At 36.8% G+C, this 72,089-nt stretch overlaps 3 protein-coding genes across 3 annotated transcripts; 1 reads left to right on the top strand and 2 right to left on the bottom strand.

Moving 5' to 3' along the window:
- Positions 1-948: 948 nt before the first annotated feature.
- On the bottom strand, positions 949-2,880 carry LOC131628193 (uncharacterized). Its single transcript, XM_058899056.1, has one exon. The coding sequence runs from the start codon at positions 2,878-2,880 to the stop codon at positions 949-951; it is 1,932 nt and encodes a 643-aa protein (XP_058755039.1).
- Positions 2,881-14,169: 11,289 nt separating this feature from the next.
- Positions 14,170-15,074, bottom strand: LOC131628199 (uncharacterized). Its single transcript, XM_058899061.1, has one exon. It carries the CDS (start codon positions 15,016-15,018, stop codon positions 14,380-14,382), a length of 639 nt encoding a protein of 212 aa, XP_058755044.1. The 5' UTR covers positions 15,019-15,074; the 3' UTR covers positions 14,170-14,379.
- A 2,760-nt stretch (positions 15,075-17,834) lies between these two features.
- LOC131628191 (mitochondrial ATP-independent inner membrane protease subunit 1a-like) lies at positions 17,835-19,744 on the top strand. The gene is made up of 3 exons (XM_058899055.1): positions 17,835-18,050; positions 19,521-19,631; positions 19,739-19,744. The coding sequence occupies exons 1-3, from the start codon at positions 17,844-17,846 to the stop codon at positions 19,742-19,744; spliced, it is 324 nt and encodes a 107-aa protein (XP_058755038.1). The 5' UTR covers positions 17,835-17,843.
- Positions 19,745-72,089: the final 52,345 nt, after the last annotated feature.

The raw sequence follows: 72,089 nt of genomic DNA, 5'->3' as shown, positions 1-72,089 counted from the left end.
CTTCTTACAACTCAAACAATAAACACCTAGACCAAGACAATCATCATGATGATTGTTTGGCTTACAAGAAAGCTAGAACGCAAAAACTTAAACACGAAGAACTCTTAAAGCTTCTCAATACAAAAACCCTAATACGGTCTGCAGCTTCTTCATAATATATATAGCCTTCAAAAAACGCAGCAGCTGGGCCTTGGATCCGAATTAGTTTTAAACCTAATAAAACTAATTTCCACAAATCAAGGAACCTAAAATAAGAGCAATTAAAGACGTCCTTGAACAGATCAAAATCCAATATTTCCAAGTAAAGCGCATAGGATCTTAACAGATCACATAACCATAATTAGTAACAGAATAAGACGTAACAGCTACGAATGTCATGACATCGGCCTTGACATCAGGTAAAGGCCTGCATAAGTAAAACTTCACAACAGTAGAATGCATGTCATGACACCAGTTTTGACATGATAAAATCACAATGAGTTTTACCAAAAATTACAGCCAATCAACAACATCTACAAACTCCCCCTTTGGCAAATTTTTGGCTAAAACACGAATAGATGTAACCATATAATATCAGAGCATACACAGCAGTCAACAACACCAAGAATACAGAAAAATAAATTCTGTAGGCAAACAATACAGAAAAATAAATTCTGTAGGCAAACAACAGCCAGCTTGATTAATCACCAGAAACCCAGAAAACATCTATTTAATCATCTGTTACAGAATACCACTTATCATTGTCAAGAAGAACCAGAAAACATCCAAAATATCAGAAAACAACAAAAAAACCAAAATATCCAACAACCAATATCCAACAAAAATAACCAACAACCAATATCCATCAACCAAAATATCCACCAAAATATCCATCACTCCCCCTTTTTAGCCACAAAAGGAGCCAAACACAAACAGAAGATCAGCATGAAAGAAACACCAGAAGTAGAGCTAATTGTCAGAACCATCAGTCTCTTCATCACTAGAGCCACTAATCTCTTCATCAGCATCACTACTCCCAGTATCTTCAGTACCCTCACCATCCTCGGCCTCTTCCTCATCACCACTATCAGCACCCTTGTCTTCATCCATATTTCCACCATCGCTTCCACCAGCATGATCATCATCTGTAGACTGCTCAAGACTTTGAATGAGCTTTTCAAGCTTCATCTTCCTGTTGTCCAACTCCTTACAAGTCTCTTTCAGCTCAGCAATGAGAAAGGTTTTGTTCACAGACTTGCTGGGTTGTGATGTCCCAGCAGATGTTATGTCATCTGACCTTTGGAGCAGCTTATAGTGAAATGACAAAGCACTCCCCCTCTTACATACAGAATCTTTAGCTTTCAGAATTCCAGGGTGTTGCTTGAGGATTATCCCACATATCAGGGATGGAAAAGCAATGGGTAGCTTGGTAGCAGAGGTACCAACATGCCTCATAGTTTGATCAAATATGTAGGTCCCATAGTCAAATTTTGTCTTGGTTCCCACAGCATATATGAATCTACCTAGGCCAACAGCAATGGTAGAAGTGTGATTGGCAGGCACCCAGTTTGCAGCACCAATTTTGTGCAGCAAGGCATACCTGACATTCAAAGGACTAGCAGACAATTTACTCTTTATGGGCCATTTCTTAACCTTACCACCAGTGATAACTTTGCATACTTCATTGTCAGTTACTTCAAGCTCAGGTTGAGCCTCAGCATCTCTACCTAGATAGAGGTTGATAACAGTAGGGGAAAAAGCTATACATTTTCTTCTAACATACACCTTATGAAAATCCTCAGTTCTTCCATCAGCACAATCTTGAGACAAATTCACTATAAATTCCTTCACGAGCATTTCATAGCATTTGGAAAAATGAGTAACAGTTTTAAGCAAACCTGCAGATTTGATGAGCTTCATGACCTCTTGACATTCCAGAGCATCATTTGCAAGTTCTCTTTCCAGAGCCATCCTTCTTTGATAAACAAACTTCCACTGGATAGCATTTGAAGCATAGTGCAGATAAATGTTGTCCAGGGGAACATCACGGACCTTTGTGGAGGACTTTGTGACAGCAATCTTCTTCTTTGAAGGGATGTCAGGGACATCACTTAGGACATTGTCTTCGGAGTCAGAAACACTTCTTTCTTTTCTCTTCTTCACAGCAACCTTGCTCCCAGTTCTTGAAGACTCAGCAGAGACCTTCTTGATCTTTTCTTTGGTGGCATTCTTTAGAGGAGCAACCTTTGTCTTGGGAGGATGTTGATCATCAACCTGCTTTCCCCTTCGAGCCTTGACCCTGGAGATGAGGTCATTATCAGCAATGTCAATAGGATCATCAAGATTATCCAGATCCACCACATCATTTGTATTGTCAGTAGGGCGAGTAGCCTTCTCTTTAGGAGAAGTAACAGTGACCTCTTCAGCTTTCTCTGTTTCAAGAATCTCCGCATCTTTATCTTCAGATGCTTCAACATCTTTAGCATAAGAGCCTTCAACATTGTTGGTTTCAGATGTCTCAACATCAACATGATCCTTGCTAGCATCAACCTGATTATCTTTGCTGTTCTCAGGAGCAGGAGCTTGGGCTAAGGGGACAGATATTCCTTCTACCTTGTGACCTTCATTCAAGATTCTTGTGACAAGGCCTGCGATTGCATTGTGGACATAAGCAGACCCTTCTTTATCCCTAGCAGAGAACGTTTCTGGAATAGACCCACCAGTTGATTTTCTTGCATGCATCTTTCTTGGTATACTACCAACAGGATCAATGGCTGGGACCGAGTTCAATGGCACAACATCCAGTACAACATCCTGATCACCTACCATATTTGGTTCCCTAGAGTCGGATGCAGTTTCAGAGCGAGGAGTAGTGTTCCTTGATGGAGAGGTCTGAGACATGTTGAGAGTGAATGGAATGATGGAGAGAGGTTTGTGAATGCAGCGAATCAGAGAGGTAGCGTGAATGCCGAAAATAGGTTTTGTGGGAATGGGAACCATTTGGAGAAAGTGTAAAAGAGGGGGAAAATACACTTTAATATGTAATGATAACAAATATTTGGAGAGAAGGATACTGTTGGCCCCACACCCGGTTAATTGCTATAATTCCTCACAAAGACAAATGCCTAGCTTACTTCTCAAATTTTCAAATTGATTAGCATCCAAAGCTTTTGTGAAAATATCAGCCAGTTGGAGATTAGTAGCAACATGTTCCAAGGCAATTACTTTATCTTCAACAAGATCTCTTATAAAGTGATGCCTAATATCAATGTGCTTGGTCCTGCTATGCTGGATAGGATTCTTTGAGATGTTAATGGCACTTAGGTTGTCACAATATAATGTCATGACATCTTGTGTGACATTATATTCTGTTAGCATTTGTTTCAACCAAACGAGCTGAGAACAGCTACTTCCTGCTGCAATGTATTCTGCCTCTGCAGTAGATAGGGATACACAATTTTGTTTCTTACTGAACCATGAGATGAGGTTATTTCCCAAGAAGAAACATCCTCCTGAAGTACTTTTTCTGTCATCAGCACTTCCAGCCCAGTCTGCATCACAATATCCAGTGAGAATTGGTTCACACCCATGAGAGTAGAGCATGCCATACTCACAAGTACCATTCACATATTTCAGAATCCTCTTGACTTGATTTATGTGATTGATCTTGGGTTCTGCTTGATATCTGGCACACACCCCAACAGCAAAAGCAATATCAGGCCTACTAGCTGTGAGATACAGCAGGCTTACTATCATGCTTCTATACAAGCTTTGATCAACATTTGTGCCCTTTTCATCTTTGGACAATTTTAAATGAGTAGGTGCAGGTGTTCTTTTGTGACTAGCATTCTCCATCCCAAATTTTTTGACAATGTTTTTGGCATACTTGCTCTGTGAGAGAAAAATTGAGTCTTCCATCTGTTTAACTTGCAGTCCAAGAAAGTAAGTTAATTCTCCGATTAGACTCATTTCAAATTCTGATTGCATCTGGTCAACAAAATGTTTAATCATCGTGTCTGACATCCCACCAAACACAATATCATCCACATAGATTTGAGCAATCAGGATCTTTCCTCCTTCATCTTTAACAAAGAGAGTTTTATCTATCCCTCCTTTCCTGTAACCATTACTAGTAAGAAACTCAGTTAGTCTCTCATACCAAGCTCTAGGGGCTTGTTTCAGCCCATAAAGAGCTTTTCTTAGTTTGTACACATGATCAGGATGGTTTGGATCAGCAAAGCCTTTAGGTTGTTCCACATAGACTTCCTCACTCAAGTAACCATTTAAGAAAGCACTCTTCACATCCATCTGGTATAGTTTGAATTTCAGAATGCAAGCAACTCCTAACAAAAATCTAATTGACTCAAGTCTAGCAACCGGAGCAAAAGTTTCATCAAAGTCAATTCCTTCAACTTGAGTGTATCCTTGAGCAACTAGCCTTGCTTTGTTTCTGATTATAGTTCCCAGTTCATCTGACTTTTTCTTGTAAACCCATTTAGTTCCAATGACATTTGTATATTTTGGTCTTGGAACCAGCTCCCATACTTCATTCCTTTCAAACTGGCCTAATTCTTCTTGCATAGCATTAATCCAAAACTCATCTGTCAAAGCTTCCTTAACATTCTTGGGTTCAATTTTTGATACAAAACAGGAGTTTGAGACCTGTTCTCTTGACCTTGTAACAACTCCACTGTTGGGATCTCCTATAATAAGTTCACTAGGATGATCTTTTTGAACTCTTATAGATGGTCCTTTGTTAGAGGGTTCAGCTTCAGCTTTTGCAATAGTGAGGCTGCAATCATCTTCTTTCTTAGATTCTTCAGCTGCGTGTTCCCAGAATGTTCCAACATCATATGTGACATCTGCTTGTTTGTGTTCATCATCAACCACCACATTTATGGATTCCATGATTATCCTCGTTCTTGAGTTGAAAACTCTATAGGCTCTGCTGTTTGTAGAGTATCCAAGAAAAATCCCTTCATCACTCTTGGAATCCATCTTCCTTCTGTGATCTCTATCAGCAAGAATGTAACACTTACTACCAAACACATGGAAGTATTTGACAGTGGGTTTTCTTCCCTTCCAGATCTCATACAGAGTGGTAGAGGTTCCTTTCCTTAAGGTAACTCTATTATGAACATAACAGGCAGTATTCATGGCTTCAGCCCAGAAATAAATAGGGAGTTTCTTAGCATGAATCATAGCTCTGGCTGATTCTTGAATGGTTCTGTTCTTCCTTTCAACAACCCCATTTTGCTGTGGAGTAATAGGAGATGAAAACTCATGGTGTATACCTTCAGAGGAGCAAAAATCAGCAAATTTTTGATTCTCAAATTCCTTTCCATGATCACTTCTGATTCTTACAACATCATTTTCCTTTTCCCTTTGAATTCTTTGACACAGGTCTTTGAAAACATCAAACACATCTGAATTTTCTCTAATGAAGTTTATCCAAGTGTATCTGGAGTAATCGTCCACAACCACATAAGCATATTTCTTTCCTCCAAGACTTTCCATTTGCATAGGTCCCATCAGGTCCATGTGAAGCAGTTCCAGAACCCTGGAAGTAGTCAGATGTCTAACCTTTGGATGTGACATCCTGGTTTGTTTTCCTACCTGACATTCACCACAAATTCTTCCTTCATCAATTTGTAACTTGGGAATTCCTCTCACAGCTTCCATAGAAATAATCTTTTTCATACCTCTTAGATGAAGATGACCAAGTTTTTGATGCCACAACTTTGCTTCTTCTTCTTTAGAACATACAGTTGAGTAGTTAGATTCATGAGAGACCCACAAGTAACAGTTATCTTTGGATCTTACTCCCCTCATTACTACATTCTTTCCTTTATCAGTGACCACACACTCAGTTTTAGTGAAGTTAACTTGGTATCCTTGGTCACAAAGTTGACTAATACTTATGAGATTAGCAGTCAAGCCTTTGACCAACAAGACACCTTCCAGATTTGGAACTCCTGAGCAGTCTAGTTTTCCAACCCCTTTGATTTCTCCTTTAGCTCCATCACCAAAGGTTACATAGCTAGTAGAATGGTTTTTGATATCTACTAATAGATTCTTGATTCCAGTCATGTGTCTGGAGCATCCACTGTCAAAATACCAATCTTCTTTGGCTGATACTCTAAGAGATGTATGAGCTATTAAGGCCATATTTTTAGGTGTCCATTGTTGCTTCTTGATGGGCATGATCTGCTTGGGTCTGTAGTATGGAGCTTGGTCTGGGTAACCATATAATCTGAAACAGAAGGGCTTAATATGTCCAAATCTACCACAGTAATGACATCTCCATCTTTGAAATTTCTTCTTCATTCTACTTTTGTCATGATGTTGAGTCACATGTTGTGACATCGGGTTCAACATCTTGGATTCTGGTTTAGTATTACTGCTAGCTTGAGGATGTTTCATAGCACCAACAAATCCTATACCAGACATATCTCCTGAACTCTTTCCAATCTGTAGAATCTCTTCCAACATATCAGAACCACTGTTTAACATTTTGACAGATTTTGACATCTGATCAAGTTTGGATGTTAGCATGGTAACTTCACTGTTTAGACCAGATATAGTTTCACGGAGCCCTGTGTTATCTGCCTCCAACTGAACTATGTATTTCTTCTGCTTTTCACCTTGTTGACAGACTTCAGCACTTTTGATACATAGCTTTCTGTAGGATGCTGCCAATTCCTCAAAGGTTAACTCATCTTCGCTAGAATCTTCATCAGAGACACAAACACCAGTAAGGGCTGTGACATGTTTGGCAGATTCTTCTTCACCATCACTCTCAGAATCTTCATCAGACCAGGAGACTGACAGTCCTTTATTTTGTTTCTTGAGATAAGTGGGACATTCAGCTCTAATATGTCCATATCCTTCACATCCATGACACTGAATTCCTTTGCTTTGATTGTACTTTTCTTCAGGTTTAACCTTTCTGCTAGAATCATAGGATCTGTTAGTGTCAGAAGGAATGTTCTTGACATTTGATCTTGACTTCTGATCCATTCTTCTTATAATCTTGTTAAATTGTCTTCCAAGCATGGCTATAGATTCAGTTAGATTTTCTTCTCTACCTTCCTCTTCTTTTTCTTGAGAGTTGGACACAAAAGCTAGGCTTTTATTTTTCTTTTCAGTATTGTCACTGATCCCCATCTCAAAGGTTTGAAGGGATCCAATTAATTCTTCTACCTTCATCTTGCTGATATCCTGTGCTTCTTCTATAGCTGTGACTTTCATATCAAATCTCTTAGGCAAGGATCTAAGGATCTTTCTCACCAGCTTTTCATCAGACATTTTTTCTCCTAAAGCTCCTGAGGTATTAGCAATTTCAAGTATATTCATGTGAAACTCTTGAATACTTTCATCATCTTTCATCCTAATATTACTTAGATCAGAGATTCCACTCACTCCCCCTCAATCACAGCAGTGATGAATAACGCTCAATGAATATGGATAGAAGACACACTTCAAAGACACAGCTTGATCTTGCTTAAAAGCTTCAATCAAGTACAATGGTACTCTTGCTTAAAAGCTTCAAGTACTTCTGTTATACCCCAAAATTTGCCCACATATATTTTTCAAGAAAACTCCAATCTGAAGATTAAGGGTCTCATATAACCATGGATTTTTATTTCAACAAATGTCCTAACATATGAAACACTTAGTTTTTAGAATTTTTCGTATACGGTAATTTGGCCTGCAGTTGAATTTATTCTTACGCAAACGCCAAATACTGTTTATTACCTCACACATGCTATTTATTTATTTACAGATAAATAGTACTGACACAATTGGTACAGAGTTAAATCTTTTTGCAGGCGCAGAATCAGGAAACTCAGACTGTACTGGTAACAATTAGATTATTATTATCTTTTGTTTCCCACTAATTTTTGTACTATATTCCATTATTTGCAAAAATCTTTTCAAATCTCTTTTTCAAAAATCAAATCTCTCCTTTTTCCAACACTATCATACTCTTTCTTTCAAATCTTACTTCCACTCAAATTTTCCTTTTGTACGGAATCACATCATTCCCCAACGTCTCTTTCCTTCTTTCCATTCTATAAATACCTCTCATTTTCTTCCATAAAATCTCACATCAAATTCTAATTCATCTTTCAAATTCCTATCTCATATCTATTTTCTCTTCTTCCCTAACAAGAATGGCAAAGTGGATAGAGACACTGTTTCTTACAGTCATCACCATTGCTACGGTGATCATGACTTTCTTCTGCCTGCATAGTCCTGAGGAGTGTGGACCTGCAATAGTTGCACTCCCAATCATCTACATGTTATTGTTCATAGCATGGGTCATTAATCGTCATTCTTAAAATTTGCCGTATTTCTTATTTCTTAAATATACCGTTTATTCGTCGTACTGTTCAATATAGTATGTAATATTTGTACTGTCAGTATTAAATGTTGTACTATTTGTCATAATATTGCTTAATTACTAAGATAATATTTTGTGTGTTTTCTGCCAGTCAAATATTCCTATTTCTGTGCATTAAATGATTTTCAGGGTTATTATCGGTAATTTTGCCCGCATACCGTAAATATTAGTTATTTATTATGTCTGTGTTTCTAACAAGTCATGTAAATAAACTTTCATCTTTCTCATAAAACAAAAACAAAAAAACAACAAAAAAGAAAATTAACTTTGACTGTTGATTTTTCACTCTAACTGCTGCATCAATACCTGAACAGTCAGTTGACAGCCAAACTGCTGGCAGTACAATTCTCAGTGTTTTGTACCATCAATCAAATCAATCTTTCACAATTCAAAATTCCAAGATTTTTGTTCAAAGAAGTCTTCTGAATATCACATGATTAGCAGAGACTCAACACTGCACAAAAATCAGGTACGCTTAACTGTCTCCTACACAAACAGTCCCTAATCAGGGTTTTTCTTGTTTTTACAGGGGCAACAAGTTTTTGAGAGCTCAAATGGATTTCATATACATCCATATATCTCAAAGTACCATCATACAAATTTTCAAACTTCAAATCACTCAGACGCACCGTCAGCAGCTCAAACAGTCAACAGACGACCCGTTTGACCAAAAAAGTCAACAGACAGTCAAAAATGAAATTTTTTGTCAAAGTCCATATTTTGTCAAAGGATTCATCATTTGATCATTGGATGATCATAATTCATCAAGGAAAGATCAAAAATCAACAAAACCCTAAGATTCAAAATTAGGGTTTTTTGCCTGAAAAGTCAACTCAACTTTGACTGATCATAACTCTCTCATCCTTCATCCAAAAAATTCAAACCAAAGCTTGTTTTGAAGGAAATTCAATTATCTTTCAAATGCCATTGATCCCATGATCATTGGATTCACCATTTGAAAAATATGACCAAAGACATTACAGGTCATTTTCAAAGTCAACAAAAAGACACTTTTTTCAAAAGGATACACAAGGAGCTTCAAAAATCATTTTGACATGAGACCAAAGACATTGGTTAGAGGACTCTTTGAGGTTTCCAAAAAGTGCAAGATCTCCTTCATATGACAAAAATTGAAGGATTTACACCTTGTTGAAGTTGGCTAAATTTTGGTAAAATGCATGAAATCAACATTGCTCAAAAATGTATTTTTTCCAAATGGGGCCAAGTTTTCAGCATTCAAACATCATTTCCATGTTACTATGGGCCTCCCACGACCAAGACTAAGCCCATACCTTTTTTATCCATTTTTGCATGATTTTATCTTACTTTAAGATTAAAATTAAAAGGAAAATGCATGGATAAAGGTTAGCTTACAAATCAAGCATGACTCACCTCAAAGAATCTTCATCTTTCTGCAGAGAATTGAAGGGCAAGGCAGGTGCATTGAAGGCAAGATGACTTGGTCAAGAATTCAAGCTTTTTTATATTAAAAAATGCAAAGTTTCAACAAAGGCAACTAAGACACATCTTAGCTTCATTTCTAAGCACACATAGCTTATAAATAAGCTATCTTAGTTCAGCAAAGAAGAGGACACGAATTCAGAAGCATAGCATAGCATATAACACTTGTAATCACTTCAAAAAATTCAAAGAAAAACTCAAATTCGAATTTGTAATTTCAGTCCATTTCAATACAAACTAAGCATTCATACACCTTCCTTAAACATCACTGAAACTATCTCAATCAATTACAAGCCTTGAAGCTCACTGAATCGAGCTACACAGGTCAAAATTTGTTCAAACTAAAATCAATTCGTATCTGGTTATTCACACATGTTTAACAAGATGTAGACATACTATTGAGTTTGGTTTGAGGTGTAGATCATTTCTGGAAACTTAATTGAAGTTTGGACACGTATAAACGAAACTACCATTTTAGGGTTCATAGCTTCAAATTTAGGGCTTTCCAAATTAGGCAAAATTAGAAGTTCTAAATAGCACCATTAGATTCGTATGGACAAAACGAATTGAATGGTACCATCGCGCTAAATGTATGTGTGCGTTTGACCCTATTCGCTATTTTGCAGGTTTAGTAAGTAACCAATTACAGCGCTTTTGGTAAGAAAGCGCTATTAAAAGTCTTGTCTGAAGGTTGAAGACGAAGACGTGTCCCCCCCCTATTGGTTCTGACGCGCGCGCTTTTTTGAATATAACCCTTGGTTTCAGTGTTTTGCAGGCGTGTCATAAGTGATGTTCCCTCACCATCTGGACCATCTGATCTCATTTATGACTCATCCAACGCTCCAGATCACGCATGCACACCATGCTCCCTCACAAACAACCACACAGGACCAGTATCCTTTATTTCTATTTTATTTTCTATTTTTATTTTAATTTCTTTGTTAAATTAATTAAAAATAGTTTTAAAAATCCAAAAAATACACAAAAAATATTTTTAGACTTCTAAAATAATATACTATTTTCTGAAATAAAAATATTTTATTTTTCTTCAAAATTTCAATATTTTGCATAATTAATTAGTATATATTTATATATTTGCTTTTTAATTATTCTAACCAATCAAAAAATCATAAAAAAAATTGTTCTTTGTGATAAATATTGTTTATATATTATAAACTAATTTTGTACATATTTTGAATAATTTTCTTTTTTAAGTTTTAATTATTTGTATAATTATTTACATAATTATGTTTTAATTAACTTAAATCAATTTCCAAAAATTCCAAAAAAATTAGTTTTGTTTTAAAATTAATTGACAAATATTTTGTACATATTTTAAACTTAATTTTTAGGTTTAAATCTATTTTCATCTTTTTCTCATTTTAATTTAATTAATCATGCATTAATTATAATTAAAATCAATCATAAAAAAATCCAAAAAAATATGCCTTTTATTTTTCTTGCAATTTAAATTCCTAGATAAATGTATAGGATGTCAAATTCATGTAAATAGGCTAGTTTACATTTCCCGCACAATCGATGTAATAGCGTAGATTTACTTTCCGCACTTTACATTTCCGCATTTTAATTTCCAGCAAATATAAACTGCGTGTATGTCAAAGATAGAATTGAACCGTTAGATCACTAACTTCAAAGATAAATATCTGAATCCAATCACAATCACACTTGCACCTCTTAAGGTAATCCCTTCTCATTCCTTTCAAAATCAAAGTCAAAATTCTACTGTTTTGAGTACAAAATCGAACCTTGCTTTTATATCCGGTGAAAGGATAGATTTTTAAAGGAAATAGGATAAAGACCTTACAACTCAGGGTAGACCTCCTAGTTTGCTTGCTCAAATCAAAACAAACAAAATTCTCATACACTGTTGATTTTTCAAAACTTTCAAAAAAAAAGACAATACTTTGTATACATCTAAACACGGATTATTACAAAGTTAACGTTCTTTTCAAAACATCTTTCGAAAGATAAACAAGCATTTTGTATACATCCACACACGGATCATTACAAAATTCAATTTACAAAAGTATTTGAAACCACATATGAGCAATTTCAGAGCAATTGAAAAGTGATAGAAAAACAAGTGAGCTAAGCAAACTTAAGAGCCCATGGATAACCATGGATACAAAGGGTGCTAACACCTTCCCTTTGTATAACCTACCCCCTTACCCAGAATTTCTTAAAGGTCTTTTTTCTGTTTCTTTTATAAACCTTTCCTTAATTGGATAAAATAAAAGGTCGGTGGCGACTCTGTGATATTTTCAAAAAAATGCGAAAGCATTAAGCGACAAAAAAGAGTCAGTTCACGTATCTCTACAGATCAGAGGTATGGCCCGGTATTAAAAAAAATCGGAGGTCCACAACTTCTTACAACTCAAACAAAAAACACCTAGACCAAGACAATCATCATGATGATTGTTTGGCTTACAAGAAAGCTAGAACGCAAAAACTTAAACACGAAGAACTCTTAAAGCTTCTCAATACAAAAACCCTAATACGGTCTGCAGCTTCTTCATAATATATATAGCCTTCAAAAAACGCAGCAGCTGGGCCTTGGATCCGAATTAGTTTTAAACCTAATAAAACTAATTTCCACAAATCAAGGAACCTAAAATAAGAGCAATTAAAGACGTCCTTGAACAGATCAAAATCCAATATTTCCAAGTAAAGCGCATAGGATCTTAACAGATCACATAACCATAATTAGTAACAGAATAAGACGTAACAGCTACGAATGTCATGACATCGGCCTTGACATCATGTAAAGGCCTGCATATGTAAAACTTCACAACAGTAGAATGCATGTCATGACACCAGTTTTGACATGATAAAATCACAATGAATTTTACCAAAAATTACAGCCAATCAACAACATCTACAGGATCAAGAAGAAGAAGAATAATAAGTCTCTTTATAGTGATTTATGTTTTGATGTAGTATAAACATTGATTCAAAGATCCATACTTGTATTCATTTTGCACAATGTCAAATGAAAATGTGTTTTTATCCAATTATTTCTTTTATCCTTATGTATTTATTGTTAAAAACAATTTTTGGGACACCACTCTTTTAATTCGCCCAGGGCATCCAAATTCAAAGGACCGGCCCTGGTATGAATAAAATGATTTGAGATATTTTATTTTAATATAAGATATTATTATTTTATTGGTAACAAATTAAGTAATTATCGAAAATACGCATATGATATGAATGAGAAAAATACGTGTAATAGAAATTTGATTATTTAAAAATAATTTTACTTTATTTATTTAATGAAAAAAAAATTTCATTTAGTTTAAAAATATTTTATTTAACGAAATTAAAAAAAGATTTTACCTTATTTAAAAATATTTAACAAAAATACCAATAATATAACTTTTCATTTAGTTTAAAAAAAATGTAAAAAAGATTTTGTCTAAATTAATAAAATAATTTTTAACTTTAAAATTGTTTAGGAAATTTTGATTCAGCTTGATTTTATTGATTCACCTTATTTTATTGATTCATCTTGATTTTATACCCTATTAATTGTATTAATTCACATTGATTTTAATTTTTTAATGTTTTCGAAAGTACATCTCCGAAAACACCTTTTTTCGTGTTTTCGGAAGTGCATTTCCGAAATCACCTTTTTTTCTCATAAAATAACTGATTTCGAAAATGCATTTCCGAAACAGGGAACATTTTAAAAATTTAAAAATTTCGCCATATGTGATCAAGAAAGTAGGAAAGTGGTAAAGAAATTTCCTTGATTTAAATGCATTTTTATCCCTATAAATTAGAAAAATTTAGAATTTGAAAACAGTCTTTCTATTTTAAATAGAAAACTTATAACTTATATTTTCGCCTGCACGTGCTTGTCATAAAATATTAATTTATTTTTTTGCCTCTGTTTTTATTAAGTTAGTTTGAGTTCATATATCTTATTTTTTTGTTTACGGTTTAATTTTTTACCGGTTAATCCGAACGTAAAAAACTCCAAACTTCCAAGAAATAAAAAAACATTTAAAAATACATTTAAACCTATAAAATATTAAAAATACATTTAAACCTAAAATATTTTATCTTACCAAAAGGATCAATTAACTTAACTTCAATTAAGTAATCAACTATAAATCATCTTACCAAACAATTCAATGCCATCAACTCTAAACATAAATCACATTCGGCAACAAAGAAATGTGTTAATTTGCTCCATTAATTATTTATGGTAGTTCAATCATTTGGATTATAACAATGTAAAAGAAAAAATTAACATTTTTTTAGGAAGAAAGAGAAGATTTCAGTTATTGGGACACATGTTTATTCAAAAACTAACTTGCACACATAAACTAGTAATCTAGTACATCTCTAACAAGAACATGCAGTACATTGTACATACAATACAACATGCAACCAAAATACTAAACACCTAAATCCACACTAAACATACATAATAACATTACTTACTAAACTTAATTAATTATACATAATCATAATCATTTTCCTAAAGGCTTAAACATCATGCACATTCATTCATAAGCCGTATAGTTGTTCACAGCTTTAATCCCTTCAGCAACAGCATGTTTCCCAAGCTCACCAGGCAAAACGAGCTTAACCGCTCCTTGAATCTCCCTCGACGACAATGTCATGTTTCCAGTATAATCCTTCAACCTACTAGCCTCACAAGCTAGTCTCTCAAACATATCATTCATAAAATTGTTCAAAATCACCATGCATTTCGACGAAACCCCCATTTCAGGATGCACTTGCTTTAACACCTTGTACACATACCTTTGATACCCTTCCACACTCTTCTTCCTCTTCTTCTTACCATTGTTACTGTTGTTCACTTTTTTTGTCTTGTTCTTGATATTAATGTTTCTGTTTTGTTGTTCTTCCTCTTTTGGTGTGTTTTGCTGGTCGGTGTTTTTGTTTTCAGTTGTGATTGTTGTTGTGCTTGAAGTTGAACCGTCTCCTTTTTCTTCATGAGCTTCAAGAACGGGAATGACTCTTGTTACTTGTTGCTCTTTTTCTTCGTCTTCTGTTTGAGCATCTTTGTTTCTACGTGTTAATCTTTTGTTGCTGGTTATAACTGAAACTTGAACACTTTCTTCTACGACTTTCTTTGTGGATTTAACCACCATTTTCTTGGCACTCTTTCGACCCATTGATTAACTAACCAACCAACCTTTCTCTGTCTCTTTGAATGTTTGTTAAGGAAAGGTAGAAATGGAGGTGTTTTTATAATACTCCCTCCGTCCCAAAATAAGTGTCACATTTACTTTTTAGGTTCATTGAATATTTAATGTATCTAGTCTGTATAGAGACCAGATACATTAAATATTCAATAAATCTAAAAAGTAAATGTGACACTTATTTTGGGACAGAGGGAGTAATCAGCATGATCAGGTGTGAAAGTTTTAGCAGGTTTTAATGATTGACGTGTGGAGGATTAGGTGTCGAATGCATGTAAATGTTGTAGCTACGTGGGGGGTGAAAAGTGAATGGTAAGTACTTTAATGTGCCCTTGTGTCACAGTTTTATCTTTCTATACATCAATATTAAGGTTATTTTAATTATTTAGGCTAACATTAATTCCAATAGCTTCATTTGTATTTTGTAGACTATTTGGTCAGGTTAAAGTCTTCATTCAATGCAAGAGGTTATTTTTTTAGGCATTCCAATGCAAAGGGTTGTTTATAGATAAGATGATCTATTTTTTTTAATGGTAAATTATTTGTGGTTATTGTTAGTATTTTTTGGTTAGAGATTGAATCGTGAACACCATACTAAATTTGCAATTATCATAAACTAAATCAATAAGAAATTTTGAGTCATTCTCATAAAAGAAAAATTTAGAAAGAATTTGATTAAAAAAATGATAAATATTAGTAATGATTACTAAAAAGAATTGATTTTTTTATAAGATAAAAAGTTTGATTTAAAGGTGTTTGGTTGGATATAAGGTCAAAGATTGAGTTCCAGTGTATCTCCCTTTAGTGATTTAGATGTACTTGAATGACATTAATTTACTTTCACTTTAGAGAACCAGTATAAGTAGGATAAATCAAAATTTACTATATGTATTTACGGAAATATAAGATCATAGACATTGTCATTTCATTTCATGTGCCATTTGATAAGATGACCATTATCTTAGACATTGTTTCTGGTCTATTATACCTTCCTTTTCATTAGGGGTGATTTTTTGGACTTTGTAAAAGTTATGATTGAAGATGATTTCATTAATTATGATGTGGAGTTTTTGGGAACAGGTTTAGAGGAGGCAAGAAAATAGGTTTGTGCTTACAGGGTTTTGTAGTGGTGAAATTTGTGAGATTAGAGTCATTGATTGACTTAACTCATATGCTTTAACAGAGTCGTCACTGCGCTTTATTGTTTTCAAAGGAAATGGGAGAAAGAGCGAATAAAACCTACAAAAGTTTTTAAAATCAAAATTAATAAACTTATTAGAGATTTGGGTAAGGGGTTTGTTATGCAAGGAGAAGGTTTTAAGCACCCCTAACATCTATGGTACTCCATAGGAATCTCTTTGAAAATATTATATAGTTACAGTAATAAAAAATTGTTTTTTTTGTTTAAATAGAGTGGGATGATGAGAAAAGAAGATTTTAAAAGTGAGCTCGGTAAGACATTGCGTCTCAGGCCTACATACCCCTTAAGTGGAGTAGGGAAGTCAGAGCTTTTGTAGTTCCTCTTAAAAAGAAAAACAAAAGAGCCTAGTGCCAAAATATTTTTGAGTGTTGAGCTTTAACAATACTCAACGGGTTTTTAAAATGTTAAGCTTTAACAACACTTAACAAGTTTTAAAATGAGCCAAGCTTTAACAATACAAGGCAAAGATTTAATAAAAGAAGTTGGTTGAGTTTTAACAATACAAAATCAACGGTTGATTTAAAAAGGTTGAGCTTTAACAATACAAAATCATTTTCAAAACAAGTGCGATGCAAGCTTTAACAATACTAAGCACAAAGATAAAATAATTTGGAAGAGAGATTGAGTACCTTGACAATTTTAGTCAATACCATTCTCATTCCTTTGGATATTTAGGCAACAACTTAAACAATCAAATCATGAATATCTCAAGTGATGTGTGTGATAACATGTGTGTCATAAAGATAAACAAGTGAGTATAACAAAGATATCAATGTATAAAACTCAAATGGGGAAGGTTTAAGGACAAGGAGATGTCATACCTTAAGATCATTTCATGTATGAATGAATGTGATGTGATGATGGATGGATACACTACGCCAAAATAGCTTTTAGACAGCGCCCCTTGGACAGCGCTTTTATACAAAAGCGCTGCTATAAGTAAAATAAAAAATAAAACACGGAAACTGTGTTTAAAAAAGAGTGAAAGCGCTGGTATAGGTCAGACTTTAGACAGCGCTTATTGAAAAGCGCTGGTATAGGACCACATTAGACAACGCTTTTTCAAAAAGCGCCGTATAAGGTCAAATAAATTTTTTAAAAAATAATTTAAAAGCGCTGGTATAGGTTCACATTAGAAAGCGCTTTTGGGAAGCGCTGCTTTAGGGTCATATTAGAAAGCGCTTTTTGTAAAAGCGCTGCCTTAGTTGGATTAAAATTGAATTTGAAAAATAGATTAATTCTCCCAAACGAAAAATCTACTGAATCCCTAAATCACGAACAAAAGAACAAATCTCATCGTTCTTCTTCTCTAAATCACGAACATCGTTCTTCTGTTCCCTAAATCTTCTGAAACCCTATCGTTCTTCTTCTTCTCCCAAACGAAAATTGCTTATGAATCACGAACAAAACCAGAAGCCCTAAATACCTTCCATTTTCTTGTTTATGCGAAGAACCCCCTTCCTCTGCGACTGCAACTACGACCGGTACTCCATCCCGTTCCCGTTCCCATTCTTCTTCTTCTTCCTCTTCTTGTTTTTTCGTATTCACTATTAACTCAATTGCTTGAATCCTCTGTTTGCAGGCGTACGGACCTAGCATGCTCCCTATCCTAAATATCGCCGACGATGTTGTTCTCGTCGAACACCTGTCTCCGCGGATTGGGAAAGTTGGTCACAGTGACTTAGTTCTTGTGACGTCACATTTGAACCCTAATCGGAACTTGACAAAGCGTGTTGTTGCTATGGAAGGGGATACTGTTACTTTCTTTGATGCTTCAGGTTTTGTTTCCTCTAGAACTGATGTGGTATGTGTGCCTAATGGTTTGTTCTTTGTTTTATCTTTTGTCTGTTTTGGTTTTGATTTTGATTTTTGTAGTTTATTTGAAGTACATTGTTGCGAACTATCTAACACCGACCTGTGCCCTTACATTTGTGATTATGTCTAATTTATTCTTTTTTTTACAAATTATTACGGGCCTGTTAGTCGCATAGTCGTGTTTGGGGTGACTGCGCTTCTTGGGTTGTGAAAATATGCCCTTGATTGCTCTCACATTAGGTCAATAATTATGAGCAAGGTTTTTCTATTGTTCACTTAGGGTCTTTTGTAAGCTCTAGTAGTTCTATCCGTATTTTAAAGACAACTCAGTAAGTTTAAAACTATCCTAAGCCTTGATTCTCCAATGTGACACTCTTTTGGAATCCTGGAACAGTAGTCCCCAATCTAGGTTAAGGGGCTAAAGGATATATTAGCGCTCACGCATGACTTAAACCCTCTTTCAATTGTCAAGTATGTATCACTTCTTTTCTGTGGTGCTGTTTGTTTTGGGTCTTATATGAATGTGAGTCTTTACACTCTAATCTCTAGTTAAAATCCTCCCCATTAGGTTGAGGACAATGAATGCTTATAAACTACTGTTAGCCTTGGTTCTTAAACAATATGAAACTTTTTGTTGTACCGAAATTATTTTTAAATATCGGTTATGGAAATGGCTGTAATCACAAGCAATTCATGCTGTTGTGGAAATTTATGATCAAATGTGGATGACAGTCTTAACAGTAGTTGCAGTGCAGAGAAGTATGCGAATATGTTGTCTTGGAAAGTATCACATGAATGTTTTATTTTGCTGGATTATAGTGAGTGGGAGAAGGTTTAAGAACTGTGGTCTGTGAGATTGCAAGCCATTGATTAACATGTGTTCAATGAGAGGGTTATTACTTGTGTGGTATGTCCCATTTAGATGAATCTTTTGGGTTGTCCATTCAACTGAGTTAGATGTCAAGGTGATAATTTCAGTGAACGGATTTAATAAGAGAATGATTGGATGCAATTTCCTACTTCTTTCACATATATGGAATAGAAAGTACAGTTTTATCAGTGTGTTTTTTCAAATTAGGTAATTCATAAGGTTCCATATAGCAGATATGCTGACTATTTTCAATGACCCTTGATGTAATGCATTTATATGATTTGCTCACTTGGTAGTCGTCATTAGTTTATCGTAACAATTATGATAAAAGTTCAGTTATTTGATTATGGTGTCTGGTTATGTTACTTGAAATATCCTTATGCTCTTGGCTGAGGCAATTGGTCATTTCTTAGATTGCAATACTGATTTACTCAAGCTTACAGATATCCTTGATTCCATGTATCAGAGCATCTTTCTGATCTAATTCTCCTTGTTGAGTCTTAAAACTCTATAACCATAATAATATTATTTAATTTCTATTTATAAGTTTAATTTATTGCTTAATTTATCAACATTTTTTTTCCGTAGGTGCCAAAGGGGCATGTTTGGATTCAAGGAGATAACATATATGCTTCCTTTGATTCACGTCACTTTGGTCCTGTTCCATATGGCCTTATAAAAGGAAAAGTGTTTTTTTGGGTATCTTTCCGAACTTGTACCTGTACTTGGAAACATCTACTGATTCTATGTTTATAAATTGTAAATTTAACGGATAGAGAAATTCTAGATGTTTGTTGCTGTTCTAGATGTGATATATTGAAAAAACTTCATCGATTATTGTAGTGAGGACATCATTAGCCAATTGGAACTAGGTGCCTTCTGATTAATTACTTTCATGCTATTATGCTTTGCTAATATAATTTTTCTTGATCCCAAAAAAACTACATATTTGTTACACTTCTCTTTCAAGTGCGAATTTGTTCTATTTAACTGAATTAGTAAATTTTGGTGCAAATTCTGGTAAAAACCTGGTGCAAAAATGGTGAAAATTTGGTGCATATATGCTGACTTATAATAGGCAGCGCTTTGTTTAAAGTGAAAACAATTTTTATATAGGGGGAATAGACAACGCTTTTAATGAAAAGCGCTGTCTAAAATTAAGAAAAGTGCTGCCTAAAGGGGGCCTTTAGCAGCGCTTTTAGAAAAAGAGCTGCCTAAAGGGGGCCTTTAGCAGCGCTTTCTAAGTAAAAGTGCTGGCTAAATGGGGTCTTTAGTAGTGCTTTCAAGGTGAAAAAAAGCGCTGCCTTTACCTACGGCAGCGGTGGAATAGATAGCGCTTTAAAGCGCTGCCTAAAGCCAAAAAAAGCGCTGTCTTTTTACTTGTTTGGCGTAGTGATATCTCATGCATGTGGTTAGTAATCAAAGTATGTATATACAATGATAAGACCATAAATAAAGTATAAATGTACAAGAATAAAAATTATCAACAAGTATGTATATACAAGTATAGGAGTGAGAAAAGATCAAAGCTACAAGTTATGTTGACATGGTTGAAGCTAAGGATCAAAGAAGTTTCAAATTAAGGTTTTGAAATTAGGGTTTTGAAACACCTAAACCTAATTGATTTTAAGTTTGATTAAAAAGCCAAATCCTAAAGGAGGATTGATCTAAGGGAATATGAAAGTTGATTTTAACCTAGCCCTAATTAATTCACACAAATATATTAACAAATTACTTGGTGGAAAAAGTCAAAGGAAATGATTTAAAAAAAGTTTTTTAAACATATAAAAGACTTGTTTTGATTTATTTTAAAATGATCAAATAATAAATATTTTTGAATTTTTGAAATATATTCAAAAAATAGATAGGTTAAATAAGAAGTGTGCAAAAAATCACTTAAAAGTAAGTTGATTTTCCATCTAAATCAATTAAATAAATTTGCAAAAGAAATAAAGGAAATTAGTAATAAAAATGAAGGGATTGCTGTCAATGGGGTTTGAACCCACGCCTTCAAGCTTGCAAGCCAAAAGCTTAGCCACTGAGTCAAGTGCTTGCGTCTGATCATAAGATCCACTCAGTTCAATACATGGTAAAACAAGTACTAAATGCTTAAAACTGAAAATAAAAACTCAAAAGAGAAAAAAGGGGGGATCGAACTCACACCCTCTTGTACCAAAGCCTCATAACACACACACTTGTCATCTGAGCCAGTTCATTTAGTCGTTAATTAAACGCATATCAATAAAAATAAAATAAAACAATTTATGAAAATTAGAAAATCAAGTTCATCTTCAACCTCACGACACTATGATTTTTGGAAATTCATTAACACCAAAACTCAACTATTTTCAAAAATGTAAAAGGCAAACATGTTCAGAATTTAATCACGACTCAACCATGTATCATTCATTCATTTATATTAACTGTAACTCTTGAGTTTCTCAAAAAACGTGAAGAACCCTAAAACTTCAAATTCAAATTAAATGGCTAACATAAACAATCAATCTCTAATACCTTAGGGCTATCATTCACCACATCAAAACAATCAATCTAGTATCAAGAAATGCACAAATTGATGCTTAAACCATAGAGTTCAAAATTGAGTTTTATACCTCTGAAACAGGAGATCGATACCTTGATTAATGGAGATCTGGAAGTGTTGTAATGATCCTGTTAGCTTCACCGAACTTCCAGGAAGCTATTGCAAATTTGCAATGCTCACTCTGGATTGAGCGCGCCTGGATTCTTCTGTGGATCTCGAGTTATAGAGGTGTTTTGGCTGAGTTTGGATGAAGTGTTTGGGGTGTTTCAGTGACAAATTAATGCATACAGAAGCTTAGATATGGTGTGGAAACGGTGTTTGGATGCTTAGTTCACAAGGAAATTGCTTAGGATGGGTGACTCGAAGAATTGAATTTCAAGCTTCAATGGATTTCTTGAAATGCCAACTCTGAATACAAGGGTGTTTGGAGGATTTTAGGGTAGTGAATTGGTGTTTTGTAGTGAAAATGACCTTTGTATTTATGGGCAAAAGGTTTGAGGACTTGAGATAACCAGAATTCTGAGTTCCAAGTTTATGGTTTGGTTTCATTTGAAATTTCAAGTTACATAATGATGGTGGTTCCATTGGTGAAGTACAAGCATGCTTCTTGGGGTTGTTGAATGCAGAGAGGTTGCATCTGAGCATAAAGATGTTGGAATGTAGAAGCAAAAATGTAGAAGCTCAAGACAAATTGATCTTGTGATTAAAGCCTCTTAATGTAAATGGAAGTGTAATCTTTTTGGCAAAACCTTCCACAAATGGTATATTCTCATGAACCATGCTTCTAATCAATGTGTAATGCCTCAAAAGCTTGTATAATCTACTGATTAAGGTGAGTTTTGTAACACCCTTCTAAACCCCCACGGAATATATATAAATTCAGAGTAAACATGAGACAAGGATGTCACAATTAAAAATAAATAAATAAAACACCAAATCGATTGTCATGCTTTTCACGAGGAACAAAACACAATTATTCAATAAATCATGTTCAACACAGCGGAATGAATTCAAAAACTGAATAACATAACTTTCAGGTATAAACACCAAAGTCTCTGGTTCATAAACCAATTAAACATAATCCGTAAAATCAATAAATTGAGAGTATAATAATTAACTCTAAAAATAAGCGTTCCCGAATGTTACAAGATCAGAGCATGACACTGACGCAAAACTAACAGACTACCCTATAAGCTATCCTCACCAAGCTCAAAATGCCGCTACTCCTCAATCTGAAAATGCTCAACAGTAAGGGTGAGACATATCACAATTAAACTATATTATAAGTTCATAACAACAAAACATCATTAGCATATTATTCACCCAACTGCAATATATTTAGATTTTCATAAATAATGCACCAACAACACAATATAAAATTAACCACATCACCAGAAAATAATACTGGAAATCTTCCAATCATGTTATAACAACATATATATATTTACACCAATTTTTGGTAATATAAACAATCATTATTCATCAACACTTTAGGACTGAATAAAAGTCCTTTTACGGTATTCGTTCAAGTTTCGCGATTTATGATATCACTTCATGCATTCTTTAAGAACAAAATCATGTTCTTACTAGTGTTAGAATTGATTCCATCAACTTTTATAAAACAAGTTGTCTCATGACAAGTTAAAATAAATAACACTCGAATGAGCATTCAAAAGAAAGAAAAATAAAAAAAATGAAAAGAAATGTAGAATGGCATGAGAAAAAGGAAAATAAACAAAACGATCTTAAATTAGTTGAAAATGTAAAGGATGGTCAGAATCCATCTCTTTCCACCCCTGAACTCATTTGCCCCCGCGGCGTAGATGTTACAAGGTTTTCAGAAAATAGGATCCAACCCCTAAATACATAGTAATTACAACTATTTACAGAAAAAAGGAAGTAACTTCCTACATCTAATATTTTGACAAGTGTCTTATTTAATAACTTCATTAATCTAAAATTGACACATGTCCCTTTAGATAACTACTTATAATAACTGCTGATAACTTCCTTGTAGGAGTTGTTTGCTTGATCAATGCAATATGTCAATATTTGACTCTTTGCATGACTTCTTCGAATGTCTTTTCCAAATGCCTTTTTGAATATATTATAACATATGCCCATTGTTGAAATTGAAGCCTTCGAAAGCACCATAGTATCTATCACACCAACTCAAATTCCTTCGACATCCATCAATCTCTTGCATATAATTTGGTTGACAATCGGAATACAAAGACTTTAATTTTATATATTAACAATATGCAAATGCACTGACGTTATGCATGTGGTACCAATCGTCATGGGACTAACCCATCTAACCAATCCAAACATCACCGGGATACGGTCCTGCCAGCACTAATTCCACACAATGGGAATTATGTCTCCACTGATCCAAACGTCACTGGGATTCAGCCACCAAAATAAATGATTATGAATGCATGCACAACATATAACATACTCACCATCATCACCGATACGATTAAAAAATTCATCTCAACTTAACTCAACAATAACAACACCGAACTTAGTATGTTCATGTTTCAGCATCATTCAATAACCAAATCATACATAATCACACTCAATATCACAATCGTATCATCACCATATTACCATATTATCATATTTATCAATCTATGCACGTATAACTCACCAAAATAAATTAAATCGGAATTTTAAAATAAAATCGAACTACAGCCCGTCTCATCATTTTATCCCATAAAATATTTCATTAGCTATACATCGCTCAAAACGACGTTCAAAATGGACCTACGGTTTGAAATATGCGATAATTCAAATTTTGCAAAACTGGGCTCACTCGCCCGGCGCCACGACTGACTCGCTCGGCGCCTCGACTGACTCGCTCGGTGCTCTGTAGCAGTAGCTTGCCATCCTCTCACCCGCTACATTCACCTGGAAAAAGCGTGTAGGCGCACGCTCACCCGACGCTCCGATCCGTCCGTCCGGCGCTCCGCACCAAAACCAGAATTTCTACTGTGCGAATTTGGCACTCTTCCACTCCCAATTTAAACCCAATCGCACTAAAATGTGTATCATACCAAAACATCACCAATTAATATATTCTAACACAATTCTAACACTATTTATGGGTCATTTAACATCAAACATATTCGTCATTCATCCAATTTCATCAAATCATTCTAAAGGTTCTAAAACTTTCAAAACCCCAAAATCCCAAAACCTAAAACATTCAATCGACATGAACAACATACATAAATCAGTTCTATCTTATCTAAACTGATAATATAGGCTAAAATGATTGTCACCCCTTACCTTAGTCAAATACTCTTGAATACTCTTCTCTTCTTCCTTTGCTCTTTCACCTTCTCTAGGTTTCTCTTCTTATCCTTTTGGCTTCTAATTTCCTTCTTTTCTCAGATTCCTTATTTTATGAAAATAACATTTATCTAAGTAAAAAGGCCTAACAATTGACACATCCCCTTTACTAAACACAACACTGGCCCAATACCATTATTTTCATAATTTCTCCAATTATTTCACCAAAATTCCAATTAATTCTAAATAATTAATTTAAATTCCAATTAAATTAAACAATGAAATTATGGGGTGTTACAAGTTCTACAAGTTATTGATAATGAAAAGTGGAATCCTTTGCTTAGTGAAGTGTATCATGAAGTTGTTCATGTTGAAAATGGTTTGAAATCCAACTTGCATGAAACCATCTTCCTTAATTCGAATCTCTCAAACCACATATGCTATGGAGGTGTTTGAGTACTCTTTGGAAAGCTCTTGCAACACTCTTCAACTTTGGTCTTTGGTTCCCCTTTAGATTCATCTTGGATCTTGGTGAAAAATGTCCATAAAGTTAGGGAAAAACTACATTAAAACACTTAGAAATTTTCTAAGTCTTTTGTATGAAACTTCTTGATCCCATAACTCTCAAATGATTCATTTTTTGGAAAATGTTATATGTGACAAAGTTGTTGTATGGATCAAGATCTACAACTTTCATGTTGGAAGCCTTTTCAATTTCTTCTTGGATTTTGAGGTTACTTGTGCATGAAGTTATAGCTAAAAAGCTTGAAAACACTTAGAAATTTTTAAGTCTTTGAAATTTTCCAACTTTGACTTTTGTTGAATTTTTATTCTTGATTGAGTTTCTTGATTTTTATTCATGGAATGTGTCATACCCTAATTTTTGACCCCCCTGAGATGGCATATCTTCAGGATTTTTCATCAGGTCAAGACAAGTTCCCAGAGCAGTTACTTCTCCATCTGGTATCTAATCGAGGATGCTCAAAGACAAGAAAGCTCAGGCAAAGGATCAATCAATACAAGGATTAGTCCCTAATACAATCATGGGGCTCAAGGACTTCATTTTTCTCATCTATGATTGATTAAGACACCCAGTCATCTAAGTACAGGTTTACTCAGGTCACCAAACTAGGGTTTTGAGCCTATCAAGGACTGAAATCAGGGATCACATTTGGGAAGCCCTAAAAAACCTCAGGGGATCATTCAAAGACATCAATCATCTTCAAATATCTCATATTACAAGATCCACCGGACATCACACTTCAATTCAAAGTCTACAGTCATTATTTTCACATGGTCGACAAATTAGGGTTTTGACCTAATTCACCAAGATAGTGGACTTTTAATCAGGGCATGAATCCAAAACTCAAGACATGATTCAAAAATCTCTACTACCTCAATATAATCCATTTACATCATTCATTTGAGGAGAAGATCTTGTTTCTACACAAAAGCCCAAAAATTCACTTTGTCAGGGAAAAGTCAACTGTGAAGGATCATCATTGACTTTTAAGGTTTTTGGTCAAATAATGATTTTCAAAGATCAATATCATCAATATATGGATGTCAAAGTCATTTGACCAAAGAAATTCAAAGAAATTCATCAAGGAACAAAAAGTCGGGAATTAGGGTTTTTGAAGGCATGGTGAGAACTCAAAATTTCACCTACACAACTTAAAAAACTTCCAACATGAAAGTTGTAGATCTTGCAAAATAAAACAACATCTTACAAGGGAACTTTTTTCAAAAGATCAACCATTTATGAAGTTTTGGAAATTTTGAAGTTTAGGTCATAAACACTTAGAAATTTTTTTAAGTGTTTTAACCTAGTTTTCATCCAACTTTGGGCTCATTTTTCACAAATTTCCCAAATGATTCTGAAGAAGACATAAACTAATGATTTGAAGTAGATGTTTAGGGCTTTCCAAATTGTGTTCAACCTTCTCCAAATTCAATTTGAGCTAGGAGTTATGCTTGTTCAAAGTTGGCCTCATGAAGTAAAATTATAGGTCATGTGCAAATTGGAACTTTGCAATTTTGTGCATTTTGCTTCATGAATGGATGCTACACGACCCATAACATGTCTGAAACAATACCATGCATTCATTTTCACCATGGCATGAAGATTGAAGAAGATTCCCAAAAGCAAGAACATGTGATTATGTAATCATTACTTTTGAGAATTTATGATAAGCAATGATTCACCAATTGGAATCTTCTCCTAAGCCAATAGAAACTTGCTACATATCAGAAATGTTCCCTAAGATCCTGCAAGATCAATGGATAGGGGAAGCTAGCCCGAAAATGCATCATTGCATTTTGGAGATTCTTTGAATTTCTTCATGGCTAAGAAACCAAACTCACTACACTAAGCAAGCTCACCACAGCCAATTGATCTGCATCCATTTGCCTATAAATAGAGGCCTCATTCTCATTCAGAAAACACACCAAAGCAACAAAATTCTTGCTTTCTCTCTTCTTTCTTCATACTTAAGGTTTTCAAAGGTTCTTTGGCAAGAAGACTCGGATTCTTCAAACCAAAGCTCTTCCTTTGGAATTAAGTATTCAAACACATTAGGGAAGTCATTTAGAGGTGATCCAGACCTCGGAAACACTTCTGTAAGTGAAGAATCATCATCTTCACCTCTCACTTGGAGCTGTTGCAGTTGGAGGTCCATAGAGTAATTCAGGAGGTTTCAAGCCAAGCCAATCATCCAGGCACACTCCTCAGGTCATAGTGAAGCTAACCAGATGGCTGCAGCTCGTCTGTAACTCCAAATTCAACAACCTCCATGTCCACTTGAAGCTCAAATCGAGGGAGGTCCATAGAACAATTTAGAAGGATTCAGGCTACAATAAGCATCCAGTTAGCATCATTGAGTCTCAGGGAAGCTATTGAGATCATTCATTCAAGCCCAGGTGGTCTCTATCATCCTCACGACCTCCATTTTCAGAGGTAAGTTTCTGAACCTCACTTCTCTAATTTAAGTACTCTTTGTGAAATAGCTCGATTCTATCTTGTTCAGCATCATCAGAGGATTGAAAACCCTCTATCATCATCCATTTATCTTTCAGTATAGTCATTTAATTTGATTTTGAAATTTTAGGGTTCTTCACGATTTCTGGTAAATTAGTTAGATGTAGTTAATATTAATTCATGTTAGTTACATATTTAGAATCGTGAGTGAATTTAGAGCAAGTTTCATGTTTACATCATTGCAAATGGTTGAGAGTTGAGAGAGTTCAGAAATTTGAATTGATGGAGCTTGAGGTTGAAGACGAAGATGGAGGGTGGCGCCATTTTTCAAATCTCTGAGCGAAGTTTGTTTTATTTTTAATGATAGGCGTTTCCTTAACGAATGAATAACTTGCCCTAGTGGCCACACATGCGCTCTTAGTCTCCTCATGCCCAAGGTCTGGGGTTCGAATCCCCCTCGCCTCAGACCTTTTGATTTTATTTTCTTTTTTCCACTCTATGCACTAGACAACACACATATTGCAATGAAATGCCCTCTATAACACCATGCGCGCGTTGGCTGGTTGGTGTGTGTTTTGATTGTTGGCTTCAAGGGCGTGGGTTCAAACCATGGTGAGGCCAAAATATTTTTTTATCACTTTTCCTTTTCATTTTCTTCACAACTTCACATAATTAATTCACTTATCAAATTAAATCATTTTCACTTCATTTTTCACACACTTTTTATTTAACATATCTATTTTGTGAATAATCAAAAAAAATCATAAAAATATTATTTATTTCATGTATTTTAATTAGGTTTAAAATAGTATGTTTTTAAGTGTTTTCTTAAATACTTTAAATATATATTGTCACTTTATTTTAACCTAATCACTTTGTAAATAAGTTTATGATAAAACCCTAATTGTTTAGGTCTTAATTAAGTAAAAAATCTTTATTTTTACTTTAATTAAGTTGACTTTTGTCAATTCTCAAAACTGTTTTCAATCTCCGAATAAATCAAATGATTAGGGTTTTCAAGCAACAAAACCTTGTATCATTCAAAATCATTTTCAATTGCTTTTACACCAGTACTGTAAAGTACTGGGCCTCTAATAGAGTGTAAGTCCCAAAAACCTTCTCTTCTTAGCTTGTTTTCAAAACTGTATTTTCAAAATCTTCTTTCTGTTTTCAAAACATTCTTCTGGTATTTGAAGGGCATTATTCCCGGTGAAACTCTTCAGATACCTATATGACCTTTGTCCATCTTCACTTCTTCTGTTTTCAAAAACCATTAACTGTTTATAATAAATATTCAACTGTTATCAACAAAACAACAAAAATTACTGTTGAGGCTCTGTCCATACTTCTTCAAAGGCCTCCACTCCATCCAGGTTAGGCTTTACAAGCTTTCAATTTACAGTCTTTATTTAAATTACTGTCAAATATAAATTGTGCATATATTAGTTTAGAACTACGTTTGAGTATAAACCTTAGGACAGTTAAACTATATATATATTATAGGAATATGGCCTAGGATTGAGAATGTCTTCCCGGTGAAGGCTCTTTCCTAATTAGAGATCTGTAGTTCAAACCCCCAAGATGAATTATTCCCGGTGAAACATCTTGGCAAAAACCTTAGAATCCAAATAAATAGGACACATCCACCCAAAGAGGAATTATTCCCGGTGAAACCTCTTACCCATTTGCTTAGAGCCAAAATAAGTTCAAAACTACATAAGCTTTCTCTTGTGCTATAACAAGGACCCTCGATTAGCCTCCTCTTGGGCTTTGTACAAGGACCCACAGGCTTCTTAAAAGCATTTCCAGCTTCCTCTTGAGCTTGTATACAAGGACCCATCAGGTTTCTTATAAACATAGGAACAGGTCTTTAGCCACCTTTTAGCCTACCCTGGTGAGTTTCTTCCAATTTAAACCAGACTTTAAACAAGCTAAGTTTGTCTCAATTTTGCATTGAGTACACCTTTTGGAATGAGAGACATGGACAGTCTCTGTCACCCTTATCTTCATCAATCTTCCTTAGCAGAGTCTAGGATCCATGCTTTGGGTCATCCTCAGCATTGAGTCAGCCTTCATCTTGGGCTTTAAACAAGAAGTCTCCATTAGATAATCTTTCTGCCATTCATTTTCAATAAATCCCTGGAAAGGGTTAGCTTCCACACATTCTTTCATTTTCAATAATAATCCCTGGAAAGGGTTAGCCTCCAAAATCAATCCTTCATTTCAATAAAAATCCCTGGAAAGGGTTAGCCTCCAAAGTCAATTAAAATCAACCTCCATTTCAATAATAATCCCTGGAAAGGGTTAGCTTCCACACATTCTTTCATTTTCAATAATAACCCCTGGAAAGGGTTAGCCTCCAAAGTCAATTAATAAAAAATGTCAAAAAAATAAAGATTCATTTCTCTTAGGAGATAATTTCCCCAAAAGAGTCAAAACCCCTGGAAAGGGTCAGCCTCCAAAAAACATGATAAAGTCAGTCTTTTACCAAATAATTTCTTCAGCTGAGTCAAAATCCCTGGAAAGGGTTAGCTTCCAAAGAAAAACAGTCTTTCAATAAATAAAATCTCCTCAGTAGAGTCAAAACCAACAAAAACAGTTAGCCTCAACGTTGGGCTTCATACAAGGCACCCAAACAATAAAACTCCCCTGTCAAGAGTCAGCCTCAACCTTGGGCATTGTACAAGGCAGATAATAGAGTCTCCCCAGTGAGTTCTTCATCATCTAATAGCCACAACCTTGGGCTTTGTACAAGGCAGATAAACCATACTTTCATGTGTCAAAGATTCCTAACACCTAGGATCTTTTCCCCTTAGAGTCATCCATACTCAATTCATTTATTTAAGAGTCTGCCACAACCTTGGGCTTTGTACAAGGCAGAAAATAATGTTTTCCCTAGCTAGAGTTAGCCACAACCTTGGGCTTTGTACAAGGCACATAAAATAGAGTCATTCATTCAATTATCCTCAACAGTTAGCCACAACCTTGGGCTTTGTACAAGGCACACAAATAGAGTATCCCTAAATAAGAGTCAGCCTCAATTCTGGGCTTTGTACAGAACACAAAAATACCCTGTAATTAATTCCCAGTGGAGTCATCTCCCAGAGTCAATAATATTAATTAATCAATCAAAAAGCCTCAAGCTTGGGCCTCATACAAGCCAGCTAAAGTCAAATCTTTTATACAGTAGATAGACATAGCTTATCTCTATAGAGAGATATTTTTACTACTCTACCACATTCAAACAAACAAACATTTCAATTTCAATTTCAATCAAAGTCTCCCATTTAGGACTCTGAAAGACATGCTCTGGCACATCCCCAGACTTGTACACTTTCCCTAATTTGGATGAGCATCTTTCTTTCATTTTAGAGGCACGATGGCTGTCATACTTGATCAACCAAGTAGACTCCCCTCTTGAATGAAATGAATCCAGTTATTCTGTCACTCCTTTAAATGTTTGTGGTAGAATAGTACAAATACCTCTCTGTAAAGATGATTTCATGTCTCTTTACTGTAAACAGAGATTTAATTCCAAGCTTCAACCTTGAGCTTCAAGCAAGGCACAAAAAAAACAATTAATTTCCCTAGTTAGTTCCCCGAACTACATTAAGCTCTGACTTCCACTAGGGATATGTAGGCATGAGGTTCACAAGGAATCTCAGCGAGCTAATAAAATACCAAAAATAGTCAGTCTGTCTATCTGTCTGTCTTTTCAAATCAAATCAATTCCTTCTCCTAACACAAAGGAGAAACTTTCCCAATCATTAGCAGCAAACACAATCACAAATGACACAGAGAAGGTTCCTGTAGAGTACTACAGATATGTAGGGTGTTTAAACACTTCCCTATGTATAACCGACCTCCCGGACTCCAGAATTTCTAGTCTAGGTGAAATCCCCACACTTAGCAAACTCCTAGGGTTTAGTTGAGATCTTTTTTCCCCTTTCCTACTCGTAGGACAAATAAGAAAGTTCGTGTGATATCGTAGGAAGAACTGAAATAAAATTCATCCCACCACGGGCGCATTCTCCTTCCAAATTTCGCGTGAAGGGTCTAGCGTGCCGTCCTCCCAAGTGAAACGGGGAGGTAAAGAAAACGACACCACAGAATGGTAGCACACGAAGGCTTAGTTTCATATGAGATTTTACAAAAGACATAGAAAAAAATTGAAAATGGCAATGGGAAAATGTTTGGAGTTTCCATTGGATTACAACTACTACAACTTTCCCTATAACCCTAAGACTACAACACCCTGCTTCTAAAGAGAGTGATTGAATTGATCCACCACGTTTATGGTCTTTGCGTTGACCAGTCTTGCCCGATGCAGTTTATTTGCGTTGACAAGTTCTCAACTCACTAGGATTCCCTTTTTTTTCATGAGTCTCCCTTTCAGGTTTTCAACTTAGCATACTATTATTTTTGTTCTTGTAACTTTACTTTTTCTAAACCTCTCTTTAGAGTTTTCAACCCATCGGGATGCCTTTTTTTGCATGAGTTTCATTTTTGGATTTTTGACTTAGCGAGCTTTTTTGTTAGGCATAATATTTTTTTGACTGCATCACAGTTCACTCGGAGTGAAAACTCTTCACCATCCATTATTGTAAGAATTAAAGCTCTTTTAGAGAAGGCCTTTTTCACAACATATAGGCCTTCATTATTTAGGGTCCACTTACTGTATGAATCTTTGTGTATGAGCAAGATCTTCTTAAACACTAGGTCACCTTTCTTGAATTCTTGGGTTGGACCTTTTTGTCGATTTCTCTTTTGATTCTTTTATGATACAGCTGACCATGACATAAAGCTATCATTCGTTTCTCATCTATAAGGTTCAGTTCGTGAAACCTTGTTTGGATCTACTCGAATTCTTCCAACTTATCCTCCATCAAGACTCTCATTTATGGGATTTCGTCACCTTCCTTGAATTATCGGGTTGGACCTTTTTGTCGAATTCCCTTTTGATTCTTTTATGATATAACTGACCATGACATAAATCTATCATTCGTTTCTCATCTATGAGGTTCAGTTCGTCAAACCTTGTTTGGATCTACTCAAATTCTTCCAACTTAGCATCCATCAAGACTCTCATTAATGGGATTTCTACCCGGATAGGAAGTATTGCTTCTATACCATATACAAGAGAAAAAAGGGTTGCCTCTTTTGAAGTGAGGATCGATGTCCTATAGTCGTGTAGTACAAGAGGAAGCATTTCATACCAGTCTTCGTAGGTTTTCATAATCTTTTATAAGATCTTGATATTTTCATTCGCTACTTCTTCGGCGCCATTCATCTTTAGTCGGTATGGTGTTCAAGATTGTTTTTTAAATTGGATCAATTGACGATGATAATTTTATTAGGGAGTCCATAGCAGGAAATTATCTCTTTTTTGATGATTTTGGTGTTCAATCTCATTACGTTGGTGTAAGAAGGAACTTCAACCCATTTGGTGAAGTAGTCGATGGCGACTAAAGTGAAATGGTGTCCATTTGAAGATTTTGGTTTGATGAGACTGATCAAATGAATTCCCCACATAGAAAATGGCTAGGGTAACGTCATCATATTCAAAGGAGTTGAAGGTATATGCACTTTATCAACATAAATTTGACACTTGTAGCATTTCTTGAAGTAATTAAAATAGTCATATTCCAATGTCAACCAATAATAATCGGCTTTTTAAAATTTTCTCGCCATTGCATATCCGTTGGCATGAGTCCCAAAAGATCCTTCATGGATTTCTTTCAAGAGCAAGTTTGCTTCATACTTATCCATACATATGAGAAGAACCATATAATAATTTCTCTGGTAGAGCACATCACCGTTTAGGAATAATTTGGATGTCGGCCTCCTTAATGTTCTCTTGTTCCTATTTGAAACACCTATTAGGTACTCCTTTTTCTCAAGATAGCATTTAATGTCATGAAACCAAGGTTTTCCATTAGATTCTTCTACAACTGATTGAAAAAATGCAGGTTGATCCAGACTTTTGATTCTTATAAGTTGTACCTGTTTGGCCTAACTTAATTTGAACATTGACGATAAAGTAGCCAATGCGTCAACCAATTGATTGTTGTTCCTCTTTGTCATACCCCAAAATTTGCCTTCCTCTTTTCATCTTCATTGACTCAAGGTTCAAGGGTTTATTCAAGCAACATTCTCCTAATCGAGGGTCTCCTAAATTAGGGTTTGCATTTTATCAAAGGAGTTAGAATCTTTAAGGCCTCAAATGGATATCAAGGTGTCTCATATATCTCAAGGTATATCCATGTCAATTATCAAGCTTCAATCCCAAGGATTTCTCATTGAAATGCTCAGATGATCCATAGTCGACTAGTTTGACCTAAAAGTCAACTATAGTCAAAATACAGTCAAACCTCAAGACTTTTGGTCAACATCAAGTATTGTAGGTTATATCCATAATTTGATCAAAGGTTGATCATGATCCGTTAATAAATACTCAGAAATGAACAAAACAAAGGTTCAAATTAAGGGTTTTTCATGGGAAAAGTCAACTCAACTTTGACTGGTCATAACTTTCACATGGAGTATCAAAAATTTCCCAACCAAAGCCTATTTTGAAGGAAACTGAATTCTCTACAACTTTGTCTCTCACAAGCCAAGGCCAGAAATGCTTCATTTGGGAGATATGGTACAAAAGATAATAGGTCCTTCTCAAAGGTCAACCAAAAGCAGTTTTTTGTCAAAGGCCATATCATCAAGATAAAATCTCCAAATGACAAATATGTTCCAAAGTGGCTTGTAGAGGACATTTTGAGGTTTCCAAAAAGTCCTATAATTCATCCATATCTTAAAAATTGAGGGAGATATGTCTTGTCAAAGTTGGTCGATTTTGGATGGAAAATGTGAAGCAAATAAGGGTTAAACTTGAATTTTTTCCAAATGGGCCTATTCTTTTATGACCCAAACTTTCTTATAAGAGTATTAAGAAGCTCCAAACTCAAGCCCACGATTATTTGAATTTTATTATATTTTTAGTGAATTTTTATTTATTAAAAATGTAGTTTAAATCAAATCAATCAAGAAAATATGAAAGATATGATTTAGCTTTTAACTTCTAATCATAATCAATCATCAAATATATCCTATTTCATATAAATTTCGTGTTAATGGGATTGAGGAAAAGAAGACCAAGTTTTAGCCAAATTTGGAAAGTTTAGAAGGTGATTTGCAATCAAGTTCGATTTCTTGATTCAAAGAGATTTGGTTCAAATATGATGACCTAAACCAATCCTCTATAAATAGATAACAATTCCAGATGCACAGGGGAGGTTTTTTTTGGCCTCCTAAACCCTAACCGTATGCATAAAATATCAAGAATATGGGAAGATCGAATTTGGAGTTAGAGAAGGAACCAGGGCATTCTGAGGTTCCAAACATACTCTTTGGACATCTCCGAAGCATTCCAAATCATTACCAAGCACTGAGGCATTTAGAGTCGTCTTCATATGGCCACGGTTTGCACTCTTTTATTTAAGTTCGAATACACTCATTCATGCCTTATTAAGCTATTTCGACTGCGTTTTTATGATTGTCGTGATGCTGTGAAAGTTTCAGGGTGGTTTAATTCGTGATTGACCGCAAGAATAGAATTATGCCATTGCTAGGGTTTATAGCTCTGTATTAGGTATTCTTCTTGCAGGCAAAATTGGCTAAAAAGAAGATCACCATTGGATTCAGGGTGCGAAAACGAATTGGAATATCACCTTCTCGTTAATTTTCTTTTGTTATTTGCAAGATTTTTGTGTACAGGGGCTATGGCTATGGAAGGCGGCCGTGGGTAAAAGCTGCCTGTCTAAAACGACGGTTGGAGGTTAGTGGTGAAGACGTGTCATGGTCCTGGTGGCTGGTTCAAAATTTGCGCGCTTGTTCCCACTAATAGCCCAGAGTTTTGTACATTATTCATCAAATGCGTAGGATTTACAAAACGAATGCCTAGCTGGAGTGGTAAAGGTACATCTGAGTAAAAGGCCGTGGGTTCGATCCACACGCTCCACATGTTTTTTTCTTCTTCTCAATAACATTGCACTTGCAGATTCAGTACATTGGGGGCTCTATAGGCGCGTGATACACCCTCATAGCAAGACCACAGGATGATCTCAAAGCAAGATCCAACGCATGTGAATGCGCAGGTGCTGCATGGACCTTCAATAAGTCACCACACAGGATTTCTGCCCAGGGGTCTTTTATTTTTATATTATTTATATTTTATTTATAATTGTTTAATTATCTTAATATGTTTTTTAGTATATATATACTTTAATTTTCTTATTCAATTAGAATTAGGATTCGAATAAATTAGGATTAGGCTTAGGATTATTTTCCCGATTGTTCGACTATTCCGATTTAATTTATTTAATCAACCTTAATTATAAAAATCACAAAAACCCTAGAAGATTGTTATCAATGCATTAGGGTTTGCCCAATCTCACTGGCCATTTGGCCGAGATATTAGGATTTAATTTATTATTCATTTTGACCGAATCTATCGGTTGCGATGGTTAATAATCGATTAATTTAATTAATCAAATCCAATAATAAAAATACATCTATTTTTGCTAAATGGTTTTAATCAAATCTATTGGTTACGATGATTAGCATACTCAATTCCTTATCGTGTAATAATCAAACCTATTGATTATGAGGGATAATGATAAATTAATAATTACTTAAAACACACTCATTTGCTATTCATGACGATCGAATCTATTGGTCAGAATGGTTAGCAACACTTTATCTAATCCGTTAACTATAATGATCAAATCTATTGATCATCGCAACTAACGGTGACATATTAAACCAGGGTTGTACGCCATTTAAAACACTCAAAACTCATCTCTTCAATATTGCGATTTTCAAAAACTACGATAAGGTAACTCAAAATACCTTGCGAACTTCGCATTTCAAAAACTACGATAAGCAACTCAAAATACCTTCAAACACCTTCATATCAAATTCTAAGGCGTACAATCCTGTGCACCGAACTACGTTGACTCTGATTCTCCCTAAGGAGATACGTAGGCACTTGGTAACAACGCGAGTCCCCTTCCCCAAAACCTGAATTCGTTCAAATCGCATTTTTGCCCTTTTCATTTCTTTAGCTAATAACTTAATAATTTTAGCCATAAACCTCCGCCTCTCAATTCAAAACCTTAGGAAAGGGTTGAAGGTGCCTAACACCTTCCCTCGACCTGATTATAATAACTTACCCAGATCTCTTAACTGCGTAGGGTTTCCTATTCGCCCTGGTAGAATATGTGGCGACTCTAAGTCTTATTCTTTAGGGCAGGTTGCTACAGCTGGCGACTCTGCTGGAGATAAGGTGAATTATTATGCTCCTAGTTTTGATAGGGTTTAGGTTTTTGGCGAACTTTTTTAGGGTTTGGCTAATCTGCCATTTTTAGGGTTTCAGATTAGGGTTTATGATTTTTTTTATAAATATTTAAATTTTATTTATTTATTTATTTATTTATTTGCAATTTCATTTATTCACAGCAATTCATTTATTTACCGCAATTTAATTAAATATTTGAATATTTGTTACCTTATCGCATTTCTTTTGGGATATATAAATTGCTGTTAAACCTAAGCGTGGGAATTATATTTAAGACCAGAGGGGAATTACATCGCCTACGAGTCTTATTATAATTCCACTCAGAGTGGATTAAATATCCGGAAATGTCTGATACGAGGCTTGACTTTGTTGAGGGCTGGACTTGGTATTTAGCTGATCTCTCTGGGAACCTACCCCTAAAACTCGAACCTCATGGATAAATGAGTTGTTCTAAAATCCAAAGAGACAAAAAGTCTCGGAGGCTACGAACGACCCCATGAGACCTTCTAGAATATACCAATGGGAAGGGTAGACACCTTAAGCCGTCATGCCGAACCTATGAACTTAGGACTTTTTGCTTAGGTGTTTATTATATGCGATTTATATATTGCGGATATTTGTGTTTTAATTTTGCAGGTGTTCGTATGCGTTCCCTAGTTTGTAGGGATGCTATTCCCAAAACCATGTCCTTCCCACGAAGAACATATCAATTTATACACGTCAATTGGTCTCTCGATGACCATAAGACCTAGTGGCTGTCTTGAACAGTCACCCTGCGCCTACATCTACGCACTCCCTAACCGGTAGGGATTCTACTTCCAGGATCGCATTCTTCACACTAGGGACAACTTAGTTAGCATACGTCGATTGGCCTCTCGATGGCCATGAGATCTAGTGACTGTCTTGAATGGTCACCCCATGCTTGCTCTCACGCACCCCCTAACTTGTAGGGTTTGGATTCTCATTTATGCGTCTTTTATCCCTAGCCTCTAGGGATTTCACTTCGTCCGATATCGTCCTTAGATAGGTTGTGTTCTGCATAGAGAACCTTCCCACGAGGGACAACTTCATTGGTACATGTCGAACAGCCTCTCGATGGCCATGAGATTTGGTGACTGTCTTGAACGGTCACCAGCTGCTGCCTTCCGCATACTCCCTAATCTAAGGGATTCCCATTGGCGTGTCATAACATCTAGCTTGCACATATTTCGCTAGGGTTGGACGTCACTCCTAAGTCCGTATAGGCTATCCTTAGGATTATATATGTCGCACGCCTGCATTGCATATAAGGAGTCACCGTATACGCAAAAAGGAAAGGAGTATTTTACATACGCATGCATTTGCATTTTCATGCATTCATACATTTGCATTTCTATCTTCGCCCGCATCCATACTTACCATGCTAGCCGGTTTCCCGAAACTCACAAAGGAATCAAAAAGGATCATAAACTATGGAGAAAGGAGGATAAATTATTGAAAATGATCTTAGTCTAACAAAGAAAAAAGGATGTCTTTCACCATGCCAGCCGCATGTCCATGCCTTTTCGCAACAGGATTGAAAATACAATAAAGGTTATCATCGAGCAAGGATTTGTTCAATAAAAGAGTTCCCTCATAGATACACTCAAGGGGTATCTAGTCATAAAGGGGTTCATATTAGAACATAGTAAACATTACAAGGACGCTCTACGATAACTTGAGGGGCAAGGGTTTGTCCAACTGGGGCAATATCCTGAACAAAAATGCATAACTACGATGGAGGGAAGGCGACATGTGTTAACTCCACACCAAGGGGCAAAAGGGTCATAGGTTTTCTCTATCAATCTATAAACTCTGAAGGTTACGAACGGTGTGATACTATCCTTAGGAAAAGCAAAAGAGGTTCAGTCAAAGGAAACTCATGAAGTTCCGATACGACGAAAACCCACCGCTAACAATTTATTCCCGACAGGTTTGACGTGCCAGAGGAAAATTCGAGGTTACCCTTTACTTCTACAAGTCTAAGAGCTAAGGAGAAAAACAAGGTCGACGGATTTACAAAGGAGATTGTCCCTAGGATCAATAGGTTTTGTCATGCTCAGAGTTTCAACCCCTACGATCGCTCAGTGTTACTCGGGATAAAAGTTGTACCTTCGGATTAGCAATTCTAATGGGAAGACCATGCAGGTTTTGGAGTCAATTCATTCGCTTCATTCGCTCACTACTACGACTTTTCACTTGCACACTTCTGTGCTATTTTCAATGTCAAATTTAGGATTATTAACAAACTTAAGGGAGAATGACGAACGCAAATAACTAAACCTCGCTAAACATATGCTTTCAAGGTAAAACCGAACCGATGATGTACATCCATTGTTTCAATTCCTAAACAGTGGAGACATAAGGAAGTTAATCCCTCGTCACCCCCTCGAGCCAGGAGTTGGAGTTTGTTTCTACTTTTCAAATAAACCTTGATTTCAACCAGAGGCAGGGTAGATTTCGATTAATTCAATGGTGTATTTTGGTTGTCAAGAGAATCAGTCAATCCAAGCAAGGATTCAAGCAAAGGGTCAAGGAAAGGTTCAAGCATAAGGATCAAGCAAAGCAAAGGTTCAAGCAAAGCAAAGGTTCAAGCATATCTTCTTCCTCGCGTTCATCCAAGATTGAGGGAGCAATGGAGATAACATTCACAATAATCTTCTTCCTCAATACATCATTCAAGATCGAGGACGTATCAAATTCGAAGCTTACAAATCAAAGTCAAAATGGAAGTCACAATATTCAATATCCAAGGATCAAAATTTCAAAAGGAGCATTCAAAAAAAAAAGGAGGAAATCGCCCGCTAAGTCAAAATGGAAGATTCCATAAGAGAAAACAAAACAGACTTAGGCAAAAATTAGGGCATCCCGATGGATCAAACTCAAAGGAATTGGTTCATGCAAAAATAAGGGATAAAAACAAAGGCAAAAAAAAAACAACAAAGGATAATCTTGTGACTGCTAATTCATCGAAGCTTCCCGTCAATGCTTGGATCTTTACAACATTTCTCATCGGTGTTTGGATCTCTACTAAGGCTTCTGCTCAACATCAGAACTGAAACAATTCTCTTACATACAAAGCACGCTGTCATACCCCAAAATTTGCCCATACAATTTCTTTTGTTCAAAACTCAAGTCAAGGCACAAATCTCAAAGACATCCCTCCTAAACAAAGTTCAAAGAATTAGGGTTTTGTTGTTCTGAGAAAAAAATCAATGGATCAAAAGACTCAAAGGCACCTAACATGGCTTATGATGTTTCAAACTACCTCCATGACAAATTTCAGGTCTCGATTCAAAAGATTGATCGCTCAATTGCTCAAACGATCAATAATCGACTGGTTAACCTAAAAAGTCAAAATATGGTCAAACCACAGTCAAAACTTCTGATTTTTGGTCAACACCAACATTTTAATGTTATATTCATCATTTGATCAAGGGCTGATCATGATTCATCAAGGAAAGTTCAGAAATCAACAAAACTCAAAGTTTCTAAATTAGGGTTTTTTTACTAAAAGTCAACTAAACTTTGACTAGCCATAACTTTCACATGGAACATCAAAAATTGCGCATCCAAAGCTCATTTTGAAGGAAATTGAATTCTCTACAACTTTGTCTCTCACATGCCAGGTCCAAAATTTCTTTGTTTGAAAGATATAAGCCATTACATTACAGGTCCCTCTAAAGGATCGCGAAAAAGCCATTTTTTCTCAAAGCTCATAACTTGGACATGGTAGACTCAATTGAGATAAAACCAAAAGGAGCCTTTAGAGGACCCTTTGAGCTTTCTAAAAAGTCCAAGAACACTTCCATACAATAAAAAATGAAGGAGTTATGACTTGCACAAGTTGGGCGATTTTGAGAGAATATACAAAAGGCAAAATGGAGAATTTTGAGTTTTAACTACATGGGCCCAAATATTTGACTCCAAACTTGTCCACGACCTAAATAAGGACTTTTAAACTCATGTTCACATTTTTGTCACCTTTATTTATATTTATTTGGAATTTTATTTAATTAAAGGACAAATAAATTAAATAAAATGTGAGATAAATAAATTAAATCACATGGTCAAAGGCATACATCCCAAGTGGATTTCAAACTATTTCCCGATCAATCTGGGGCAATCAAGTCAAGATTCCAAGAATCTCTCAAAAAAGCCAAACAGTCAAGGGCATCATCCTAAGTTTACGACTACTAGGGGCATGTCGCATACGGTATACACTTCATAAAGTCCTCGCGAGGTGAATCTCTTCAAAGTTCCTACTAGCAGGAGCAAATCTATGAAAGTCCAGTTTGACATCTTGATCAATGCTCAATGGTGTGTCCTAATCAAATCCAAGAATGATAGTTACTATAATACTGGGGGCAACTTTCAAGACACCCATGTCTCCCCACAGAGCCAGGTTCACAAGATCATATCCCCACAGAGTAATCATTAAGAAGATATCTTCAAATGCTCTCGTCCCGACAAAGACATGGCTCCCCAACGGAGTTTACATCTTCAACACTATCGGTTCTCCAACACTCTGCTCTTCTCCAAAATGGTTTATTAATATCTCTAATCCCCAATCAGGGAAAATCAAGTTACTGATCATCCCCAAGCAGAAATCATAAATCCCCAGCTGAGCATCTTCAAGATAATATCAAACATCAAATTACAATGACATGGAGATCCACCTTCTCAATCAAGATGTGTCAAAATAGCGTAAATCATAGTCATACGTCATAAATCATAAACATACTCATACAATTGCATACATGTTCATACATAATACATAATGCATCGCGACAAATGCGTACATAACATGCAAGGTTCCCATTTATTTTGAGAATCCCGTCACATAAACGCATTACATGCATCATGACATGGCATAAAAAAACTAACTTTGTTTTTTTTCAGGTTACTGTTGCAGTCAAATAAACATTATCAAAACCCTTCAGATCTAAGTCGATACCTTGGACGGTTCCTTAGTGATCTATCTTTGGAGATAAGTCGATACCTTGGACGGTTCCTTAACAATCTACCTTCAGATCTAAGTCGATACCTTGGACGGTTCCTTAAGGATCTACCTTCAGATCTAAGTCGATACCTTAGACGGTTCCTTAAATGATCTACCTTCAAATTTAAAGTTGATACCTTGGACGGTTCCTTAAATAATCTACCTTCAAATTTAAGTCAATACCTCAGACGGTTCCTTAAACAATCAACCAAATTCCCAAGATCCAAACACTTCTCAACAAACTAAGCACAGATTCAGCCTAACGCACGGCCTTCTAGACATCTACGGATGCAAATTGGATTAGTCTAACGCACGACTTATCCATCAACCTAACGCACGGTTTTCCAGACATCTGCGGATGCAAATTGGATTAGTCTAACACACGACTTATCCATCAACCTAACGCACGGTTTTCCAGACATCTGAGGATGCAATTGAGAATAGTCTAACGCACGATTTATTCTTCAACCTAACGTACGGTTTTCCAGACATCTGAGGATGCAATTGAGAATAGTCTAACGCACGATTTATTCTCCGACCTAACGCACGGTTTTCTAGACATCTATGGATGCAAATTAGACCCACTCTAACGTACGACTCAACCTAAGTCTATTCCTCAGAAACAGTCTAACGTACGACACATCCTGACTCTCAAGTATATCAAGTTGGATGGCATCTTCAAGCCCGTCTCAATCAAACATCTTCTCCAAACAGTTGGATGGCATCTTCAAGCCCATCTCCAATAAAAGTCCCTACTTCGGCTAGGGCAAATTCTTGGGTATTCTAGTGTTCAATCCTCTTCTACCTTCAGATTCCGACAGGTACACATACCAGTCTACATCTTCAGATATAAGAAAATTGAACAGGGGCAGCTGTCATACCCCAAAATTTGCCCATACAATTTCTTTTGTTCAAAACTCAAGTCAAGGCACAAATCTCAAAGACATCCCTCCTAAACAAAGTTCAAAGAATTAGGGTTTTGTTGTTCTGAGAAAAAAATCAATGGATCAAAAGACTCAAAGGCACCTCACATGGCTTATGATGTTTCAAACTACCTCCTTGACAAATTTCAGGTCTCGATTCAAAAGATTGATCGCTCAATTGCTCAAACGATCAATAATCGACTGGTTAACCTAAAAAGTCAAAATATGGTCAAACCACAGTCAAAACTTCTGATTTTTGGTCAACACCAACATTTTAATGTTATATTCATCATTTGATCAAGGGCTGATCATGATTCATCAAGGAAAGTTCAGAAATCAACAAAACTCAAAGTTTCTAAATTAGGGTTTTTTTACTAAAAGTCAACTAAACTTTGACTAGCCATAACTTTCACATGGAACATCAAAAATTGCGCATCCAAAGCTCATTTTGAAGGAAATTGAATTCTCTACAACTTTGTCTCTCACATGCCAGGTCCAAAATTTCTTTGTTTGAAAGATATAAGCCATTACATTACAGGTCCCTCTAAAGGATCGCGAAAAAGCCATTTTTTCTCAAAGCTCATAACTTGGACATGGTAGACTCAATTGAGATGAAACCAAAAGGAGCCTTTAGAGGACCCTTTGAGCTTTCTAAAAAGTCCAAGAACACTTCCATACAATAAAAAATGAAGGAGTTATGACTTGCACAAGTTGGGCGATTTTGAGAGAATATACAAAAGGCAAAATGGAGAATTTTGAGTTTTAACTACATGGGCCCAAATATTTGACTCCAAACTTGTCCACGACCTAAATAAGGACTTTTAAACTCATGTTCACATTTTTGTCACCTTTATTTATATTTATTTGGAATTTTATTTAATTAAAGGACAAATAAATTAAATAAAATGTGAGATAAATAAATTAAATCACATGGTTTTGGTTCTAATCACTCAAAGGCCCATACAATGCCATAAAGGGATCCAAATCTCGTTTGCATGACCTATGGGGAATATTTGGCAAAAATGGAAGGATTTAGGTGATATTTTTCTAAAGTTTCCAAGTGATCCAAAAGACTACATATACAAGCCCATGTTTTGCCCTAATCTCAAGGGATATATATACTTAACATGATTCAGAATAGGGGGACGAGATTGGAGGTGGAGCATAAGGGTTTCCAAGTGGTAAAAAACAACAAGAACTAGGGCAAACAGGAATTCTTTGTTTCAGACCAATCCAAGGACCAACAACCATCCAATCCTGTTCTGGAGGTAAGTAAAGGTAGGAAACATCTCTTAAACAGCCCCCATGCTCATCATATAGCTACATATACCTTCATACCTCTTAACACATTATTCATTATCGTTTTAATTTTATGGCCTGTTTCGGTTAAAACTAACGTCGCTAACATGTTCATATGGTGTTTTAGAATCAATTTGATTATTCATTCGCAGCTTTTGACGCACGGAAGAGAAATCACCATGGCTAGGGCTTTTAGCTCGTGAAGTTTCGTTTGGGTGACACAGGCAGTTTCAGGCCAGGTTTTGATTGTCTCCAGAATTTGCTACGAAAGAAGTAGCAGAAGTCGCAGCAGCATTGAAGCAAATCGGTAGCAAAACTTTTGTGAAGATGATGAACATGCACTTTGAATTGTTGACCGCTGCGTGGCTAAGCTTCATTCGTGGGTAAAACCTGGTCTATTCTCTCTCCACGCGTGGCGCGTTCCAATCAGCCAGTCAAACCAGATGCGTTCTCTCTCTCCATCTCATTGGCGCGTGCGAGATCCAGTGGGGCCGGTTTGACCATTCTCAACATTAACTGTTGTTTTATTATATTAGGTTTTGTGATAATAATAATGTCAAACATAGAATATAGCGCAGGTGGCAAGGGAATGAGGGTTTAATGTACAATGTCCTGGGATCGAGTCCGACCCAGGGTGTTTTATTTTAATATTTGTTCATTCTTGATCAAGTGCAGGCAATCCAATAAAGACCATGATACGACCACTAGTGTCAACCATCAGATCACTAGCATCCTGAATCCAACGCACCAGATTGAAGGATCACACCATGCACCCTCAGAAGCTGACCACACTGGAACGAAGCTAAGTCTCTTTTTTCTAAATTTTATTTTATTTTATTATTTCTATTCATAGTTCTTTTTAGCTATTTCTTTATTCTTTTTTGTTTAGTTTATTTATTTATTACACTCGATGCCTGACTGAAGCCGGTTGATACTCGATGCTACACTCATTGAGATTGGACTCTAGGGATGCTTTTGGCTGGCCGATCGAGTGCCATGTTGAGACAATGCCCACGAGAAAGATCAGGGATATGAGCACCATAGAACCCGGTTACTATTCTAGGACAGGTTAAACCAACTTAACTTCAGTGGGGAGGGTACTTACCTACGAACTTCACGCAAGCCTTTAAACCTAAGGACACTTGTGTGACTTGTCTGTGCTTGCTACTAATCCTTTGGTTTTCTTGCAGGTTTTTTTGTGCGACTCACTCGTCCTTACTATCTTATGCTTTGCCTGATGCATTGCATAACATCATGACATCATAAGCATAACATGATTTAACTAACCCTTTCAAGGATCTTAGGAATTTAGGGCGCACAATTTCAGGTGCTCTTATCAAGGACCGAATTCCTAATCAAGGGGCAAGAGGATTTATTTTCCTCCGGCCACATACCTTCCAATTCAAAGACTCACTACCTATCAAGGGGAAAGAGGATTTATTTTCCTCTAGCCATATACTTTCAAATTCAGAGGTATCCCGAATCAGAGGCGATGACCCACTCGATATGGTGAGCTTGATTCCCATGGAAGAACATCCAAGAATCAGAGTTCTTCAAACAAAGATGCGACCAAATCATTTTCCAATGTTGCTAACTAAATTTCCTAAAGATCCTTGAAAATATTGCATCTGCATTCATAACATTGCATCACAGGTTTCCACCACAGGTTTCTCACCTCCTCGCTGTTTATTTCAGCATCATGAATCTCGAGCAATCAGTCAAAGACCTTCAAGCTAAGAATGCCCAGTTTCAAGATTTGATCCTGAACTTGTCCAAGTGGCAAGAAGAGTTAAAGGCACTCCTATTCTTGGGGTACAATTACAATGCGAGATGCGCTTATTCGAACAATCCTGGTTATGGTGTAAAGGATGGTAGACCGTTGAAGCGTGCCATTAAAGAATTAATCATGACACTCAAATCAGAAAAGATCACGACAACTGAGTCATGATAATGGAATCACGACAACTGAGTCACGATAATGGAATCACGACAATTGAGTCACGATAATGGAATCACGACAACAAAGTCACGACAACCGAGTCACGATAATGGAATCATGACAAATGAAGTCACGATAATGGAATCACGATAACAAAGTCACGACAACTGAGTCACGATAATGGAATCACGACAACTGAGTCACAACAATCAATTCACTCATATGATCCAGACGCTCAGGGCTATAGAGCCAACGAATTCTAACACCTACTATGAACTCAACGCGAGGCGCGCGTACCGTTCTAACATTCCTGGATATTACACAAACAATTGCTAGACGTTGGAGAATAAGATTCAAGATCTGATTGATGACCGGGAAATCAAATTCAACCCTCATGAAAACTCCTATGGTGATCTCCGCTCCTATGCCTAGTCATGACAAGACTGATTGACGTCTAGACGGACGAACTTTTGGATCATTAGATCTACTTTCATTTGCAAGTCTCCTTTCTGTTTGTTTAAACATTTGACTCATGATAGACATTATTTGTCTTAATAATCATCATCAGTGCATTGCATATGCTTGTCTTGAATAAATTATTTTGCTATCACTCATTTTAAATTATGTCTTTACTTTGCATATGTTTTATGATACTCAACTCCTGCTAAAGCTGTATACCTTTTAAGGGAGGATGACGAAAACGATACCGCAACCTCATACAGTATGCTTTTGAACAGACTATGCTGATGATGTACAGGCATTGTTTCAATTCCTAAACAGTGGAGATATAAGGATGTTAATCCCTCGTCAACCCCTTTGAGCCTAAGAAGTAGAAGTTTCTTTCTTGTACTAATTAAAACCCTTGATCATAACCTGGGGCAGGGTAGTTCTCAGTTAATTTGGATGTGCATTCTATTTTAAGAGAATCAGTCGATACGCCTTTCAACAAAAGTTTCAATCACAAGCGTTCATCCGCACACATCAAAGAAGTGTTGGAGATGTCAATCAAAATCCAATGATGGTTCATCAATCATCAAGTAAGGCAGTCAGTCTTTAAAAAAAAAGTGGTGAAAAACATACATACAAAGAAAAGCCTGCTAAGTCAAAAATCAAAAGATGACTTAGGCAAAAATCAAGGCATCCCGCTGACTGTAATCTTAAAAATAAACGGTTCAGGCAAAAGTTAGGGATGAAAACAGAGAAGTCAATAAATTCCTGAACAACACAATGTTGTGACTACCAAAAGGAAGAAGTGACTGCCATCTCAAAAAATTCTCTTTGTTTGTGAACCATCATCATTATCAAAGGCGCAAACCCAAAAGTCTCTTGGAACCTGAATGCATAAGTTGAATTAACTGAGTTTAGGATTGAAGATCATCATGAAGAGGGGTGGGTACAATCAAATTTCGAGCCTTTATCCTTTGTTTTTTAAAAACCATGAACCAAGCCACGTTACAACCCTTGAAAGTCCTAATTGAAGCATGGTTAGTTCGAAAGCATACTGGCACCAAAAGGGTATCCCGACTCCTTAAGGTTTACTACAAATGTTAAGTTGATATCCTGTTTTTACAAACATCACATTGTTACAAATAGCATGTTTTACAAATATCACGCTTTTACATCTCTTGTTTTAATGTTTTTCAAAAACTCAAGACAGACGTATGCATTGCATCTCATGAATTCATTATCAAATATATTCTGCTACATAATTTCAAATGTTAGCAACAGAAAGAATTTGCACAGGGTACAACTAATGACTGGAAGTTATCCCGACAGACAAGATCACTCCGAGAAGAAATGTCTCCTACATATACAAGGGGCATGACATGGTTTGCCCGATCAATCTGGGGCAATCAAGTCAAGATTCGAAGAATCTCTCGAATGCGATAAAGTCAAAGGCATACATCCCAAGTGGATTTCAAACTATTTCCCGATCAATCTGGGGCAATCAAGTCAAGATTCCAAGAATCTCTCAAAAAAGCCAAACAGTCAAGGGCATCATCCTAAGTTTACGACTACTAGGGGCATGTCGCATACGGTATACACTTCATAAAGTCCTCGCGAGGTGAATCTCTTCAAAGTTCCTACTAGCAGGAGCAAATCTATGAAAGTCCAGTTTGACATCTTGATCAATGCTCAATGGTGTGTCCTAATCAAATCCAAGAATGATAGTTACTATAATACTGGGGGCAACTTTCAAGACACCCATGTCTCCCCACAGAGCCAGGTTCACAAGATCATATCCCCACAGAGTAATCATTAAGAAGATATCTTCAAATGCTCTCGTCCCGACAAAGACATGGCTCCCCAACGGAGTTTACATCTTCAACACTATCGGTTCTCCAACACTCTGCTCTTCTCCAAAATGGTTTATTAATATCTCTAATCCCCAATCAGGGAAAATCAAGTTACTGATCATCCCCAAGCAGAAATCATAAATCCCCAGCTGAGCATCTTCAAGATAATATCAAACATCAAATTACAATGACATGGAGATCCACCTTCTCAATCAAGATGTGTCAAAATAGCGTAAATCATAGTCATACGTCATAAATCATAAACATACTCATACAATTGCATACATGTTCATACATAATACATAATGCATCGCGACAAATGCGTACATAACATGCAAGGTTCCCATTTATTTTGAGAATCCCGTCACATAAACGCATTACATGCATCATGACATGGCATAAAAAAACTAACTTTGTTTTTTTTCAGGTTACTGTTGCAGTCAAATAAACATTATCAAAACCCTTCAGATCTAAGTCGATACCTTGGACGGTTCCTTAGTGATCTATCTTTGGAGATAAGTCGATACCTTGGACGGTTCCTTAACAATCTACCTTCAGATCTAAGTCGATACCTTGGACGGTTCCTTAAGGATCTACCTTCAGATCTAAGTCGATACCTTAGACGGTTCCTTAAATGATCTACCTTCAAATTTAAAGTTGATACCTTGGACGGTTCCTTAAATAATCTACCTTCAAATTTAAGTCAATACCTCAGACGGTTCCTTAAACAATCAACCAAATTCCCAAGATCCAAACACTTCTCAACAAACTAAGCACAGATTCAGCCTAACGCACGGCCTTCTAGACATCTACGGATGCAAATTGGATTAGTCTAACGCACGACTTATCCATCAACCTAACGCACGGTTTTCCAGACATCTGCGGATGCAAATTGGATTAGTCTAACACACGACTTATCCATCAACCTAACGCACGGTTTTCCAGACATCTGAGGATGCAATTGAGAATAGTCTAACGCACGATTTATTCTTCAACCTAACGTACGGTTTTCCAGACATCTGAGGATGCAATTGAGAATAGTCTAACGCACGATTTATTCTTCGACCTAACGCACGGTTTTCTAGACATCTATGGATGCAAATTAGACCCACTCTAACGTACGACTCAACCTAAGTCTATTCCTCAGAAACAGTCTAACGTACGACACATCCTGACTCTCAAGTATATCAAGTTGGATGGCATCTTCAAGCCCGTCTCAATCAAACATCTTCTCCAAACAGTTGGATGGCATCTTCAAGCCCATCTCCAATAAAAGTCCCTACTTCGGCTAGGGCAAATTCTTGGGTATTCTAGTGTTCAATCCTCTTCTACCTTCAGATTCCGACAGGTACACATACCAGTCTACATCTTCAGATATAAGAAAATTGAACAGGGGCAGCTGTCATACCCCAAAATTTGCCCATACAATTTCTTTTGTTCAAAACTCAAGTCAAGGCACAAATCTCAAAGACATCCCTCCTAAACAAAGTTCAAAGAATTAGGGTTTTGTTGTTCTGAGAAAAAAATCAATGGATCAAAAGACTCAAAGGCACCTCACATGGCTTATGATGTTTCAAACTACCTCCTTGACAAATTTCAGGTCTCGATTCAAAAGATTGATCGCTCAATTGCTCAAACGATCAATAATCGACTGGTTAACCTAAAAAGTCAAAATATGGTCAAACCACAGTCAAAACTTCTGATTTTTGGTCAACACCAACATTTTAATGTTATATTCATCATTTGATCAAGGGCTGATCATGATTCATCAAGGAAAGTTCAGAAATCAACAAAACTCAAAGTTTCTAAATTAGGGTTTTTTTACTAAAAGTCAACTAAACTTTGACTAGCCATAACTTTCACATGGAACATCAAAAATTGCGCATCCAAAGCTCATTTTGAAGGAAATTGAATTCTCTACAACTTTGTCTCTCACATGCCAGGTCCAAAATTTCTTTGTTTGAAAGATATAAGCCATTACATTACAGGTCCCTCTAAAGGATCGCGAAAAAGCCATTTTTTCTCAAAGCTCATAACTTGGACATGGTAGACTCAATTGAGATGAAACCAAAAGGAGCCTTTAGAGGACCCTTTGAGCTTTCTAAAAAGTCCAAGAACACTTCCATACAATAAAAAATGAAGGAGTTATGACTTGCACAAGTTGGGCGATTTTGAGAGAATATACAAAAGGCAAAATGGAGAATTTTGAGTTTTAACTACATGGGCCCAAATATTTGACTCCAAACTTGTCCACGACCTAAATAAGGACTTTTAAACTCATGTTCACATTTTTGTCACCTTTATTTATATTTATTTGGAATTTTATTTAATTAAAGGACAAATAAATTAAATAAAATGTGAGATAAATAAATTAAATCACATGGTTTTGGTTCTAATCACTCAAAGGCCCATACAATGCCATAAAGGGATCCAAATCTCGTTTGCATGACCTATGGGGAATATTTGGCAAAAATGGAAGGATTTAGGTGATATTTTTCTAAAGTTTCCAAGTGATCCAAAAGACTACATATACAAGCCCATGTTTTGCCCTAATCTCAAGGGATATATATACTTAACATGATTCAGAATAGGGGGACGAGATTGGAGGTGGAGCATAAGGGTTTCCAAGTTGTAAAAAACAACAAGAACTAGGGCAAACGGGAATTCTTTGTTTCAGACCAATCCAAGGACCAACAACCATCCAATCCTGTTCTGGAGGTAAGTAAAGGTAGGAAACATCTCTTAAACAGCCCCCATGCTCATCATATAGCTACATATACCTTCATACCTCTTAACACATTATTCATTATCGTTTTAATTTTATGGCCTGTTTCGGTTAAAACTAACGTCGCTAACATGTTCATATGGTGTTTTAGAATCAATTTGATTATTCATTCGCAGCTTTTGACGCACGGAAGAGAAATCACCATGGCTAGGGCTTTTAGCTCGTGAAGTTTCGTTTGGGTGACACAGGCAGTTTCAGGCCAGGTTTTGATTGTCTCCAGAATTTGCTACGAAAGAAGTAGCAGAAGTCGCAGCAGCATTGAAGCAAATCGGTAGCAAAACTTTTGTGAAGATGATGAACATGCACTTTGAATTGTTGACCGCTGCGTGGCTAAGCTTCATTCGTGGGTAAAACCTGGTCTATTCTCTCTCCACGCGTGGCGCGTTCCAATCAGCCAGTCAAACCAGATGCGTTCTCTCTCTCCATCTCATTGGCGCGTGCGAGATCCAGTGGGGCCGGTTTGACCATTCTCAACATTAACTTTTGTTTTATTATATTAGGTTTTGTGATAATAATAATGTCAAACATAGAATACAGCGCAGGTGGCAAGGGAATGAGGGTTTAATGTACAATGTCCTGGGATCGAGTCCGACCCAGGGTGTTTTATTTTAATATTTGTTCATTCTTGATCAAGTGCAGGCAATCCAATAAAGACCATGATACGACCACTGGTGTCAACCATCAGATCACTAGCATCCTGAATCCAACGCACCAGATTGAAGGATCACACCATGCACCCTCAGAAGCTGACCACACTGGAACGAAGCTAAGTCTCTTTTTTCTAAATTTTATTTTATTTTATTATTTCTATTCATAGTTCTTTTTAGCTATTTCTTTATTCTTTTTTGTTTAGTTTATTTATTTATTACACTCGATGCCTGACTGAAGCCGGTTGATACTCGATGCTACACTCATTGAGATTGGACTCTAGGGATGCTTTTGGCTGGCCGATCGAGTGCCATGTTGAGACAATGCCCACGAGAAAGATCAGGGATATGAGCACCATAGAACCCGGTTACTATTCTAGGACAGGTTAAACCAACTTAACTTCAGTGGGGAGGGTACTTACCTACGAACTTCACGCAAGCCTTTAAACCTAAGGACACTTGTGTGACTTGTCTGTGCTTGCTACTAATCCTTTGGTTTTCTTGCAGGTTTTTTTGTGCGACTCACTCGTCCTTACTATCTTATGCTTTGCCTGATGCATTGCATAACATCATGACATCATAAGCATAACATGATTTAACTAACCCTTTCAAGGATCTTAGGAATTTAGGGCGCACAATTTCAGGTGCTCTTATCAAGGACCGAATTCCTAATCAAGGGGCAAGAGGATTTATTTTCCTCCGGCCACATACCTTCCAATTCAAAGACTCACTACCTATCAAGGGGAAAGAGGATTTATTTTCCTCTAGCCATATACTTTCAAATTCAGAGGTATCCCGAATCAGAGGCGATGACCCACTCGATATGGTGAGCTTGATTCCCATGGAAGAACATCCAAGAATCAGAGTTCTTCAAACAAAGATGCGACCAAATCATTTTCCAATGTTGCTAACTAAATTTCCTAAAGATCCTTGAAAATATTGCATTTGCATTCATAACATTGCATCACAGGTTTCCACCACAGGTTTCTCACCTCCTCGCTGTTTATTTCAGCATCATGAATCTCGAGCAATCAGTCAAAGACCTTCAAGCTAAGAATGCCCAGTTTCAAGATTTGATCCTGAACTTGTCCAAGTGGCAAGAAGAGTTAAAGGCACTCCTATTCTTGGGGTACAATTACAATGCGAGATGCGCTTATTCGAACAATCCTGGTTATGGTGTAAAGGATGGTAGACCGTTGAAGCGTGCCATTAAAGAATTAATCATGACACTCAAATCAGAAAAGATCACGACAACTGAGTCATGATAATGGAATCACGACAACTGAGTCACGATAATGGAATCACGACAATTGAGTCACGATAATGGAATCACGACAACAAAGTCACGACAACCGAGTCACGATAATGGAATCATGACAAATGAAGTCACGATAATGGAATCACGATAACAAAGTCACGACAACTGAGTCACGATAATGGAATCACGACAACTGAGTCACAACAATCAATTCACTCATATGATCCAGACGCTCAGGGCTATAGAGCCAACGAATTCTAACACCTACTATGAACTCAACGCGAGGCGCGCGTACCGTTCTAACATTCCTGGATATTACACAAACAATTGCTAGACGTTGGAGAATAAGATTCAAGATCTGATTGATGACCGGGAAATCAAATTCAACCCTCATGAAAACTCCTATGGTGATCTCCGCTCCTATGCCTAGTCATGACAAGACTGATTGACGTCTAGACGGACGAACTTTTGGATCATTAGATCTACTTTCATTTGCAAGTCTCCTTTCTGTTTGTTTAAACATTTGACTCATGATAGACATTATTTGTCTTAATAATCATCATCAGTGCATTGCATATGCTTGTCTTGAATAAATTATTTTGCTATCACTCATTTTAAATTATGTCTTTACTTTGCATATGTTTTATGATACTCAACTCCTGCTAAAGCTGTATACCTTTTAAGGGAGGATGACGAAAACGATACCGCAACCTCATACAGTATGCTTTTGAACAGACTATGCTGATGATGTACAGGCATTGTTTCAATTCCTAAACAGTGGAGATATAAGGATGTTAATCCCTCGTCAACCCCTTTGAGCCTAAGAAGTAGAAGTTTCTTTCTTGTACTAATTAAAACCCTTGATCATAACCTGGGGCAGGGTAGTTCTCAGTTAATTTGGATGTGCATTCTATTTTAAGAGAATCAGTCGATACGCCTTTCAACAAAAGTTTCAATCACAAGCGTTCATCCGCACACATCAAAGAAGTGTTGGAGATGTCAATCAAAATCCAATGATGGTTCATCAATCATCAAGTAAGGCAGTCAGTCTTTTAAAAAAAAAGTGGTGAAAAACATACATACAAAGAAAAGCCTGCTAAGTCAAAAATCAAAAGATGACTTAGGCAAAAATCAAGGCATCCCGCTGACTGTAATCTTAAAAATAAACGGTTCAGGCAAAAGTTAGGGATGAAAACAGAGAAGTCAATAAATTCCTGAACAACACAATGTTGTGACTACCAAAAGGAAGAAGTGACTGCCATCTCAAAAAATTCTCTTTGTTTGTGAACCATCATCATTATCAAAGGCGCAAACCCAAAAGTCTCTTGGAACCTGAATGCATAAGTTGAATTAACTGAGTTTAGGATTGAAGATCATCATGAAGAGGGGTGGGTACAATCAAATTTCGAGCCTTTATCCTTTGTTTTTTAAAAACCATGAACCAAGCCACGTTACAACCCTTGAAAGTCCTAATTGAAGCATGGTTAGTTCGAAAGCATACTGGCACCAAAAGGGTATCCCGACTCCTTAAGGTTTACTACAAATGTTAAGTTGATATCCTGTTTTTACAAACATCACATTGTTACAAATAGCATGTTTTACAAATATCACGCTTTTACATCTCTTGTTTTAATGTTTTTCAAAAACTCAAGACAGACGTATGCATTGCATCTCATGAATTCATTATCAAATATATTCTGCTACATAATTTCAAATGTTAGCAACAGAAAGAATTTGCACAGGGTACAACTAATGACTGGAAGTTATCCCGACAGACAAGATCACTCCGAGAAGAAATGTCTCCTACATATACAAGGGGCATGACATGGTTTGCCCGATCAATCTGGGGCAATCAAGTCAAGATTCGAAGAATCTCTCGAATGCGATAAAGTCAAAGGCATACATCCCAAGTGGATTTCAAACTATTTCCCGATCAATCTGGGGCAATCAAGTCAAGATTCCAAGAATCTCTCAAAAAAGCCAAACAGTCAAGGGCATCATCCTAAGTTTACGACTACTAGGGGCATGTCGCATACGGTATACACTTCATAAAGTCCTCGCGAGGTGAATCTCTTCAAAGTTCCTACTAGCAGGAGCAAATCTATGAAAGTCCAGTTTGACATCTTGATCAATGCTCAATGGTGTGTCCTAATCAAATCCAAGAATGATAGTTACTATAATACTGGGGGCAACTTTCAAGACACCCATGTCTCCCCATAGAGCCAGGTTCACAAGATCATATCCCCACAGAGTAATCATTAAGAAGATATCTTCAAATGCTCTCGTCCCGACAAAGACATGGCTCCCCAACGGAGTTTACATCTTCAACACTATCGGTTCTCCAACACTCTGCTCTTCTCCAAAATGGTTTATTAATATCTCTAATCCCCAATCAGGGAAAATCAAGTTACTGATCATCCCCAAGCAGAAATCATAAATCCCCAGCTGAGCATCTTCAAGATAATATCAAACATCAAATTACAATGACATGGAGATCCACCTTCTCAATCAAGATGTGTCAAAATAGCGTAAATCATAGTCATACGTCATAAATCATAAACATACTCATACAATTGCATACATGTTCATACATAATACATAATGCATCGCGACAAATGCGTACATAACATGCAAGGTTCCCATTTATTTTGAGAATCCCGTCACATAAACGCATTACATGCATCATGACATGGCATAAAAAAACTAACTTTGTTTTTTTTCAGGTTACTGCTGCAGTCAAATAAACATTATCAAAACCCTTCAGATCTAAGTCGATACCTTGGACGGTTCCTTAGTGATCTATCTTTGGAGATAAGTCGATACCTTGGACGGTTCCTTAACAATCTACCTTCAGATCTAAGTCGATACCTTGGACGGTTCCTTAATGATCTACCTTCAGATCTAAGTCGATACCTTAGACGGTTCCTTAAATGATCTACCTTCAAATTTAAAGTTGATACCTTGGACGGTTCCTTAAATAATCTACCTTCAAATTTAAGTCAATACCTCAGACGGTTCCTTAAACAATCAACCAAATTCCCAAGATCCAAACACTTCTCAACAAACTAAGCACAGATTCAGCCTAACGCACGGCCTTCTAGACATCTACGGATGCAAATTGGATTAGTCTAACGCACGACTTATCCATCAACCTAACGCACGGTTTTCCAGACATCTGCGGATGCAAATTGGATTAGTCTAATACACGACTTATCCATCAACCTAACGCACGGTTTTCCAGACATCTGAGGATGCAATTGAGAATAGTCTAACGCACGATTTATTCTTCAACCTAACGTACGGTTTTCCAGACATCTGAGGATGCAATTGAGAATAGTCTAACGCACGATTTATTCTTCGACCTAACGCACGGTTTTCTAGACATCTATGGATGCAAATTAGACCCACTCTAACGTACGACTCAACCTAAGTCTATTCCTCAGAAACAGTCTAACGTACGACACATCCTGACTCTCAAGTATATCAAGTTGGATGGCATCTTCAAGCCCGTCTCAATCATACATCTTCTCCAAACAGTTGGATGGCATCTTCAAGCCCATCTCCAATAAAAGTCCCTACTTCGGCTAGGGCAAATTCTTGGGTATTCTAGTGTTCAATCCTCTTCTACCTTCAGATTCCGACAGGTACACATACCAGTCTACATCTTCAGATATAAGAAAATTGAACAGGGGCAGCTGTCATACCCCAAAATTTGCCCATACAATTTCTTTTGTTCAAAACTCAAGTCAAGGCACAAATCTCAAAGACATCCCTCCTAAACAAAGTTCAAAGAATTAGGGTTTTGTTGTTCTGAGAAAAAAATCAATGGATCAAAAGACTCAAAGGCACCTCACATGGCTTATGATGTTTCAAACTACGTCCATGACAAATTTCAGGTCTCGATTCAAAAGATTGATCGCTCAATTGCTCAAACGATCAATAATCGACTGGTTAACCTAAAAAGTCAAAATATGGTCAAACCACAGTCAAAACTTCTGATTTTTGGTCAACACCAACATTTTAATGTTATATTCATCATTTGATCAAGGGCTGATCATGATTCATCAAGGAAAGTTCAGAAATCAACAAAACTCAAAGTTTCTAAATTAGGGTTTTTTTACTAAAAGTCAACTAAACTTTGACTAGCCATAACTTTCACATGGAACATCAAAAATTGCGCATCCAAAGCTCATTTTGAAGGAAATTGAATTCTCTACAACTTTGTCTCTCACATGCCAGGTCCAAAATTTCTTTCTTTGAAAGATATAAGCCATTACATTACAGGTCCCTCTAAAGGATCGCGAAAAAGCCATTTTTTCTCAAAGCTCATAACTTGGACATGGTAGACTCAATTGAGATGAAACCAAAAGGAGCCTTTAGAGGACCCTTTGAGCTTTCTAAAAAGTCCAAGAACACTTCCATACAATAAAAAATGAAGGAGTTATGACTTGCACAAGTTGGGCGATTTTGAGAGAATATACAAAAGGCAAAATGGAGAATTTTGAGTTTTAACTACATGGGCCCAAATATTTGACTCCAAACTTGTCCACGACCTAAATAAGGACTTTTAAACTCATGTTCACATTTTTGTCACCTTTATTTATATTTATTTGGAATTTTATTTAATTAAAGGACAAATAAATTAAATAAAATGTGAGATAAATAAATTAAATCACATGGTTTTGGTTCTAATCACTCAAAGGCCCATACAATGCCATAAAGGGATCCAAATCTCGTTTGCATGACCTATGGGGAATATTTGGCAAAAATGGAAGGATTTAGGTGATATTTTTCTAAAGTTTCCAAGTGATCCAAAAGACTACATATACAAGCCCATGTTTTGCCCTAATCTCAAGGGATATATATACTTAACATGATTCAGAATAGGGGGACGAGATTGGAGGTGGAGCATAAGGGTTTCCAAGTTGTAAAAAACAACAAGAACTAGGGCAAACAGGAATTCTTTGTTTCAGACCAATCCAAGGACCAACAACCATCCAATCCTGTTCTGGAGGTAAGTAAAGGTAGGAAACATCTCTTAAACAGCCCCCATGCTCATCATATAGCTACATATACCTTCATACCTCTTAACACATTATTCATTATCGTTTTAATTTTATGGCCTGTTTCGGTTAAAACTAACGTCGCTAACATGTTCATATGGTGTTTTAGAATCAATTTGATTATTCATTCGCAGCTTTTGACGCACGGAAGAGAAATCACCATGGCTAGGGCTTTTAGCTCGTGAAGTTTCGTTTGGGTGACACAGGCAGTTTCAGGCCAGGTTTTGATTGTCTCCAGAATTTGCTACGAAAGAAGTAGCAGAAGTCGCAGCAGCATTGAAGCAAATCGGTAGCAAAACTTTTGTGAAGATGATGAACATGCACTTTGAATTGTTGACCGCTGCGTGGCTAAGCTTCATTCGTGGGTAAAACCTGGTCTATTCTCTCTCCACGCGTGGCGCGTTCCAATCAGCCAGTCAAACCAGATGCGTTCTCTCTCTCCATCTCATTGGCGCGTGCGAGATCCAGTGGGGCCGGTTTGACCATTCTCAACATTAACTTTTGTTTTATTATATTAGGTTTTGTGATAATAATAATGTCAAACATAGAATACAGCGCAGGTGGCAAGGGAATGAGGGTTTAATGTACAATGTCCTGGGATCGAGTCCGACCCAGGGTGTTTTATTTTAATATTTGTTCATTCTTGATCAAGTGCAGGCAATCCAATAAAGACCATGATACGACCACTGGTGTCAACCATCAGATCACTAGCATCCTGAATCCAACGCACCAGATTGAAGGATCACACCATGCACCCTCAGAAGCTGACCACACTGGAACGAAGCTAAGTCTCTTTTTTCTAAATTTTATTTTATTTTATTATTTCTATTCATAGTTCTTTTTAGCTATTTCTTTATTCTTTTTTGTTTAGTTTATTTATTTATTACAAATAATAAAGTTCTTTCATAACTACAAAAATTATTTTGATATTATTCAATCGAAATTTCGGTTTTTTTTTATATAACATTAAAAATAGTTTTTTATTTGGTTTTTTTAAAATAAACTAAAATGTTTATGTTAGAGTTATAATTTAGGGTAACAATTTTAATCTTGCCTCAAACCCTGATTTTGGCATGATAACTAATCATTGTCCTTCCTTTTGGGTTGCCTTGCCATTTTTGCCTAAATTATTACTGTTGGGATCATTCATACACTAAAATAAATTCACTTCTTTGCGCAAATTTTCAGGGTTATTTTCAAATCCTTCAGCCACGCGCCTCGCCCGACCAAAAGCTAAGTTTCTAACTCTCTCTCTCTCTCTATTGATTATCAGTTTAATTTTATTTTGCCTCATGGAATTAAATAGGGTTTGTTTCAATATCGATGAATTCCACATACACTTACTCCCCTATTACTTTCATTTTAATTTTCAGATAATCAATCAAGGGTGTGAGGGCGATCAAGGCATTCAAGAAGTGCATATTAATTATTTATGTTTTTTTATTTTTTGTTTTAATTCCCCATCCCCGCAGGTGTTTATTGTAATAGCGTAGGGCTTTTATGTTCCTGCCTTTAATTTCCATAATATTAACTGCGTGATTAGTAAAGTAGGGAGTGACAAGATTAATTAACTGAACGATAGCTCACTTAAATCAAGATAACATATCTGAATTTGAACCACGTGATTGATGCACATACGCACCTCTAGGGTAACGCCTCTTGTAGCCTGTTGCCTTCGATTTCGATCAAATAGTCAAGTCCCTTCGAATATAGGGATACCTTAGCTTGCTGCCTTCGATTCAAATCATCATAGTCCCTCGGAATAAAAGATCATAGTCCCTTCGAGTTGCCTACGATAGAATGATCTCGTCCCTCGATGTTGCCTCGATAAATGATGATAGTCCCTTCGATTGCTAAGGTATCCTTACTGTTGCCTAAATAACTATTATATCCTTCCCTTAGACTACCTGCCCTCTTTATGGTAGGGATAGTCTTATGGCAAACGATTATCCACGATGACCCTTCGATGACCCGTACATCCAATTGAAAGACTTCCTACCCTCTCATGGTATGGATAGATCCTTTCGCACGAAAGACTTAAAGAACAAGAAAGACAAACTTAGGGTAGGTAGTTCTTAATTGCTTGCTCACATTCAAATCAAATTCAAATGCTTTTCACACCTCCTATTTCAAAACAATTTCAAAACAAGGCTACGCTTATTTACAAGCTAAAGTCCTTAACGAAGTTTTTACTATTCACACACGACACTTTTCAAACAATTCAAATAAACAAGTGAGCTAAGCAATTAAGAGCCCATGGAAAACCATGGATGCAAAGGGTGCCTTACACCTTCCCTTTGTATAACCTACCCCCCGAACTCAACATCTTTTCAAAAGGTATTTTCTTGTTCTTTTAGCCTTTCCAAATTGGATAAAATAAAAGTCGGTGGCGACTCTTGCTAATCCGCACATTTCAATAAAGTCAGTTCACCGTATTACACACGCTCATTGGATTAGGCGAATTTTTTAGGATTCGGAGAACATCAAGGAGAAAGGGGTGGGTTAAATAAATTTTGAGCCTTATATCCGTTTTTTCTTAAAACCATGAACCAGGCCAAATTACAACATTTAAAAGTCCTAATTGAGGCTACATTAACTACGAAAGCATATTAAGCAGGATTTTGTTATACTGACTCCTAGGTTTGTTAAAACTATTTCTAACCAATACGCTTCTTCAAACATTCATTTCTAATCATCCAGTCCTAATTCATAACGGACTTCGATTTCAAAACTTGCATACGCATTGCATTAGAGTTATTTCTCAAAGGGTACAACGTCATCTACGAATATACACTTAGCATCAAGGAGATCTCAAAATTGGTTAATCAAGGGCAATCACTTCTGTTAAAGACTCTTGAATGTGGAAACCACGTCCAGAGGGTTTTCCTAAACATGGGCAAAATTTCAAGGATTACAGGGGCATGCGATCAAGGATCCTATTTACTAGGGGCATTCTTCCTAAGGTCCAATCGACTTGGGTCACGTCTCGAAGCAATCAGGGGCATGTCAAACATGGGAGAAATTTAAAAGGATAGAACACCATGGACAACCCTCCATATCCTGGGGATCAAGAGCATACCCTTCAATCTAAACGTCGAAGCATATGACAAGGTTATTCCTCGGGGAACTTCCTTCATGGCTTGGAGATCATAGGCATCTTTTTCCACTAAACATTGGGGCATTGGATATCAAATCCATAAGGTAAACAATTCAAAGGGTTAAAGGTGTGGAGAACCTCAAAAGTTCAAAGGTGTGGAGAACCTCAAAAGGTCAAAGGTGTGGGGAACCTCGAAAGGTTAAAGGTGTGGAGAACGCCGAAAGGTTAAAGGTGTGGAGAATATCCAAAGGTTAAAGGCGTGGAGTATTTCAAAAAGCAAAATTGGGGCAAGGCGCACAGCATAAGGAAAAGGCGTTCTCACACTTTACAACATCGAACAAATCTTTCTCCTAACTACGATCTTCAAAATTCAAAAAAACAGGGATTGGGAAGTCGCGCTAGCATCACACCCCACCTTATCAAACAAACCTACAACTCCAGCGAGCTATATACGCTTTGGTTATCAACAACCTATCATTGGAGCATCATGCAAATACATATAAATCATACATTACATGCATTGGTTGATGCATTACACCACACCTTTTTTAGGTAGTCTTCTTTAGGACAATTCTTACGATCCTTTCTAGGAACCTCTTCAGGCAGTCTTATCTAAGACAAATTGTCATCCTTTCCAGGAACCTCTCCAGGTGGTCTTCTTTAAGACATTCTTTTTCTAAGAACTTTTCTAGGTAGTCTTTTCTAAGACATTCATTGTCATTTCCAAGAACCTTTTTAGGTAGTCTTTTTAAGACATCTTCCAGCCTTTCCAGGTAGTCTTCTTTAAGACATTCCTTATCCTTCGCTAAAGAAAACCTTTTCAGGTAGTCTTCTTTAAGACAAATTTTCATATCCATTCCAGAAACCTTTTGGGTAGTCTTATAGAAGACATTATTTCGTTCCACTCGCTACATCAATCAACATATACATAAGCATAAGCATTATCCACATACATAAACATTACCAAGCCGGCATAAGCATAGCCGTGGTGTAGGGGCAAACATGGATTAAACAAGTTCAATGGATTTAAGGAGATAAAATCTCGGGATTACATCAGCATACATACATACGCATTAGCATATGCATATCATCTAGTGCATTCACATATTACAAAAGCCCAGTTTCCGACCCTCGAGTCGTGAGTCTCCAACCCTCGTGTTGTGATTGGTTTGTTTTCCGACCCTCGTGTCGTGAGTTTCCAACCCTCGTGTTGTGATTGGTTTGTTTTCGGACCCTCGAGTCGTGAATGTCCGACCCTCGAGTCGTGAGTTCCTAAACATATCGTTTTCTTTCCGACTCTCGAGTCGCGGGCATCATCTTTATGCATCTACAGGATACCGTCAAGGACTTTATGCGGATAAACTTGCTAGCGCTATAGCAAGTGAATCTTTTTCATGCAGGTAAGTTTGATAGAACTATAGCAAATGATTCCTCTTATGCAGGTACGCTTGTCAGAACCATGGCAGGTAATTCCTTTGATACAGGTAAGTTTGCTAGAACTATAGCAAATAATTCCTATTGGTGCAGGTAAGCTTGTCCGAACAAGGGCGAGTGACTCCTATTGGTGCAGGTAAGCTTGTCCGAACCAGGGCATGTGACTCCTATTGGTGCAGATAAGCTTGTCCAAACAAGGGCGAGTGACTCCTATTGGTGCAGGTAAGCTTGTCCGAACCAAGGCAAGTGACTCCTATTGGTGCAGGTAAGCTTGTCCGAACCAGGGCAAGTGACTCCTATTGGTGCAGGTAAATTTGTCCGAACCAGGGCAAATGACTCCTATTGGTGCAGGTGAACTTGTCCGAACTAGGGCAAGTGATCCTACTGGTGCAGGTAAACTTATCCGAACCAGGGAAAGTGACTCCTATTGGTGCAGGTGAACTTGTCCGAACCAGGGCAAGTGATCCTACTGGTGCAGGTAAACTTGTCCGAACCAGGGCAAGTGACTCCTATTGGTGCAGGTGAGCTTGTCCGAACCAGGGTAAGGGATCCTATTGGTTCAGGTAAACTTGTCTGAACCAGGGCAAGTGACTCCTATTGGTGCAGGTGAAATTATCCGAACCAGGGCAAGGGATCCTATTGGTGCAGGTAAATTTGTCCGAACCAGGACAAGTGATCCTACTGGTGCAGGTAAACTTGTCTGAACTAGGGAAAGTGTCTCTTATTGGTGCAGGTGAACTTGTCCGAACCAGGGCAAGGGATCCTATTGGTGCAGGTAAATTTGTCCGAACCAGGGCAAGTGACTCCTATTGGTGCAGGTGAACTTGTCTGAACCAGGGCAAGGGATCCTATTGGTGCAGGTAAATTTGTCCGAACCATGACAGGTGATCCTATTGGTGCAGGTGAACTTGCTAGAACTATAGCAAGTGATCTTTTTTTTGGGTTACACAAACTACGAGAACTTACTAGAATTATAGTAAGTGGGGTTTCACAAATTACAAAGGGTTTTACAAAGGATTTTTACAAAGGGTTCTTCAATCGGGTTTATCATGTTAGTCCCTTGGCAGTGATCTTCTTCGAAAATATAAAGGATTTTACAAAGGGTTTTACAACAAGGTTTTACAAAGGGTTCCTCAATTGAGTTTATCACGTTAGTCCCTCAGCGGTGTTCTTCTTCAAAACTTCATCAATAACAAACAAGGCTTTTATTTTTCTTTTCCAAAGTTACTAACATACTTCAACTAACATAACTAACAGTCATGCATCATTCAATTGCATACCTCATTCATACATAATGCATATTCATACATTGCTCTCATTTATTTTGAAAAGCTCACTGCATCATACATCACATCACATGCATCATAATATTGCATAAAATTAAGGTTGCCTTTTCAGGCCATGCTACAATCGAAACACGTGGTTCCTTCCTAAAAGCATCCGGTTCACATTCAAAAAAGGAGGGGTATTTACCTTGGGTGGCATCTTTAAGCCCATCTCCCACGGAATTTCTTCCTAACAAATGCAAATTTCAGGGCATTTCAGTGTTCAATCATTTTTTACCTTTACATCATGATAGGCAGACGTGCCTATCTAACTCTTCAGGTTTAAGAAGATTGAACAGGGGCAGCTGTCATACCCCAAAATTTGCCCTCCTCTTTTCATCTTCATTGACTCAAGGTTCAAGGGTTTATTCAAGCAACATTCTCCTAATCGAGGGTCTCCTAAATTAGGGTTTGCATTTTATCAAATGAGTTCGAATCTTTAAGGCCTCAAATGGATCTCAAGGTATCTCATATGTCTCAAGGTATCTCCATGTCAATTATCAAGCTTCAATCCCAATGATTTCTCATTCAAATGCTCAGATGATCCATAGTCGACTAGTTTGACCTAAAAGTCAACTATAGTCAAAATACACTCAAACCTCAATACTTTTGGTCAACATCAAGTATTGGAGGTTATATCCATCATTTTATCAAAGGTTGATCATGATCCGTTAATAAAGACTCAGAAATGAACAAAGCAAAGGTTCAAATTAAGGGTTTTTTATAGGAAAAGTCAACTCAACTTTGACTGGTCATAACTTTCACATGGAGTATAAAAAATTTCCCAAACAAAGCCTATTTTGAAGGAAATTGAATTCTCTATATCTTTGTCTCTCACAAGCCAAGGCCAAAAATGCTTCATTTGGGAGATATGGTACAAAAGATTATAGGTCCTTCTCAAAGGTCAACCAAAAGCAGTTTTTTGTCAAAGGCCCTATCATCAAGATAAAATCTCCAAATGACAAATATGTTCCAAAGTGGCTTGTAGAGAACATTTTGAGGTTTCCAAAAAGTCCTAGAATTCATCCATATCTTAAATATTGAGGGAGATATGCCTTGTCAAAGTTGGTCGATTTTGGATGGAAAATGTGAAGCAAATAAGGGTTAAACTTGAATTTTTTCCAAATGGGCCTATTCTTTTATGACCCAAACTTGCTTATAAGAGTATTAAGAAGCTCCAAACTCAAGCCCACAATTATTTGAATTTTATTATATTTTTAGTGAATTTTTATTTATTAAAAATGTAGTTTAAATCAAATCAATCAAGAAAATATGAAAGATATGAATTAGCTTTTAACTTCTAATCATAATCAATCATTAAATATATCCTATTTCATATAAATTTCGTGTTAATGGGATTGAGGAAAAGAAGACCAAGTTTTAGCCAAATTTGGAAAGTTTAGAAGGTGATTTGCAATCAAGGTTAATTTCTTGATTTAAAGAGATTTGGTTCAAATATGATGACCTAAACCAATCCTCTATAAATAGATAACAATTCCAGATGCACAGGGGAGGTTTTTTTTGGCCTCCTAAACCCTAACCGTATGCATAAAATATCAAGAATATGGGAAGATCGAATTCGGAGTTAGAGAAGGAACCAGGGCATTCTGAGGTTCCAAACATACTCTTTGGACATCTCCGAAGCATTCCAAATCATTACCAAGCACTGAGGCATTCAAAATCGTCTTCATATGCCACGGTTTGCACACTTTTATTTAAGTTCGAATACACTCATTCATGCCTTATTAAGCTATTTCGACTGCGTTTTTATGATTGTCGTGATGCTGTGAAAGTTTCTGGGTGGTTTAATTCGTGATTGACCGCAAGAATAGAATTATGCCATTGCTAGGGTTTATAGCTCTGTATTAGGGATTCTTCTTGCAGGCAAAATTGTCTAAAAAGAAGATCACCATTGGATTCAGGGTGCGAAAACGAATTGGAATATCACCTTCTCGTTAATTTTCTTTTGTTATTTGCAAGATTTTCGTGTACAGGGGCTATGGCTATGGAAGGCGGCCGTGGGTAAAAGCTGCCTGTCTAAAACGACGGTTGGAGGTTAGTGGTGAAGACGTGTCATGGTCCTGGTGGCTGGTTCAAAATTCGCGCGCTTGTTCCCACTAATAGCCCAGAGTTTTGTACATTATTCATCAAATGCGTAGGATTTACAAAACGAATGCCTAGCTGGAGTGGTAAAGGTACATCTGAGTAAAGGGGCGTGGGTTCGATCCACACGCACCACATGTTTTTTTCTTCTTCTCAATAACATTGCACTTGCAGATTCAGTACATTGAGGGCTCTATAGGCGCGTGATACACCGTCATAGCAAGACCACTGGATGATCTCAAAGTAAGATCCAACGCATGTGAATGCGCAGGTGCTGCATGGACCTTCAATAAGTCCCCACACAGGATTTCTGCCCAAGTTTCTTTTATTTTTTATATTATTTATATTTTATTTATAATTGTTTAATTATCTTAATATGTTTTTTAGTATATATATAATTTAATTTTCTTATTCAATTAGAATTAGGATTAGAAGAAATTAGGGTTAGGCTTAGGATTATTTTCTCGATTGTTCGACTATTCCGATTTAATTGAAGGATAGAAAAACACTTAGAAAGGGGGGGTTTGAATAAGTGTAGTTTCAAAAACTCGTAAGATAAAAATAATTTGCACAAGTATTTTTATCCTGGTTCGTTGTTAACTAAACTACTCCAGTCCACCCTATACAAGGTGATTTACCTCAACTGAGGATTTAATCCACTAATCACACGAGATTACAATGGTTTTCCACTTAGACAACTTCTAAGTCTTCTAGAGTCTTCTGATCACAACCTGATCACTCTAGGAACAAATGCTTAGACATAAGCTAAGACTTTCTTAGAGTATCCTGACCACCACGTGATCACTATAAATACAACTGCTTAGACACAAGCTAAGACTTCCTAGAGTATCCTGATCAACACTTGATCACTCTAGTTACTTACAAATTAATGTAATCAATTCTAAGAGTATTACAATTGCTTCTTAAAAGCGATAATCACAAACTGTGATATTTCTCTTACAGATTTAAGCTTAGACTCACTAATGTATTACAACAGTAATGTAGTGAGGTTGAAGATGAAGTTTCTGAGCTTTGAGTTGAACTGCATTTCAGCAAGTTTTTCAGATTAAGTTCGTTCAGGATTCGTAACCTTGCTTCTCATCAGAACTTCATATATATAGGCGTTTTGAGAAGATGACCGTTGAGAGCATTTAATGCTTTGCGTATTCCGTACAGCATTGCATTTAATGTTTCACTGTTTTGTCAACTACCTCGAGCCTTGCTTTTGCTCTGACTACTGACATTGCCTTTAATAGCTTCTAACGTTCCTTTTGTCACTCAGCGTAGCCTGCCATCTAGTACTTGATTCTGATTTGTTCTTTGTAAATACTACGTTGAAAATCATCAGAGTACAAACAGCTTGGTGCAGAGCATCTTCTGATCTTCTGATCTTGATATGCTTATGAGCGTGATTCCATGACTTTAGTGCTTCTGCTTCTGAACTCAAGTTCTTCTGATGCTTCTAAAAGACCATGTTCTGATTCTGCTTGACCATCTTCTGATGTCTTGCCAGACCATGTGCTGAAGTTGCATACTGAACCTTCTGAGTCAAAGCTTCTTAGCACTGAGTTGTGCATACTCTTTATATATTTCCTGAAAAGGAAATTGCATAGGATTAGAGTACCACATTATCTAGAGCAAAATTCATATACATTGTTATTATCAAAACTAAGATTATTGATCAGAACAATTCTTGTTCTAACAATCTCCCCCTTTTTGATGATGACAAAAACATATATAAATGATATGAATTTGCAATCAGAATAACAGACGGCAAAAGACAATTACACAGTTATAGCATAAGCATATAAACATAATGTGAATGTGTCTCCCCATGAGATTAACAATCTCCCCCTGAGATGAATAATCTCCCCCAAAATTAATACTAGAAGAATTTTATAAATAAAAGACTTCCCTGAGTATTTCAGTAGAGACGTTCACATATGCTTGAACTTCAGAACATTCACTGCTTCTGATTTCTGCTTCCATAGGACAGCTTCAGAACATTGAATTTCTTTAGATCCTCAGAACATTCACAGCTTCTGATTCCTGCTTCCATAGGACAGCTTCAGAACTTGAATTTCTTTAGATCCTCAGAACATTCAGAGCTTCTGATTCCTGCTTCCATCGGACAGCTTCAGAACTTGAATTTCTTTGATCCTCAGAACATTCACAGCTTCTGATTTTTGCTTCCAGCGGAAAGCTTCAGAGCTTGAATTTCTTCTTACATCACTTCATGCTGGATTGTATCAGAACATTGTTGAATGTACCAGAGCATCATCAGAGCATCTCTACATCCTGAAATGTTACAGAACAAAACTAAACGACAAAAGTCAGCATGAATTAATCAGAACATAAAATATGTTTCAAAACACATAATATGTATCAGAGCCATATAAGCCAAATAGAATGTATCAGAACATATTCTATCATCAGAATATCTGAACATTCTTCCTTCTTGCTTCTGATTCTGAAGCTTCATAGCACACAACTTGCTTCAAGAATCCAAGAACTGGATTCATCTTGTTGCTTATTGATCTTGAATCTTCAATTCCTGCAACAACACAACTTAGAAACATATGAAGCTTGCAGCTTCTGTTAGTAATGTGGGGGCTTTCTTCCCAGCAACTGCTAATATAAATCAAATCATTTATCACTATTTCTCCCCCTTTTTGTCATAACATCAAAAAGAATGTAAAAGATTCAGATGTAACCACAGGACAAATGGAAAGAGAAACAAATAGTCATTGATAAAAAGCAGAAGTACAAGAGTTATGCAGAACGCAGATGCAACGAACAAACAGAAAACAACTAAGACATAAAGACTAAGACCCTAGCATTGACAAAATCTTGGCTAGTGTCTCATGAATCCCATTGTTGCTCTCAGCCTGCCTTGCCATGAAGGCTCTGAACTCTGCATTGGTCTCATCTTGCCTATCCAGACGAGAAGCCAGGTCATTTTGATTCTTCTGCATGGCCTCCAAAGTCCGCACCAGATAGGAGGGTTCACCAGAAGAAGAAACTTCCAGACTTCTGTTGACTGGCATGGCATTCTCCACTGCTGCTTCCATGGTAGTCTCTTCAGGGAGATCATCAGAATGTACCACTACATTCTCAGCAGGATGATCTTCTGAATGAGAACAGTCAATCTCTTCAGCATCTTCCATCTCTACATCTGAGTCAGACTCAGAAATAGCTTCAGCATATTCTGGTTCTGGGAACTCAGAATTTCCATCTTCCAGGGCTTGAAGAATGGTTGCAAGATTTATTGGAGAAGGAGGACCAGCAACAGCTGCAGGATAGACCACTTCTGGAAAGTCCATATCAGGAGCACTTTCAGAAGGGTTCATTCTGAACCAATTGAACAGCCCCTGAAAGTCACCAGTCAGAACCATGAACTTTGGTCGCTAGACCACAAGAGTTCTGCAGGGATTCCCAGTTAACTCATCTTCAGGCATCGTTTCCTCAAGAATTCTTCTGTTTCTGATGACATGACGATATCTTCCATCATCAAATTCTAACAAGAGTCCAGGAGCACCACGTGCTTCAGCAGTGAATCTTCTCTGCACATTCATAGCTTCAACTTGGAAACTCTGTCTAAGAGCTCTCCAGAGGTTGCGAAGAGAACGCTCATCCAGATTATGACGGTAGGCAGTTTCCAGAAGCTCTAACCAACGGTTCACACGATAGTGTAAGAGCTCAAGAAAGACAGGAGTAGCAGGTGCAGGAGGGCGAAAGGTGAAGCTGTAATCAGGGTAAAGACATGAGTATGGATTTGGGGTCCTGGTAGGTATGGGATATGAGAGACAAGGGTCAGAAGGAAGAGGGTTAGAAGAGGAGGATGGAATATCTGTAGTTTGGTGTGATGAGGATGGAATATTTGTGGGAAGTATAGTAGTTGAGGGAGTAGGGTTCAGAATTATAGAGGGTGAGGGTGGTTGCAGGTTAATTTGTGGGGGTGAGATGGGAGTTGATGTTTCAGAAGGAGACAGCAGAATGAATGAGGGAGATTCTGAGGGGGTTGGGATGTATTCCTGCCTGGAATAAATACCAGTCTTCTTAGCTCTGAAAGGATCCACCTTGAGAGGGTCAAAGGTGACCTTCTTCTTTTTAGCTTCTTTCTCAGCATCTTCTGCTGCTTTCCTTTTCAGTTTCTTATCTCTCTTCTTCTGATCCTTCTTCCGAAGATCAGTCTGAGAGGGAAGCACTCTTCCACGTATCCATGCAGGATCAATGGAAGCTTGCATCATCACAGAACTTTCTAGATAATGCTTAACAGTTTTAACCAGTTCAGCTTGGAACATGGTTGAGAAGCCTTGAACAGGGACTCTTCTGATAGGAATATCAGAGAGAACAGTTGGAATTGAAATTATTTCCTTCACCAGTTTCATTCTTAACAGATCAAAGCCAGAGAAGACAGTGCCTTGATCAGTTCTGAAGAAAGAAGGAGTTCCACAAGTCTTAAGAGACTCTAGCAAATCACTTTCAATCAGAATATCTGAGATCATTCTGCCGAAAGGAATACTATTCTTATGAAGATGAGGATACTGCTCCCGATACTCATCCCTAGATTCTTCAATATCCAGCTTCAGGTTTTCAAAGAGTATGTTGGAAATATTAAGTTTATTGCTCTTTCCAATACAATAGAGGGTATACTTCTGATCTGGATTGATGAAAGTGGAGGAGAGAGACTTCTTTCTATGGTGAAGAGAACCCATGATGATCTCAGCCCACACCTTAAATAGAGTTCTCAACGTGCCAGTCATGTTGGAGTTAATACCAGTGACGGTTGAGATCAGTTTCTCAACTTTGTTCCAATCAACCCTTCCAGCAAGAGGACCAGTTTCACCTTCTTCATCATCAAGATTGTACAGTTTTCTGATCAGAGCTTCAGTGATCACCACTTCATGCCCTAGCACGAAAGAGAGAATGGCGATTGGAGTGACGGTTGCGTGTGCCCAAAAATCTTTCACAAGAGCGGGAAAGACTGGTCCAACCAATCTACCCAAATAGTTAGCCCATCCTTGAGCCATAAACCTAGCTTCTGGCTTGAAAGCATATGCAGCCAAGTCAACAAAGTCCATAGGGGACTCACACAGTACTTCCATTTCCGATGGAGACAAAGAGCAAGTTTTCAGAGGAACAAAGTCAAACTTGTTGAGAACCAGTTGAGATGAAGACATTTCTTCAGACCGAGAGTTACTAGAAGATGGGTTCATGATGAATGCTAGGTGAAAGATGAGTAAACTAGGGTTTATGCAGAAATGCAGAAAGATAGAGAAAGATAGTGAACGATGAAAAACTGAACGCAAAGAGAGAGAAATGAAAGAGGGAAAAACTGAAACGTTTGAAGAATATAAAATAAAAAAAAAGAAATGAAGAATGGCATTTAATGTTACGTGACAAGAGGAGAGAGAAATTATGACAAATGAAGTGATAGAACAGTTACCTAGGAAAGGCGCCTCCTCAACTGCACGCATGTTTGTCCAAATAGGGTAGACACGTGTTACCATCTGGAAATAGATGACAACTGTATTTTTTAAAAAAAAACTTTACGCCTTTTAATTCAGATCACTACTTCTGATTGTCATTCTTTAGAAAAGATCTTGTTCTGATAGGATCATCTTTCTTCCCAAGGATCACATCTTCTGAATGAGCTGAGGCAAGTCTAGGTGATCTTCTGATTGTTGGCTCTTCAGAAATCCTGAGATTCTCTAAAGATGCAGCAACTTGATCTTCTGATCCATTGCTTCTGAGACTGCCAGCTTCTGCAGCATTGCTTCTTGGTTCTACTGCTTCTGAGAT

This window comes from Vicia villosa, unplaced genomic scaffold (assembly GCF_029867415.1).
Source record: "Vicia villosa cultivar HV-30 ecotype Madison, WI unplaced genomic scaffold, Vvil1.0 ctg.000429F_1_1, whole genome shotgun sequence".
Classification (NCBI taxonomy): domain Eukaryota; kingdom Viridiplantae; phylum Streptophyta; class Magnoliopsida; order Fabales; family Fabaceae; genus Vicia; species Vicia villosa.
The sequence above is the reverse complement of the archived record's forward strand: the minus strand, read 5'-3'. Positions and strand labels throughout refer to the sequence as shown.

Excerpts from the sequence above, each read along its gene's own strand:
- LOC131628191 (XM_058899055.1), top strand. The coding sequence starts at position 17,844 with ATGCTCCCTATCCTAAATATCGCCGACGATGTTGTTCTCGTCGAACAC. Across the intron at positions 18,051-19,520 it reads TTTCCTCTAGAACTGATGTG|GTGCCAAAGGGGCATGTTTG; the intron begins GTATGTGTGCCT and ends TTTTTTCCGTAG.
- LOC131628193 (XM_058899056.1), bottom strand. The coding sequence starts at position 2,880 with ATGTCTCAGACCTCTCCATCAAGGAACACTACTCCTCGCTCTGAAACT.
- LOC131628199 (XM_058899061.1), bottom strand. The coding sequence starts at position 15,018 with ATGGGTCGAAAGAGTGCCAAGAAAATGGTGGTTAAATCCACAAAGAAA.